This window comes from Salvelinus namaycush, chromosome 42 (genome assembly GCF_016432855.1).
Source record: "Salvelinus namaycush isolate Seneca chromosome 42, SaNama_1.0, whole genome shotgun sequence".
Classification (NCBI taxonomy): Eukaryota; Metazoa; Chordata; class Actinopteri; order Salmoniformes; family Salmonidae; genus Salvelinus; species Salvelinus namaycush.
Window position 1 is genome coordinate 15,549,353 of NC_052348.1, and position 72,089 is coordinate 15,621,441.

A 72,089-nucleotide genomic window follows, 5' to 3' on the forward strand; every position below is an offset into this window, starting at 1 on the left:
CGCAATCGTTAGGCAAGGGTAATTTCAGTGTAGGAAAGGATGAAACAGCATCTGTGCCACCAATAAGTACAGATAGTAGTATAAATCCCCTCGCACAGTCTCTGCAGCCGGACAATTTTCTCATGGCTTCTGGAAGGAAATGCTGTAGGAATGCTCAACCGGTGTCGGTCATTCAGCCGACAGAAACTTTCAACCGGTTCTGGTTCTCCCCATTAAGCAACCAAATCAAATCAAATCATCAAATCAAGTTTATTTTATATAGCCCTTCGTACATCAGCTAATATCTCGAAGTGCTGTACAGAAACCCAGCCTAAAACCCCAAACAGCAAGCAATGCAAGTGTAGAAGCACGGTGGCTAGGAAAAACTCCCTAGAAAGGCCAAAACCTAGGAAGAAACCTAGAGAGGAACCAGGCTATGAGGGGTGGCCAGTCCTCTTCTGGCTGTGCCGGGTGGAGATTATAACAGAACATGGCCAAGATGTTCAAAATGTTCATAAGTGACAAGCATGGTCAAATAATAATCAGGAATAAATGTCAGTTGGCTTTTCATAGCCGATCATTAAGAGTTGAAAGCAGCAGGTCTGGGACAGGTAGGGGTTCCATAACCGCAGGCAGAACAGTTGAAACTGGAATAGCAGCAAGGCCAGGTGGACTGGGGACAGCAAGGAGTCATCATGCCCGGTAGTCCTGACGTATGGTCCTAGGGCTCAGGTCCTCCGAGAGAGAGAAAGAAAGAGAGAAGGAGAGAATTAGAGAGAGCCAAGATTTTCAAAATGTTCATAAATGACAAGCATGGTCAAATAATAATCAGGAATAAATGTCAGTTGGCTTTTCATAGCCGATCATTAAGAGTTGAAAGCAGCAGGTCTGGGACAGGTAGGGGTTCCATAACCGCAGGCAGAACAGTTGAAACTGGAACAGCAGCAAGGCCAGGTGGACTGGGGACAGCAAGGAGTCATCATGCCCGGTAGTCCTGACGTATGGTCCTAGGGCTCAGGTTCTCCGAGAGAGAGAAAGAAAGAGAGAAGGAGAGAATTAGAGAGAGCATACTTAAATTCACACAGGACACTGGATAAGACAGGAGAAGTACTCCAGATATAACCAACTGACCCTAGCCCCCCGACACATAAACTACTGCAGCATAAATACTGGAGGCTGAGACAACGAGTCGGAATCAGAGGCCGAGCCTTCTCTGGTCTCTCCTCCACCCGTTACGGGGTCTGAGACGCCGAAGCCTCCCACCATTAACTCTGACGAATTGAAAACCCTAGTCATTGGTGACTCCATTACCCGCAGCATTAGACTTAAAAAGAATCATCCAGCGATCATACACTGTTTACCAGGGGGCAGGGCTACCGACATTAAGGCTAATCTGAAGATGGTGCTGGCTAAGGCTAAAACTGGCGAATGTAGAGAGTATAGGAATGCTGTTATCCACGTCGGCACCAACGATGTTAAGATGAAACAGTCAGAGGTCACCAAGCGCAACATAGCTTCAGTGTGTAAATCAGCTAGAAAGATGTCGGCTTCGAGTAATTGTCTCTGGCCCCCTCCCAGTTAGGGGGAGTGATGAGCTCTACAACTCAATCGCTGGTTGAAAATTGTTTTCTGCCCCTCCCAAAAGATAGAATTTGTAGATCATTTGCCCTCTTTCTGGGACTCACCCACAAACAGGACCAAGCCTGGCCTGCTGAGGAGTGACGGACTCCATCCTTGCTGGAGGGGTGCTCTCATCTTATCTATGAACATAGACAGGGCTCTAGCTCCACAATGAGATAGGGTGCAGGCCAGGCAGTAGACTGTTAGCCAGCCTGACAGTTTAGAGGAGTCTGCCACTAGCACAGTCAGTGTAGTCCGCTCAGCTATCCCCATTGAGATCGTGTCTGTGCCTCGATCTAGGTTGGGCAAAACTAAACTTGGCGGTGTTCGCCTTAGAAATCTCACTGGAATTAAGACCTCCTCCATTCCTTTCCAATTGAAAGAGATTGTGATATCTCACATCTCAAAATAGGGCTACTTAATATTAGATCCCTCACTTCCAAGGCAGTTATAGTCAATGAACCACTGATCACAATCTTGATGTGATTGGCCTGACTGGAACATGGCTTAAGCCTGATGCATTTTCTGTGATAAATGAGGCCTCTCCTCCTGGTTACACTAGTGACCATATCCCCAGTGCATCCTGCAAAGGCGGAGGTGTTGCTAACATTTACGATACCAAATTTCAATTTACAAAAAAAAAAGACTGCGTTTTCGTCTTTTGAGCTTCTAGTCATGAAATCTATGCAGCCTACTCAATCACTTTTTATAGCTACTGTTTACAGACCTCCTGGGCCATATACGGCGTTCCTCACTGAGTTCCCTGAATTCTATCGGACCTTGTAGTCATGGCAGATAATATTCACATTTTTGGTGTCTTTAACATTCACATGGAAAAGTCCACAAACCCACTCCAAAAGGCTTTCGGAGCCATCGTCGACTCAGTGGGTTTTGTCCAACATGTCTCCAGACCTACTCACTGCCACAGTCATACTCTGGACCTAGTTTTGTTCCGTGGAATAAATATTGTGGATCTTAATGTTTTTCCTCATAATCCTGGATTATCGGACCACCATTTTATTAAATTTGCAATTGCAACAAATAATCTGCTCAGACCCCAACCAATCATCAAAAGCCCTGCTATAAATTCTCAGACAACCCAAAGATTCCAAGATGCCCTTCCAGACTCCCTCCACCTACCCAAGAACGTCAGAGTACAACAATTGGTTAACCACCTAACTGAGGAAGTTAATTTAACCTTGCGTAATGCCCTAGATGCAGTCGCACCCCTAAAAACAAAAAACATTTGTCATAAGAAACTAGCTCCCTGGTATAGAGAAAATACCCGAGCTCTGAAGCAAGCTTCCAGAAAATTAGAACGGAAATGACGTTACACCAAACTGGAAGTCTTCCGATTAGCTTGGAAAAACAGTACTGTGCAGTATCGAAGAGCCATCACTGCTGCTCGATCATCCTATTTTTCCAACTTAATTGAGGAGAATAAGGACAATCCAAAATGTATTTTTGATACTGTTGCAAAGCTAACTAAAAAGCATCATTCCACCAAGAGAGGATATCTTTCACTTCAGCAGTGATAAATTCATTAACTTCTTTGACAAAAAGATAATGATCATTAGAAAGCAAATGACAGACTCCTCTTTAAATCTGTGTATTTCTCCACAAAGCTCAGTTGTCCTGAGTCTGCACAACACTGCCAGGACCTAGGATCAAGGGAGACACTCAAGTTTTTTAAATACTATATTTCTTGACACATTGATGAAAATAGTCATGGCCTCTAAACCTTCAAACGGCATACTGGACCCTATTCCAACTAAACTACTGAAAGAGCTGCTTCCTGTGCTTGGCCCTCCTATGTTGAACATAATAAACGGCTCCCTATCCACCGGATGTGTACCAAACTCACTAAAAGTGGCAGTAATAAAGCCTCTTGAAAAAGCCAAACCTTGCCCCAGAAAAAATAAAAAACTATTGGCCTATATCGAATCTCCCATTCCTCTCAAACATTTTAGAAAAAGCTGTTGCACAGCAACTCACTGCCTTCCTGAAGACAAACAATGTATAAGAAACACTTCAGCCTGGTTTTAGACCCCATCATAGCACTGAGACTGCACTCAGGTAAATGAAAAAGGTAAATGACCTTTTAATGGCATTAGTCCAAGGCTAATGCGTCTGTCCTCGTGCTCCTAGACCTTAGTGCTGCTTTTGATACCATCGATGACCACATTTTTGGGAGAGATTGGAACCCATATTGGTCTACACGGACAAGTTCTGCCCTGGTTTAGATCTGATCTGTTGGAAAGACATCAGTTTCTCTCTGTGGATGGTTTGTCCTCTGACAAATCAACTGTACATTTCGGTGTCCCTCAAGGTTCCGTTTTAGGACCACTATTGTTTACACTATATATTTTACCTCTTGATGATGTCATTCGGAAACATAATGTTAACTTTCACTGCTATGTGGACGATACACAGCTGTACATTTCGATGAAACATGCTGAAGCCACAAAATTTCCCTCCCTGGAAGCCTGTGTTTCAGACATAAGGAAGTGGATGGCGGCAAATGTTTTAATTTTAAACTCGAACAAAACAGAGATACTAGTTTTAGGTCCCAAGAAACAAAGATATCTTCTGTTGGATCTGACAATTAATCTTGATGGTTGTACAGTCGTCTCAAATAAAACTGTGAAGGACCTTGGCGTTACTCTGGACCCTGATATCTCTTTTGACGAACATCTCAAGACTGTTTCAAGGGCAGCTTTTTTCCATCCACGTAACGTTGCAAAAATCAGAAACTTTCTGTCCAAAAATTATGCAGAAAAATTAGACTACTGCAATGCTCTGCTTTCTGGCTAGCCGGATAAAGCACGAAATAAACTTAAAATAGTACTAAACACGGCTGCTAGAATCTTGACTAGAACCAACCAAAACATTTAATCATATTACTCCAGTGCTAGCCTCTCTACACTGGCTTCCTGTTAAGGCTAGGGCTGATTTCAAGGTTTTAACTATTAACCTATAAAGCATTACATGGGCTTGCTCCTACCTATCTTTCCGATTTGGTCCTGCCGTACATACCTACACGTATGCTACGGTCACAAGATGCAGGCCTGCTTTTTGTCCCTTGAATTTCTAAGCAAACAGCTGGAGGCACCCTGCTTTCTCCTATAGAGCTCAATTTTTATGGAATGGTCTGCCTCTCCATGTGAGAGACGCAGACTCGGTCTCGACCTTTAAGTCTTTATTGAAGACTCATCTCTTCAGTAGGTCCTATGATTGAGTGTAGTCTGGCCCAGGGGTGTGAAGGTGAACGGAAAGGCACTGGAGCGACGAACCGCCCTTGCTGTCTCTGCTTGGCCGTTTCCCCTCTCTCCACTGGGATTCTCTGCCTCTAACCCTATTACGGGGGCTGAGTCACTGGCTTACTGGTGCTCTTCCATGCCATCCCTAGGAGGGGTGCGTCACTTGAGTGGGTTGAGTCACTGACGTGATCTTCCTGTCCGGGTTCGGCCGTGGGGGAGATCTTCGTGGGCTATGCTCTGCCTTGTCTCAGGGTAGTAGGTTGGTGGTTGAAGATATCTCTCTAGTGGTGTGGGGGCTGTGCTTTGGCAAAGTAGGTGGGGTTATATCCTGCCTGTTTGACTCTGTCCGGGGGTATCGGACAGGGCCACAGTGTCTCCTGACCCCTCCGGTCTCAGCCTCCAGTATTTATGCCGCAATAGTTTATGTGTCGGGGGGCTAGGGTAGGTCTGTTATATCTGGAGTATTTCTCCTGTCTTATCCAGTGTCCTGTGTGAATTTAAGTATGCTTCCCTCTAATTCTCTCTCTTTCTTTATCTCTCTCTTTCTCTCCTTCTCTCTCTCTTTTCTCAGAGGACCTGAGCCCTCGGACCATGGCTCAGGACTACCTGTCCTGATGACTCCTTGCTGTCCCCAGTCCACCTGGTCATGCTGCTGCTCCAGTTTCAACTGTTCTGCCTGCGGCTATGTAAACCTGACCTGTTCACTGGATGTGCTACCTTGTCCCGGACCTGCTGTTTTGGACTCTCTCTCTACCGCACATGCTGTCTCTAACTCTGAATGAGAGGCTATGAAAAGCCAACTGACATTTACTACTGAGGTGCTGACCTGTTGCACCCTCTACAACCACTGTGATTATTATTATCTGATCCTGCTGGTCCTTTATGAATGTTTGAACATCTTGGCCATGTTCTGTTATAATCTCCACCCTGCACAGCCAGAAGAGGACTGGCCAGAGCCTTCACTGGCCTTTCTAGGGAGTTTTTCCTAGCCACCATGCTTCAACATCTGCAGTGCTTGCTGTTTGGAGTTTTAGGCTGGGTTTCTGTACAGCACTTTGTGACATCGGCTGATATAAAAAAGGGCTTTATAAATACATTTGATTGATTGATTGTTCAAAGTTAGAAAAAGGACGTTTTCAACCTGATTTAAGCGGTAAATGGAATGGAATTCCCTTTTTATGCAGTTTTTTCTCTATGCCTTTTTCTGACCTTGAACTATGCGGGTTTCTGCTATCGTCAGTCAACGCTTGATCTGATTGAATCTAGGCCTTAATTCCACCACCTTTAGATGTGAGGAAACCATGAATAAGGTCGGGCGATCCTGCCGGTTCCAAATGGAAAAAGCATCTACTTTATTTTTCCCTATAGAAATAACAGCATTCTCCATGCACTGTAATTTATACATTTATAAGCTAGTAAATGAGAAATCCATTTGGAAAAGGGGATTGTAAATACACATAGCAATTGTTTTAGAGAATTTTTCCTTATGATCCCTGTAGACTAATGTGAAACCAGTCATATGGAAGCAAACTGAAAATCATATCAACATGACATGTATTGCGGCACCTTTTCCACAGTGAAGTAGGCTATGAATAGCTGTGCTGTTATTCCGAATTTTCATTGCCTGCGCTCAAAATGTGCGTGTATGATATTTGGAGACCCAAGGTAAAGGTTTCTGGAGGGCTGGACCTGCTGAGTTGATGTATGTGCTTTATTAGTGCGTAAAGTCTCTCCATAACGTTACGTTTTATGATTAATAGGTCCATTCCAAAACCATAAAATGTGCCTAAATAATCTACAAGACCAGAGTATTTTTAAATCTACCAGTTGGTGCTGAAGCAACATATATATTTAGATGGCTTTCTTTCATTGATCCATATATTCAGAACCCGTTCTCTCAATGTATTCTAGTGAGTCTGTCAACAACATTCTAATTAAAGGTACACCGTATTTAAGATAAATGTACTGAAAACCCTATTGAATGAAAGCACCAATAGAAAATATGTTGGCCAGCAAGTGGGAGCGCGCAAGAGAACCACACCTCCAAAGCTCTAGGCATCTGCATTAGATAAGTCTGGACACCAACTACCGAGAAGTGCGGTAGAATGACGTGCATTTCCTAAATCGGAATTGGCCCCAAAGTTAATACATTAGAAGTAAGGTTGGAAAACAAGTTGCAATCGCGATTCAAACTGGCAAACGTGCGGGTCGCAACCCATGTGTAACTACCACCTATAAGCAGAGATGTGCACTATTTCAATTACTTCTGAGTATTTAGTTATTTGTATTATACTGGTCTGAACTCCAATATATTTTGTAACAAAATAATTTTCTATACCATTTTGTGGCCCCCTTTCACCCTGCATTGATATCAGAAGTCTGATGGCACTATGGTGTGATAAGAGCGTCTGCTAAATTAACTAAATATTAATGTCTATGGAAAAATTGACAAATCAGTATTATAATGGCTACGGCCCCAAAACAAGGTTTGTCTAGACATGATATAGCTTCTGTCAAAATTGACTAATTCGTAGCAGGTTTAGGAAACTTTATGCAACAGGTTAGGATAATTAACTAGCAGGTTGGGAGAATTAGGTTAAACTGTATCCCTTCTAGACATGACCCTGAAACAAGGCCAATAATAATACCCAGTGTGCTTTGTTGTTCATTTTCATATATACATTTGTCATTTAGCATACACTCTTATCCAGAGTGACTTACAATCAGTGCATTAAGGTAGATCAACAACATCACAGTCATAGTAAAACGTTTCTGTAACCGTTACTGAGAATGTTGATGCTGTTCGGGCCAGCTACTTGCAAATGTATTTGATTTCAAAATACAAGTAATTTGTAGTTTATGTTGATACATTGATCTTCATGGTATTTTGTAATTGTATTTTTTTGCCCATCCCTGCCTATTCTGTAACAGCTTTACTCCACCAAGTCGCCACCCACTTTTTACGCACACACACGCACAATAACACCATAAGTCAAATCTGTGCATCATTTTGATGGTTGTCTGCACCATCTAGTGGTAATCAGCTGTTAAAGTATGTGTGAGGACTTGGCCACAGCTATATTCTCTTCATGACGCTTTCCCCAGAACTGGACCATCACCGCACCACCTGGCGGCACTAGTGGAGGTTGCAATTGTTATTGATCTTTCTCAAGGTCTTTCTTACATTGATCCTCTCTCCTTGCCGCCTTCTCAAAACGCACTGGAGGGGAATATCCTTCAGATCTTCTATAGAAAGAGACGTTCCTTCCAGACCAACTTCTCCTTCTCAACAGAGAGACAACAACAACAAACAATTCTAACTTTGTTGTTTATTTGAATAAATTACATTGAGATATTTTTGTCTTTTAACATCAAGCATATTGTCTTGTAATCCGGTGCAAGGGATGAAACCAAAACAAACAAAGAATCCAAAAACGACAATTGTCTGCAGCACAAATAATCCCTCCCATCACAATAGTTCTATATAATTACTGTATATATATGCATGTACTTTATCACAGTTACAAAAATAAAATACGATACCGTAGATGCGCTACTACACACACACACACGGTGAAAACAAAATCACTGAAAAGCTGTACAGTCCTCATTGAGGGCAAAGATACACACGATAATTGTTTTACAAAAGATAGAGAAAAGAAAATGAAGGAAATATATAGCCTTTAAAAAAACTTGAACGCACAGCCAGTTCCAAGCTGAATCTGCTTATTCTGCGAACAAACGAGACCGTTTCAAGTTGTGCTTCCCTTTAAAAAAGAAAATAACGCTATAGATGGGTTTTCGGTTGGTTCAGCTTCAACAATAGTATCATTGCGCTATACTGTATCGGTCCTTTATCAAATAGACACCCAGGAGGATTTCAATGAAGGAAAAAGAATACTGACAGAAAAAATAGAAATGTGCACTTCATAGATACAAACCACAGTAGACCAAACCACCTGTGGCGCATACAACCCCTTCTCCCTTCACAAAACACATACCAACCTCGGCCCAACCAAACCACAGTAGACCAAACCACCTGTGGTGCATACAACCCCTTCTCCCTTCACAAAACACATACCAACCTTGGCCCAACCAAACCACACCCACCCAGTCACACAACAATGATAAATAGGTGAAACACTTATTGCCCTGTCTGTTACACACATACAGTTTCACATTGGATTTGCAGAAGGGAAAACCACAGTGAATGAAGTCCTCAAAATGCTGGAGAAAACCTAGACAGATCCAGAGGCCAGAGTTGAGTGTACAGTAGTATCCAATTGCTTTAGTAGACTCTAGCCGTGACCCCACTCTCCCGGGGTGTTTCAGGGGGAGTGGGATATGCAAAAAACACATTTCCAACTCACACATGCATATTAATACACACTTGTTCCCACCAAATGATGATGATTATATGCAACAGTCTGTTGCTTTGGTACCTTATATTGTGTATTGTTACATGTTCATTCCTGGGATATGACAAGGGAAGGACAATCAACCAGGGACAGGGACTAAGGATCCCATGACCCTTCAGTAAACAGACACACAGTATGGACCAGTAAGAGGTACACATACAGTATGAATGGGTTATTTCAGACCTAGACTCCTGACAGAGAGAAGTTGCCTAGATTGCCTGACAACATTTAGACAAAGTGTAAGATACAAAGGGGGAATGTGCATCTGGTTATTGATGTTAGTATCCTTGAATTAAATATGCCACCGTTTTCACTTTTTATAAATGTTCCCTTTTCTGATTGAGACAGCATTGCTTGTGTATTCCATTGGCCTCGTAATACAGTATTTGTCTGTGAGCATTGTCAGCTAAAGCTAGTCCTATCAGATTCCATGACTTATAGTCTTCAATATAGTGTTATTTGTCTATCTGACTTAAAGGACATTCTGATGCAGTGAAAACAACTTCGCCAACGGTTGAAGAAAATAAGGCTAAGTCCGATAAGCGGTAAACTCCTATATGAAATAGCACAATACAGCAACCATTTTCACAAATATTTCCACGTCATTGGTAAAATACACATTGAGAAGATTTTTTAAACATGATTTCATATTATGGAAACGGTTCCAGTTTTTGCTTATACGCCACTTAGAAAACAATTGAACTACACATTTTAGTCTTTTGTTTCCGTAAATATTCAACACCAATTTATAACCATTGGCTCAAATACACTAGATGTAATCATGAGACATACCTAAATCACACAGAGGACTTGTGTGATATAGAATGCCAACAAAACCATGTAGATTGCAAACAAACTACACCCTCGGATAGAAAAGCGAGTAGATCTGCCATTGACACCACTCAGCCCTGCTGTAGGCCTATCCTCCTGCATAGGTGGCCAGTTTGGTCTAACTATGGTGCCTTGATTAAATCACACTGAATCCTTACATACCTCACTCTCAGTTTAGGTCTGTATGAAAAGACACATCAAAAGATATCCCCTCCTTAGCGCAGTGATTGAGAGGGTTTCAAGTTCTTTACCAACCACCTCTTTGACCAAGCCCGCAACCATTACGAGACAAACGTGAAGGGATCCGTCATAAACATAAATCTGTTGTTTAGCATGAAATGGACACGGTCTCTCTAGGAAACAATCCATGCATGCAAACAGAAGGCTACCCTTTTCAAACGGGAATAACATATATTTAGCTTGAACGTACTCAGAAGAAGTAAATCTGATAAGATAAAACACTAAAACATGCCTGACCTACAGAGTCTAACAAAGTGTGAAACATGACCTAAACGTGATCTAACGGACCAGATAACCGCCCAGAAATAGTAGCCTACAATATGTGACGATGAGGAAATTATGCTAGTCTAGAAGTTTCCACAAAGTACAGAGAAGGATAGTAACGGCCATTTTGAAAGACACACAGCCAATGTAAACCTAGATGAAGCCAGGAAAGACAAGGATTGAGGAACTGTAGAAGCTCCTGAAGGAAAAAAAAACTTCTGAGGACAAAACCGAGAAACACTCTTTTTGGAAACAAAGAAAAAACAACCACAGCATTTTATTGGTTTGATGGTAAATGTCCACGATGGCATTCAAAACGGCATCATTGCTTATTTTTCCATATTTTTTTTTCAAGTCTGTTTCGTTAGCACTCGTTGGTGTGACACCATGCTGTTGTTGATCACGCCACAGACGATTTCGTCATCATATCTTCATTGTAGTTAGATCTCCTTTTTAGCGGAGTGAAAGGGTGGGTTTCCGGGAATGTTTGGGGGTGGCGGGAGCTGGGGATGCAAGGATTAGGATTTGTCGCCTGGGAAAACTGCTGTTGCTGATTCGCCGTTGCCGTGGCAACGACTTTAGGGCAGGGGCACCAGGATATCCACGTAGTTGACGGGGAAAAATCCAGAGCTGCCGTGGATCATACCCTCGTACCAGTTGTCGTCGATCTTGTTGGTGAGAGTGATGATGTCCCCCTCCTTGAAGCCCAGCTCGCCCTCGTTCTCAGGGTCGAAGTCATACAGCGCCCTGCAGGATGGCTGGTCTAGGGGAGCTGGAATGCGAGAGAGAGAGAGAGCGAGAGGGAGAGAGAGTGATGGATGGAGAGATGGTGAGAGAGAGAGAAAGAAAGAGGGAGGGATGGGGAGAGTGAAAGAAAGAGAGAGAGAGAGAAAGAGGGAGGGATGGGGAGTGTGAAAGAAAGAGAGAGAAAGAGAGAGATTGAGCGGTGGACCGATGGAAAGGGATAGATGGAGAGAAGAGAAAGCAGAGTTATAGTGTATGGCTGGAGAGGTCTATGGTATAGACAGAAAGATGGGGGTGAATCCTAACTTCCACAAGGTCAAATCTTCACTTCGACTCCAATTGACATCAATGGATGAGCGAAAATGAAGTTAATTCAACTAAGTGAAAATTCGACTTAAATAGAAGTTAGGGTTATTCCTATAGTAAAAGAAAGATAAGATTACCTCTGGAGTAAAGCTCTTACCTGGAGACCTTGCTGAAAGGGGGATGGAGGGCAGACGGAGGAGGAAGAAAGAGGGAGAGGGAGACAAGGCAAAGAAGAGAGAAATGCATAAAAATGAATGTGTATTTAGGTGATCGATTGATAGACATATTGAACAGACAGTAGTGTTGTCACGATACCAGAATTTTGACATCGATACCAGGTTTAGTACTGTATCACGAAAACTCAATACCATCACAATACTCGATATCAAAATGATACCATGGCAAAAAAAGAAGGCATATTAGCCAAAGCCACAGAATGCACTTGATCCAGACAGATAAACTTAGCTACTGCTCTGTTCAATCGTTGGGCAACTTTTGAGTTCAATATCATTACAATCTAACTTTTTTAAGTCAACATTTTTCAGAGACAGCCATGTATCCATTAATGAATCAATTATACAATCAATTTGACTTCGTTTTTTTTTGCCTCGTGAATGACATCATTACTGGTTAAAGAGAGAGAGCACATTTTATTAAAGAAGCCACTTCTTTGCAAATGTTGTTGATCAGTACAATAAAACAAGTCCCAAATGGAAGGGGAACAGATTTGACTCGTTCAGTCAAAAATGTTGAATCTTTCGACTCATTTAGTTCATTTGAGCACGCAAGACCCCCTACTGGCGAACAGTGAACTGAAAACTCGTAAGAGTCATGATTCTACAAGCCTCTCGTTCACATCTCATTCACCATAGGGAGCAGGCAGGACGCCCTACCGGCGAACAATGAACTGAAAACTCCCAGTGCAGGTTAGCAGTGAGTAGGTGGAGAAGGCACGGTGCGCGCTAGAATAAGGGGGTCGGCTGCGCTGATAGATGTGCTTGATCCTTGAGAGACATTTGACAAAAGTACCGAAAGTAACAGAAATGCTTGTATCGAACCGTTTTTCATGTTCTAGTATGGATAAAGTATTGAAGTTTCGGTATATCGTGCAACACTAACAGACAAAAAGACAGAGACAAAGGGAGACAAGGCCAGTCAGAGAAGAGAAAGACGTAAAAATGTTGGTTTGTGTTGCCGATTGATTGATAAACATATCGAAAAGACAAACGCGCAGACAAAAAGGCAGACAGAGAGAAACAAAGAGCGGAATACTGACAACAAAAACTTGGAATACAAACAGAGAGAGAGACAGGAGAGAAATCAGGAAACAGACTGGAGCCAGAAAGACAGTCCAGGAAAGAGCGAGAGACACCGTTCATATGGACACACAGACAGAGTGATAAAGTAGAGATATTCTGTCGTATCTCTCCAGAATTCACTCTAGGCTCACCTGGAGACCTTGCTGCAAAGAGGAAGAAAAAGAGAGAGAGCAAATGTGGGAGAAAGAGAAGAGGTATTTATGTTTAACTGCAATTGACATAGTTGGATAAATGGATGGATGGGTGCATTATGGCAATGAAGAGATGGCTTGGACAATCACCAAACAGATGGACGGAGACGGACGTACGGACAGACAGAAAGACAGACATACAGTGATAGAAATAGACAGAGTGATATTATGGTATCTCTCCAGGGTTCACTCTTGGTTTACCTGGAGACCTTGCTGCAAAAAGGAGAGAAATTCAAACGCAAAGGAGGAAAAAGCAAGCCACACAGGTAGAACAAATACATTTGTGATTTATAGCATTTGGGAAGTGGATGGATGGAGAGATGGAGTGTTGGAGAAATGAAACTATGGAGAGATGACGAGATTGAGAAATGAAGAGATGTGAAGATAAGATGATTAGCCAGCCAGCCAGATAGATAGACAAACAGACAGATGACTTATCTCACCTGGAGACCTTGTTGCTGGATGGAATAACAGAAAGGAAAAGAGAAGAAAGAGTAGACAGGTATATATTTTCATTTGCCTGATAAGTGGATGAATGTAGAGATGTGGAGATAGATAGACGATGGGAAGACACAGACAGAGAGACAGAAATAGACATAAGGAAAAGAGAGAGAAGAGAGAGACATTGATAGTGATGGAGAGAGAGAGGGATGGATTGTATTTATTATGGATCCCCATTAGTTCCTGCCAAGGCAGCAGCTACTCTTCCTGGGGTGCAGCAGCTACTCATCCTGGGGTCCAGCAATATAAGACAGTTACATACAGTTTAAAATACTACATAACATTACATTTCATAACACCTAGTGATGTAGAGAGAGAGAGAGATGTCTGGCTTCATGGTAGGAGGGGAGAGTCTCACCTGGGGACCTGGATCCTTGGATGGCTCCATTGTGGTTTTCACTAGAGAGGTCCAAGGACTGACGCGGCTTAGGTATGAACTCTTTCTTGGGCTTGTTGGAGGAATCCCTTATCCTATGGATAATACATTGCAGAAACAAGCCCAAATAGTGAAGAGGGTGTTGATCCCAATCCCCCACCCCCCCCACCCCCTGCCGCATCGCTCGTTGAAAGAATTAATAGAATCTATTCATTCTATTTCTGCGGCATACTTAAGGGTTGGGGTCAAGGGTTATTGGGATCAATTCCATCTCACTTCTGGCGAACTCAGAGAATTCAGGAAAGGAATAATCAGGCGGTTTCAATTCTTGATCCGAAGACGATTAGCATGGTATGGCCCCCGTACTCTCTACTAGGGTTGCGAGAATTCCGGAAACTTTCCCAACATTCCCAGGTTTTTCTCCAACCAGGTTTTCAAAATAAAAAACCTGTGAACTTTGGGTAAATTTCAGTAATTTCGCAAAAATCCTCCGTACCTCCAGCCGGTACTGACCGGTCATGGAGACAGACACACAGATTATAATGATATATAATGATATATATATATTATTATAAATACTGACCGGTCCTCCATCTTGGACTGCAGCTGGGTGAGGATCTCAGCACACTGACGATGGTACTCCACCTGGGCTTGGACCAGTGCGGCTAGCTGGCTCACCTGTTCAATCTGCTGACGCAAACACAAAAGGCCCAACGGGACGACTGTTACATATGGGCGGCGTGGCCCAAGTCCTACAGTATACATCCGGACTCACTGGTCTGGCTAACATACAGAAACTACAGTATGGTACTGCAAGGTCAACACAGAACACATCCGCCTTACTGTGTGACGACCCTCCCACTCGATCTGCCGAATTCTTTCTCTTTGCTCTTGTTTTCCTTATTAGGATGTCGGTGGGCTCCGGTGTGTCCTGGGGATAAATACACCTTTCCCCCATTCATTGGGGAGACTCTCTCCATGCAGACACACTGTTGGTTGTGGCATTTTTGTGGCTGTCTTGTTTGTTTGCTTTGGCACCTTTCAACAACCCTCATTATCACATTTATGCACGCAACCACTCACTTACACTACTGACTACACACACCATTGTTACTTGTTTAGTTTACTTTAGTTAATCAACATATTTTTGCTATTCCTTGAGCTCCATGTTGTCTCCCTTCTTGTTACGGGCTACGAGCCGGTTCGTGACAACTGGCTAACGTACAGATACTTTGATATGACAACACGTGGTCAAGAAAGACTGGATGGATCGATAGATGGGTGGAGGAGCCATTATAGAACGTAGAGCTCAACTGTTATTACAATTATCTCTATAGAAGTCCTGTTCATCTGATATCTGAGGCTCTAGGTTCCCTGATACTGCCTTGATGAGAACCTCCAGTCCACACAACACAACGTTACATGCAGACAATACACAGTGAGTCAAAATCAGCCTGTGATGCTCTTCCACTGACAGAAGTAGAACAAGAGCTTTGAATCGTGACCCCCTCCGTTGCCGTGGTTGCAGCTGGCCAGAGGGGGAAGTGACTTGGACTAGAGACAGGGAGGGAGAGAAGAGGACAGAGACTAGAGAATAGACAGACACAGTTTGCTGAGAAAAAATACAACTATTGAACATCAAACGTGTACATGTGCTCAGTGATGGACAGAAAACGCAGTGTAAAGACATGACGACTACTACTACCACTGCTGCTACTACCACTGCTGCTACTATTACCGCTTACTACTCCTGCCTACTACTACTACCTGCTGCTTACTACTACTACTGCTTACTACTACTACTTAGTACTGCTACTTACTACTACTAGGAATATAGATATTTAGTGCTTAGACCCACAGGTAAACAGTATACTTGCATTTACTAACTAGTTCACCACTTCACACTGAACCTACAGTACAGGAGGAAAAACATGGTGCTCATGTGTCAATGCTGGGTAATCACACACACACACACACACACACACACACACACACACACACACACACACACACACACACACACACACACACACACACACACACACACACACACACACACACACACACACACACCCTGTGTGGGAAGTAGGAGTAACGGTAGAAACATATTCCTTACATCACTCTCCAACAGGTTGAACATGCTGAGCTCAGCGATCTCCTTGGTATCGTCAAACTTCTCCAGAGCCTGTTTGATCTCGTCGTCCGTCACCTTGCCCTGACGCTTCTTCTTGTAGTCGAAGTCCAGACGGCGGCCTTCCAGTTTCTTCAGGTGATGCTGCGAGGAGAGGAAGGAAAAGGAAGGAAGAAAGGGTGACAAGAGTGACAGGTTAGACAGGGATCACTCCAAATGGTTAGACAACTTCATCCTTTTCACACTATCGTACCAACCCAAACCGTACTGGTCCAGCTCAGCTTGGCCCAGTTTTGCTCAGGGCTGTGAGTCAACTCATGGCCCAGTCCTGAAACAACCCCTGACCTCAGATTGGACAGGCATATGCCAGCAACATGACTAGAGATCCCAGCCACATAATCTGAAGGTGGTGCCTTCACTAATGCTTACCCGTATCAGACACCTTCAGGCATATGATTATTCAGAGTTAATTATAAACTTTTAGTATGCTAGAGTTGATTTTCCCTCTGCCCTTAGGACAAAAAAGTCTAAATGAAGCTCTCCGAGAATCTAAACTTTATCAGCTGAGTATTGATTCTGTGGTCTGGCAGGGAGACGGATGTAATTGCATTGGGCAACTCCAACGAGAGAGTAAACATGCTGCCTCTCCCTCCAGGGCAGTAAACATTGACTGAGCATTAGGAGTCATCCCACTGATGTCAATGTCTAGATGAAGTGATTGTTACTCCACTTATTTATGTGCATATAAAGATGCAACGTTGGCATTACCGTTCAATTTTTTTAAATTAAAATTTTCCTGGTCTGCTTTCGACGTGACTAGGATTTGAGTTGTATGTTGTAATGTATGCAATGACTTCCAATGTGTCTCATTAATGACATAGAAAATTGACGGTACATCAGTCTAGCTTACCATGTTATGTCTAGCTTGCCGTGTTGTTATTATGGTGGTGTGTCTAGCTTGCCGTGTTGTTATTAGGGTGTTGTGTCTAGCTTGCCGTGTTGTTATTACGGTGGTGTGTCTAGCTTGCCGTGTTGTTATTACGGTGGTGTGTCTAGCTTGCCGTGTTGTTATTACGGTGGTGTGTCTAGCTTGCCGTGTTGTTATTACGGTGGTGTGTCTAGCTTGCCGTGTTGTTATTACGGTGGTGTGTCTAGCTTGCCGTGTTGTTATTACGGTGGTGTGTCTAGCTTGCCGTGTTGTTATTACGGTGGTGTGTCTAGCTTGCCGTGTTGTTATTACGGTGGTGTGTCTAGCTTGCCGTGTTGTTATTACGGTGGTGTGTCTAGCTTGCCGTGTTGTTATTACGGTGGTGTGTCTAGCTTGCCGTGTTGTTATTACGGTGGTGTGTCTAGCTTGCCGTGTTGTTATTACGGTGGTGTGTCTAGCTTGCCGTGTTGTTATTACGGTGGTGTGTCTAGCTTGCCGTGTTGTTATTACGGTGGTGTGTCTAGCTTGCCGTGTTGTTATTACGGTGGTGTGTCTAGCTTGCCGTGTTGTTATTACGGTGGTGTGTCTAGCTTGCCGTGTTGTTATTACGGTGGTGTGTCTAGCTTGCCGTGTTGTTATTACGGTGGTGTGTCTAGCTTGCCGTGTTGTTATTACGGTGGTGTGTCTAGCTTGCCGTGTTGTTATTAGGGTGTTGTGTCTAGCTTGCCGTGTTGTTATTAGGGTGTTGTGTCTAGCTTGCCGTGTTGTTATTACGGTGGTGTGTCTAGCTTGCCGTGTTGTTATTAGGGTGTTGTGTCTAGCTTGCCGTGTTGTTATTACGGTGGTGTGTCTAGCTTGCCGTGTTGTTATTAGGGTGTTGTGTCTAGCTTGCCGTGTTGTTATTACGGTGGTGTGTCTAGCTTGCCGTGTTGTTATTAGGGTGGTGTGTCTAGCTTGCCGTGTTGTTATTAGGGTGTTGTGTCTAGCTTGCCGTGCTGTTATTAGGGTGGTGTGTCTAGCTTGCCTTGTTGTTATTACGGTGTTGTGTCTAGCTTGCCGTGTTGTTATTACGGTGGTGTGTCTAGCTTGCCGTGTTGTTATTACGGTGGTGTGTCTAGCTTGCCGTGTTGTTATTAGGGTGTTGTGTCTAGCTTGCCGTGTTGTTATTAGGGTGTTGTGTCTAGCTTGCCGTGTTGTTATTACGGTGGTGTGTCTAGCTTGCCGTGTTGTTATTACGGTGTTGTGTCTAGCTTGCCATGTTGTTATTACGGTGTTGTGTCTAGCTTGCCGTGTTGTTATTACGGTGTTGTGTCTAGCTTGCCGTGTTGTTATTAGGGTGTTGTGTCTAGCTTGCCGTGTTGTTATTACGGTGGTGTGTCTAGCTTGCCGTGTTGTTATTACGGTGTTGTGTCTAGCTTGCCGTGTTGTTATTACGGTGGTGTGTCTAGCTTGCCGTGTTGTTATTACGGTGGTGTGTCTAGCTTGCCGTGTTGTTATTAGGGTGTTGTGTCTAGCTTGCCGTGTTGTTATTAGGGTGTTGTGTCTAGCTTGCCTTGTTGTTATTACGGTGGTGTGTCTAGCTTGCCGTGTTGTTATTACGGTGTTGTGTCTAGCTTGCCATGTTGTTATTACGGTGTTGTGTCTAGCTTGCCATGTTGTTATTGTGTTATGTCTGTTTTGCAGTTTTGTTATTATGTCTGTCTTGTGATGTCATGCGAGTGCACTGTTCTTGTTATCCTTGTATTTTGTACGTAGGGCTTTTTTTTATGCAGTACTCACTCAACAAAGAGGCCTGGCTCCAGGGGTGAAAGTAGATTTAATTTCTTACCGGGTACGAGACACTTATACTACAAAAATGACAGAGTAGCCTACTCTGCTGACACTGACAAACAGATCAATAAAAACCATGTTGACTGATCCATCTAATCGTCCTATGGGAAGGAGACACACAAATACAACCTGAAGGAAGAAATGTTTGTCCAAAAACAAACAAAAGTGGTACTGACCCAATGACAAAGACAGTGAATATACAGACTCACCGGGGATATGGCTGATGTTCTCCGCTACTGTTATCAAAATCCATAACTTAATTGAGCGAACTAAAAGACAGCTGAGTATTTTCATTGTCATCTCTTTACAGCAATAGCCATTTGCTTTCCAAACAGTTTTTCTGCAATTGCATTTTTAAATATTGCAATATGCCTGGCTGGGTCTCTCTTCTTCTCACTGATAGTCGCAACTCAACAATCCTCTATTTGGTATTTGCCCAAATTGCGGGCCCTTCGACTGTGGGCTATGCGATTTCAAACAATCTTGTAACGATTGTTCTCCTCCTCGTCTGAGGAGGAGCAGGGATCGGACCAAAACGCAGCTTTTGTGGAGTACATAATGAGATTTTATTTAAATAAGACGAACACGAAACACACTTGAAAAAACTATGTAAAACAACAAACGACGTCAACAGACCTGAACATGTGAACTTACATATAACGAAGAACGCACGAACAGGATCAGACTAAACAAACGAAACAGTCCCGTGTGGTACAAACACTGACACAGAAAACAACCACCCACAAAATCCCAACACAAAACAAGCCACCTATATATGATTCTCAATCAGGGACAACGATTGACAGCTGCCTCTGATTGAGAACCATATTAGGCTGAACACAGAAACAGACAAACTAGACACACAACATAGAATGCCCACCCAGCTCACGTCCTGACCAACACTAAAACAAGCACAACACATAAGAACTCTGGTCAGGACGTTACAAATCTACAGCTTTTTTTAAAAAGAAGCTACTTCAAATGTACTTTAGGGAGAGCTTGCCCTAGCCTTATGGACACGCCGCATATGCCTTCTAATTGTGGCATAAACACAACCAGTCATGATGTTTTCATCTGATTGTCAAACAATCACTTAACCAAGGCGCTCCTGTAGCCTACCGGCGCACATTCGTTCACTCAGAAAATTATTTCAGCATCCAAACCCCAACAGTGCTCTGTGCACCCGCAATTTGATTAATTGAAAGAAACATCTGTTACAAAAACACTTATGTGTATTGTAATGACATTCTGCCATTGTCATTTGGCCTACACTTGATTAATCCACTGTTGTCCATGCACACCTCGGTCTCGGCCACTCATCTCCGCCTTGACAAAATGTAAGTGTTCTCCTCAAACCACAAAGCAATATGGAGCTTAAACCACCCAGTTTCCAGTCAATTCACGGCTGACTTGCAGCAATGTTAAATAGTGGTGTAGTAGCCTATAGTTTTGGGGCATGTTGTATTACCGGACGGCCTTACTTTCACCCCTGTCTGGGTCTCAATGTTGCATAAAATGTAAAATAAAATGAATAAATCCAGTCTCACCGCAATCTCCTTGAGGTCTTTGTCGTGGAGGGTCTGCAGCGGGTCCAGGAAGTTCTGCTTGACCTCCATGTCTAGAGCATCCTTCACCTCCCCCAGCTCACGCATGGACTCCCCAGCATCGATCAGAGCCAGGCCTGGAACACACAGGGGCAGAATATAACATGTACTCCTCCATCTCCTCCAGAAAAGTTGAGGAGTTTGCACACCGATGTTGTTTATGAGCGCTAAGCTAGCCCGCTCCATTGTTTGTTTGGTCTTATGAGTCGGCAAGACCGCACAAACAAATGTGGGGGCAGGCTAGCAATCAGCACCATTATAAATAGACAATGGCGGTGATCGAAATATGTCTTGCCTACTACTAACTAAAACTACATACTGGGTACTAATAGTACTACATTCTGTTTAGTAGAAAGGTATGCAGTAAGCAACAAGTATCATTTCAACATACTACTCATCCATACTGAGAAGGCATCATGAAATGCGCAATCGCGTTTGTTCCCCGTCAATAGTAAATTTTTGTAGAGCGAGTCCCCTATTCTGATAATGAGCTGTTGTCAAACATGTTCAAACAGGTGCAACAAGATGATTCTCTTCAATAGTGTGCAGTGAATTCTACTTGATGAAAAGACTAAATGAGTATAACATCCTGGCATTTAAACCATACAACATTTTAGAAATGTCACATCCTATAAAACGATATATTTTCGTATACCCAAAAGCCTACTATTTAGAAGGCAAGTACGGGTATTCTGACACGGCCATAGTGACTTACCAAAGTTGGACTCTTCCCCGAGCTCCCTGCCAAACTTCTGCATGGACTCTCCCAGGACGGTCTCGGTCTGGATGTAGCCCAGACCCTTCTCCTGGCCACGCATCTTAGACATGGAGTTGATCATGGTCATCTTGGCTCTGGAGGCTGTACACGCAAACAATTCATTCATTCATGAATCACTCAATCAATTAAACTTGTTATACAAGTTAACTTTTTAAACATGCACTTGATTATGGTGTATTGTCATGTGTATAATTGATTAAATTAAAATCTATAAAAAGGGTTGACCAAAACAAATGTAGTGCACTATATAGGGGATAGGGTGCCATCGGAGACCAGGTATGTGTCTCTCACCTGGGTTGGGCTGCAGATACTCTGTGGTCTTGGTCATAATGTCCATCACCGCCCTACTGGTGGTGTCCACCTTCTACAACCCACACAGAGAGATATATATATATATTTTTTTTTAATTTAAAAAAGGAGAGAGAGATGATGACAAAGACAGAAAAGAGAGGGGGGGCAAGAGGGAAGAAAGAGATTAAGACAGAAAAGAAAGAGAGGAGAGGGAGCGAGAGATTAAGGCAGAAAGACAGAAGAGAGAGAAGTGGGAGATTAAGACAGAAAGACAGGAAAGAGAGAGCTGGGGTGTAGGGGAGGAAGAGAGAAGAAGGAGAAAAGATGGAGAGAATGAGAGAAAACACCGAAGGAGGAGGAAGGCTTTGGTTCCTTTGAGGCTGTCATGTTGTACAGCATAACTGGACAGAACATGAAGGGGCTTTACTCTGTAGTGTGAAGGGAGAGACAGCATGCCTGGACAGAACATGAAGGGGCTTTACTCTGTAGTGTGAAGGGAGAGACAACATGCCTGGACAGAACATGAAGGGGCTTTACTCTGTAGTGTGGTGGTGGAGGGAGAGACAACATGCCTGGACAGAACATGAAGGGGCTTTACTCTGTAGTGTGGTGGTGGAGGGAGAGACAACATGCCTGGACAGAACATGAAGGGGCTTTACTCTGGAGTGTGGTGGTGGAGGGAGAGACAACATGCCTGGACAGAACATGAAGGGGCTTTACTCTGTAGTGTGGTGGTGGAGGGAGAGACAACATGCCTGGACAGAACATGAAGGGGCGTTACTCTGTAGTGTGGTGGTGGAGGGAGAGACAACATGCCTGGACAGAACATGAAGGGGCTTTACTCTGTAGTGTGGTGGTGGAGGGAGAGACAACATGCCTGGACAGAACATGAAGGGGCTTTACTCTGTAGTGTGGTGGTGGAGGGAGAGACAACATGCCTTGACAGAACATGAAGGGGCTTTACTCTGTAGTGTGGTGGTGGAGGGAGAGACAACATGCCTTGACAGAACATGAAGGGGCTTTACTCTGCAGTGTGGTGGTGGAGGGAGAGACAACATGCCTGGACAGAACATGAAGGGGCTTTACTCTGTAGTGTGGTGGTGGAGGGAGAGACAACATGCCTTGACAGAACATGAAGGGGCTTTACTCTGTAGTGTGGTGGTGGAGGGAGAGACAACATGCCTGGACAGAACATGAAGGGGCTTTACTCTGTAGTGTGGTGGTGGAGGGAGAGACAACATGCCTTGACAGAACATGAAGGGGCTTTACTCTGGAGTGTGGAGGTGGAGGGAGAGACAACGTGCCTGGACAGAACATGAAGGGGCTTTACTCTGTAGTGTGGAGGTGGAGACAACATGCCTGGACAGAACATGAAGGGGCTTTACTATGTAGTGTGGTGGTGGAGGGAGAGACAACATGCCTGGACAGAACATGAAGGGGCTTTACTCTGTAGTGTGGTGGTGGAGGGAGAGACAACATGCCTGGACAGAACATGAAGGGGCTTTACTCTGTAGTGTGGTGGTGGAGGGAGAGACAACATGCCTGGACAGAACATGAAGGGGCTTTACTCTGTAGTGTGGTGGTGGAGGGAGAGACAACATGCCTGGACAGAACATGAAGGGGCTTTACTCTGTAGTGTGGTGGTGGAGGGAGAGACAACATGCCTGGACAGAACATGAAGGGGCTTTACTCTGGAGTGTGGTGGTGGAGGGAGAGACAACATGCCTGGACAGAACATGAAGGGGCTTTACTCTGGAGTGTGGTGGTGGAGGGAGAGACAACATGTCTGGACAGAACATGAAGGGGCTTTACTCTGTAGTGTGGTGGTGGAGGGAGAGACAACATGTCTGGACAGAACATGAAGGGGCTTTACTCTGTAGTGTGGTGGTGGAGGGAGAGACAACATGTCTGGACAGAACATGAAGGGGCTTTACTCTGGAGTGTGGTGGTGGAGGGAAACACAACATGTCTGGACAGAACATGAAGGAGCTTTACTCTGTAGTGTGGTGGTGGAGGGAGAGACAACATGCCTGGACAGAACATGAAGGGGCTTTACTCTGTAGTGTGGTGGTGGAGGGAGAGACAACATGTCTGGACAGAACATGAAGGGGCTTTACTCTGTAGTGTGGTGGTGGAGGGAGAGACAACATGCCTGGACAGAACATGAAGGGGCTTTACTCTGGAGTGTGGTGGTGGAGGGAGAGACAACATGCCTGGACAGAACATGAAGGGGCTTTACTCTGGAGTGTGGTGGTGGAGGGAGAGACAACATGCCTGGACAGAACATGAAGGGGCTTTACTCTGTAGTGTGGTGGTGGAGGGAGAGACAACATGTCTGGACAGAACATGAAGGGGCTTTACTCTGTAGTGTGGTGGTAGAGGGAGAGACAACATGCCTGGACAGAACATGAAGGGGCTTTACTCTGTAGTGTGGTGGTGGAGGGAGAGACAACATGTCTGGACAGAACATGAAGGAGCTTTACTCTGTAGTGTGGAGGTGGAGGGAGAGACAACATGCCTGGACAGAACATGAAGGAGCTTTACTCTGGAGTGTGGAGGGAGAGACAACATGCCTGGACAGAACATGAAGGGGCTTTACTCTGTAGTGTGGTGGTGGAGGGAGAGACAACATGCCTGGACAGAACATGAAGGGGCTTTACTCTGTAGTGTGGAGGGAGACACAACATGCCTGGACAGAACATGAAGGGGCTTTACTCTGTAGTGTGGAGGTGGAGGGAGAGACAACATGCCTGGACAGAACATGAAGGGGCTTTACTCTGTAGTGTGGTGGTGGAGGGAGAGACAACATGCCTGGACAGAACATGAAGGGGCTTTACTCTGGAGTGTGGTGGTGGAGGGAGAGACAACATGTCTGGACAGAACATGAAGGGGCTTTACTCTGTAGTGTGGTGGTGGAGGGAGAGACAACATGTCTGGACAGAACATGAAGGGGCTTTACTCTGGAGTGTGGTGGTGGAGGGAAACACAACATGTCTGGACAGAACATGAAGGAGCTTTACTCTGGAGTGTGGTGGTGGAGGGAGAGACAACATGCCTGGACAGAACATGAAGGAGCTTTACTCTGTAGTGTGGTGGTGGAGGGAGAGACAACATGCCTGGACAGAACATGAAGGGGCTTTACTCTGTAGTGTGGTGGTGGAGGGAGAGACAACATGCCTGGACAGAACATGAAGGGGCTTTACTCTGTAGTGTGGTGGTGGAGGGAGAGACAACATGCCTGGACAGAACATGAAGGGGCTTTACTCTGGAGTGTGGTGGTGGAGGGAGAGACAACATGCCTGGACAGAACATGAAGGGGCTTTACTCTGTAGTGTGGTGGTGGAGGGAGAGACAACATGCCTGGACAGAACATGAAGGGGCTTTACTCTGTAGTGTGGTGGTGGAGGGAGAGACAACATGTCTGGACAGAACATGAAGGGGCTTTACTCTGTAGTGTGGTGGTGGAGGGAGAGACAACATGCCTGGACAGAACATGAAGGGGCTTTACTCTGGAGTGTGGTGGTGGAGGGAGAGACAACATGCCTGGACAGAACATGAAGGGGCTTTACTCTGGAGTGTGGTGGTGGAGGGAGAGACAACATGCCTGGACAGAACATGAAGGGGCTTTACTCTGTAGTGTGGTGGTGGAGGGAGAGACAACATGTCTGGACAGAACATGAAGGGGCTTTACTCTGTAGTGTGGTGGTGGAGGGAGAGACAACATGCCTGGACAGAACATGAAGGGGCTTTACTCTGTAGTGTGGTGGTGGAGGGAGAGACAACATGTCTGGACAGAACATGAAGGAGCTTTACTCTGTAGTGTGGTGGTGGAGGGAGAGACAACATGCCTGGACAGAACATGAAGGGGCTTTACTCTGTAGTGTGGAGGTGGAGGGAGAGACAACATGCCTGGACAGAACATGAAGGAGCTTTACTCTGGAGTGTGGAGGGAGAGACAACATGCCTGGACAGAACATGAAGGGGCTTTACTCTGTAGTGTGGTGGTGGAGGGAGAGACAACATGCCTGGACAGAACATGAAGGGGCTTTACTCTGTAGTGTGGAGGGAGACACAACATGCCTGGACAGAACATGAAGGGGCTTTACTCTGTAGTGTGGAGGTGGAGGGAGAGACAACATGCCTGGACAGAACATGAAGGGGCTTTACTCTGGAGTGTGGAGGGAGAGACAACATGCCTGGACAGAACATGAAGGGGCTTTACTCTGTAGTGTGGAGGTGGAGGGAGAGACAACATGCCTGGACAGAACATGAAGGTGCTTTACTCTGGAGTGTGGAGGGAGACACAACATGCCTGGACAGAACATGAAGGGGCTTTACTCTGGAGTGTGGAGGTGGAGGGAGAGACAACATGCCTGGACAGAACATGAAGGGGCTTTACTCTGTAGTGTGGTGGTGGAGGGAGAGACAACATGCCTGGACAGAACATGAAGGGGCTTTACTCTGGAGTGTGGTGGTGGAGGGAGAGACAACATGCCTGGACAGAACATGAAGGGGCTTTACTCTGGAGTGTGGTGGTGGAGGGAGAGACAACATGCCTGGACAGAACATGAAGGGGCTTTACTCTGGAGTGTGGAGGGAGAGACAACATGCCTGGACAGAACATGAAGGGGCTTTACTCTGGAGTGTGGAGGGAGAGACAACATGCCTGGACAGAACATGAAGGGGCTTTACTCTGTAGTGTGGAGGGAGACACAACATGCCTGGACAGAACATGAAGGGGCTTTACTCTGTAGTGTGGTGGTGGAGGGAGAGACAACATGTCTGGACAGAACATGAAGGGGCTTTACTCTGGAGTGTGGAGGGAGAGACAACATGCCTGGACAGAACATGAAGGGGCTTTACTCTGGAGTGTGGAGGGAGAGACAACATGCCTGGACAGAACATGAAGGGGCTTTACTCTGTAGTGTGGTGGAGGGAGAGACAACATGTCTGGACAGAACATGAAGGGGCTTTACTCTGGAGTGTGGAGGGAGAGACAACATGCCTGGACAGAACATGAAGGGGCTTTACTCTGTAGTGTGGTGGAGGGAGAGACAACATGTCTGGACAGAACATGAAGGGGCTTTACTCTGTAGTGTGGAGGTGGAGGGAGAGACAACATGTCTGGACAGAACATGAAGGGGCTTTACTCTGTAGTGTGGAGGTGGAGGGAGAGACAACATGCCTGGACAGAACATGAAGGGGCTTTACTCTGTAGTGTGGAGGTGGAGGGAGAGACAACATGTCTGGACAGAACATGAAGGGGCTTTACTCTGGAGTGTGGAGGGAGAGACAACATGCCTGGACAGAACATGAAGGGGCTTTACTCTGTAGTGTGGTGGAGGGAGAGACAACATGTCTGGACAGAACATGAAGGGGCTTTACTCTGTAGTGTGGAGGTGGAGGGAGAGACAACATGTCTGGACAGAACATGAAGGGGCTTTACTCTGTAGTGTGGAGGTGGAGGGAGAGACAACATGCCTGGACAGAACATGAAGGGGCTTTACTCTGTAGTGTGGAGGTGGAGGGAGAGACAACATGTCTGGACAGAACATGAAGGGGCTTTACTCTGTAGTGTGGAGGTGGAGGGAGAGACAACATGCCTGGACAGAACATGAAGGGGCTTTACTCTGTAGTGTGGAGGTGGAGGGAGAGACAACATGCCTGGACAGAACATGAAGGGGCTTTACTCTGGAGTGTGGTGGTGGAGGGAGAGACAACATGCCTGGACAGAACATGAAGGGGCTTTACTCTGGAGTGTGGTGGTGGAGGGAGAGACAACATGCCTGGACAGAACATGAAGGGGCTTTACTCTGGAGTGTGGAGGTGGAGGGAGAGACAACATGCCTGGACAGAACATGAAGGGGCTTTACTCTGGAGTGTGGTGGTGGAGGGAGAGACAACATGCCTGGACAGAACATGAAGGGGCTTTACTCTGGAGTGTGGTGGTGGAGGGAGAGACAACATGCCTGGACAGATCATGAAGGGGCTTTACTCTGTAGTGTGGTGGTGGAGGGAGAGACAACATGCCTTGACAGAACATGAAGGGGCTTTACTCTGTAGTGTGGTGGTGGAGGGAGAGACAACATGCCTGGACAGAACATGAAGGGGCTTTACTCTGGAGTGTGGTGGTGGAGACAACATGCCTGGACAGAACATGAAGGGGCTTTACTCTGTAGTGTGGTGGTGGAGGGAGAGACAACATGCCTGGACAGAACATGAAGGGGCTTTACTCTGGAGTGTGGAGGTGGAGGGAGAGACAACATGCAAAGCTGACAGCTGGTGAAGACTGCTTTTGTGTTCCCACTTGATGCTGGTCAGATATGCCAGTTCTCTGCCTTCTTCAACACAGACCTCACACTACTATAGACCAGAGCCCTATATTTAAATACATGGCTGTGCTATACACCACTCAGCCTCCCCAGCTGTCTAGAATAAGAGACTACACTACAGAATGATGGCTTGGTCTCTCCCCAATCACAATGCACGCACACTATTTTCCCACTTTCTAGAAGCAATTTCATAAGAATTTTTCCAAGGCATTTAAATTGAGAAAAACTTCTCTCTTTTATGGAAAAAAAAGTCCATGTGCAGTGCACAGCACAATGTAATACAATAGGACTATGGGATAACCCCTTGGAGTGAATAGAAAATGGAGTGGTGAGGATATCGTTTCTAACACAAATGAACAAGGCTTGGGAGAATGGGCTCATTCATCACAACATTGTAATATTGAAGAAGAAGAACGAGAGGATTCTTAGAGAAATAGAAAGAGAGGATTCTTAGATAAATAGAAAGAGAGGATTCTTAGAGAAATAGAAAGAGAGGATTCTTAGAGAAATAGAAAGAGAGGATTCTTAGAGAAATAGAAAGAGAGGATTCTTAGAGAAATAGAACGAGGGGATTCTTAGAGAAATAGAAAGAGGATTCTTAGAGAAGTAGAAAGAGAGGATTCTTAGAGAAGTAGAAAGAGAGGATTCTTAGAGAAGTAGAAAGAGAGGATTCTTAGAGAAATAGAAAGAGAGGATTCTTAGAGAAATAGAAAGAGAGGATTCTTAGAGAAGTAGAAAGAGAGGATTCTTAGAGAAGTAGAAAGAGAGGATTCTTAGAGAAATAGAAAGAGGATTCTTAGAGAAATAGAACGAGGGGATTCTTAGAGAAATAGAAAGAGGATTCTTAGAGAAATAGAAAGAGAGGATTCTTAGAGAAATAGAAAGAGAGGATTCTTAGAGAAGTGGAAAGAGAGGATTCTTAGAGAAGTGGAAAGAGAGGATTCTTAGAGAAGTGGAAAGAGAGGATTCTTAGAGAAATAGAAAGAGAGGATTCTTAGAGAAATAGAAAGAGAGGATTCTTAGAGAAGTGGAAAGAGAGGATTCTTAGAGAAATAGAAAGAGAGGATTCTTAGAGGTGGAAAGAGAGGATTCTTAGAGAAGTGGAAAGAGAGGATTCTTAGAGAAATAGAAAGAGAGGATTCTTAGAGAAGTGGAAAGAGAGGATTCTTAGAGAAATAGAAAGAGAGGATTCTTAGAGAAATAGAAAGACAGGATTCTTAGAGAAATAAAGACAGGATTCTTAGAGAGAAAGAGAGAATTCTTGCCTTTTCCATTTCAGTGAAGTCATCATCATGTTTAGTCCCCTCTGCTCCCCCAACCTTCTCGCTCACTCTCTGCAAGAAGACACAAAGACATGTCAAGGTTAATAACATTTAAAAGCTTTTTGCACCTCAAATAAAACGATAGGTGAATGTAAAAGGTAGAATCAAATGTCAAAGATACCAAAACCAGAATATACGGCAAATTCATTTTTATTTCAGTCAATATAGCTTCCACGTTGGACACTGAAATGGAAAAATCCCCAGGGTGTACAATTCAATTCACAACTAATTTAATTATTAATCAAGTCTTTTTATTCAAGTGCTGGAAAAAAGCTTATTAATTTCAATTTCAGCTATATTTGTAATCAGCCAGACTCTCAAAACATGCAGTGAATAAACTCCAGACATTGAACTATTTGAACAGAAATCGTTCTCCTAGCTACAGTTATTACCCTCCTGGTTATTCCCCTCCTGTTGTTTTGTGTTGCGTCTATATGAGCCAGTGTCTTGCATGTTGTTACTGTCTCATGTCTGCTCTGTCATCAGTGTACACCAACACTAAGGTTGTGACCCCTGTTCATATTATAATTAAGATGATGACATCACAAAGAGAGACATATCAGATTAACCTTGTCAGTTTACAATCTCACACACACACACACACACACACACACACACACACACACACACACACACACACACACACACACACACACACACACACACACACACACACACACACACACACACACACACACACACACACACACACACACACACAAAAAGGCCATCTGGTTAGAGGAGCTGTCTTATTCAAGGCTTTGTGATATAAACTCAGTCACCACAACCACAGCCTGTGACGTAACCTGGTGCCCAGGAGGCCTACAATCTGACACATCCAGGCCAGACGAGCAGCTCACAGAGGGCAGGATGAGAGATGAGAGGGAATTAAGGAGAAGTCAATTTTGTGACTGAAGGATCAATTGCTGTGAGCAAGCTTGTTTAGGGAGAGTGGGAATTTGCAGTGCTCCTTTGAGATTGTATCATACAAGATGGAAAATGACTAACAAGATAGAAAGATTACTAGAGAGAGACGGTGATATGACTTGTATTACGTAAGGAACTAATTCATTGTAGGCACAAGGGCTCTAAAAATCAGCCTTTATCCTACTCATGATGAGATGGTGAAAACAACACTAAATTCCTCCTGCTATGCAGAGAACACACACGAAGAGAGCAAAGACCTTCTCCTGTCATCAGTTTCTGCTTAACGTCACTCAGAAATCTTTAAATCTTCCGTGAAACAGTTGCCGGTTGTTGCCATGGAGACATGGAGCCTGGTTCGGCTCGTTGGCTATGTGTCTCCTGCTCCCAAATCTCTCCCCCATCTCCCTCCCTTCCTCACTCCTTCCCCCACTCCCTTTTCCTCTCCCGCTGCTACTCCCTGGAATACCAGACACATCCACAACGATCAAAGGCCAAACCCAGGAGAGACAGGGAGGGAGGAAGAGAGAAAGAAAGAGAGAGAGCCTCTGACTCTTTCGCAGTGCGGTTGTGTCATCATCATCTCTGGATAGAGGACAGTAATGCTGACAGTGATGCCAGCCCAGTGACGCTGTGAGTCCTAAGATGGAGGTCAATGATATGTGATAATATGCGGCAGTGTGTCACATCACGGAGGCTGAGAGCAAGGTACAGACAGGGCGGGCATCAGAACATTAAGCCCTCCATAACAGGGCATTTGTGTGTGTGTGTGTGTGTGTGTGTGTGTGTGTGTGTGTGCCTGCGTGTGTGCCTGCGTGTGTGCGTCAAGCCAGACAGACATCATGTACCAATCTCATATTTCATTACTACAAGGACAATCCTACAACACGATTCCCAGAACATCACCAATTCAATCATGGTCAGAACAACATTGGCCGACCCTTGTCATAGATTTTGCAAATCTATTGGAGGTTAGGGCTTTTAAGATAGAAAAGTTGTTTTCGGCAGAGAGTGAAAAAAAGAAAGAGAAAGTGAGAGACAGAAAGAGAGCGAGAGAGATGCCACTTGCATTTCTCCACAGGACTATAAATAGGTGAAGTAACTCTGTATCTTAATGCATTCCTCCTTAACTACATCATGTACCGTATTGAGAGGTATCACAAGATGGGATACAGCTATGGTGTGTGTATGGATTGTCTGCCACCCCAGTGCTGTGACTACCCATGACTGCACATTGCAGCCTTCATCGCTTCCCCTGCTGCACACACACACACACACACACACACACACACACACACACACACACACACACACACACACACACACACACACACACACACACACACACACACACACACACACACACAAAAAGCAGATCATCAAATGTTCCCCTGGATAGAAACATCCCGTTGATTGAAATATCAGTGAAGCGCACATTGGGAGCGCACATTGGGAGCGCACATTGGGAGCGCACATTGGGAGCACACATTGACAGATGTTTAATAGAGATAGGCATACGGCGATGGTGATGGTGTCCAAACCCAACTCATGAAGTGTTTCTGAATAAGATGCAGGGGAGAGGAGACACGTGACATGGAGCATAGCTTTAGCTAACAGTGACTGGCACAATAGCGGCTCTGCCCGGCAAAGCAGGAAGTCTGGCCGCCAGAACCTAATTAGATGAAACGCGACTAAATCACGCAGAACCAATGGGAACCCATTGCTTCTCTAAGGAGACACAGGATGAGTTGCTTTGAGTGTAATGTTTCTATGTCAGTGGGCTGGAGAAGCTGTGTATACTGTCTGCTTGTGTCCCCTTCACTGCAGCACTTTCCTGATCTACACTGTAGAATTGAGTGTCTGCTGCAGAACAGAGACAAAATGGAGGATGGTGTGCAAGTGGCCCTGACCCAAGATAGCACTTGGCAAGGAGAGGGGACGGCTGGAGTGCCCCTGAGAGCAGAGGTGAATGAGAGGAAGAGAAAGACAGGGGATAATTAGAGAGAAAGGAGAAAGAGGGAGACAAAACAAAAATAGGTAGTGTTAGCAGTACAAAAAGAGATCCAGAGATGGAGAACAGAGAAAATAGAGGAACAGAGAATTAGAGGAAACGAGAGGGCATGTTGGGGTGGGCGACATACAGTAAGAACACCAGGAAATGAAAAAACAAGAAATGCTTTTTAGTCTTAATTTAGGGTTAGCAATGTGTTAAGGTTAGAGGTAGACTTAAAATCTGATTTTTAAAATCTGCGTCGACGAGCTCCACTTCATTCCATGAATTTTTACAATAGAGCCAATTTTGACATTGATTTCCCCTTAGATAGGCCAGCTGCATTCAGTTCTACCCCCTGGACAAAATCATGACAGTAAATGTGAAAAAAAGCCTGAAATGAACACGAGAGCCAATGACTTAATGCTGTCAGTTATGCGAATAGTGGCCTTGAAGCAGTTACGTGGAGGTGCAAGCAGTGACGTCACTAGTGACTGCAGTGTTGTGGATAGGACTTCACACAGTGAGCACACAGAATAGGTAAAAGTACACACAATTGACGCACAGGACCCCAGGGCATAGCAGCATGACATACTGTAGGATAGCTTTCACAGGAATCTCTGGCACTCCGTTGAGAACAACAATGCCAAGACGCACAATATTCATAATATTCACCTGGGGGGTGAATCCTAACATCCTCTTCAGTACATTTAAAAAAAAACTTAGTCGCCCATTGATCTCAATGCTTGACTAAGTGAAAGAACAAGTTAGGATTTACCCCGATATTTATAGAAACTCTGCCAAGTCAAGTATGTTTGGTTCAATGGAGGACACCTCGGCTCATATGTCACCTGATAAATCCTCCTCATTCGTGTTACATCATCACTGTGGGTCAAACAGACTGGCATGACCTTGTTAACCTTCTGACCAGGGCAGTGACATCTGATGCTTAATTAGATTAGTGTCCAGATTCTCAGACACCGATTAAGCCTAGTCCTAGACTAAAAAGCTACAATATTTCAATTGAGAGTTTCCATTGAATATGCTTTTTAGTCAAGGTTTAATGTGTGTCCGGGAAACCAGCCCTTAGGGGTGCATCTCAATAGTCTAAAGTGGCTTCCTCTCCCTCACCTGTATTGATCTGACAACACAGGCACGGTAGACGCCACTTAGGAATGGGTGCTGCTGGGAAATTATTTACACCGGTCCAATTCTTTAACATCAGCTGCAGATGGAGAAAGGAGAATTTTTCATTCACTTGATTCACCTACATGAATGAAATGGATTTGATTCCAGATTGCAGTTGATGAATATGGTACTGGGTAGTGTAGGCCCTACTATGCTGTTGGGGATATATTGTATTGTTCTCAAAGTCACTCACTGCTGTAGATCCTGGACAGCTGCACTGTAACACATGAGTGAGCACCCACAGTAATGTAATCACTGAAAGCTCAGGGACAAACCCATATCAATACATCACCCGTCACTAACAAGTAAAACCACTTTCTCCTCAACACTCCATTTCATCTGATTGTGCGCTCAGGTGGTGAAAGGCAGGGAGGTTGTTTTTCTAGCAGGGATTTTTAGTTGAAGCTCCATTCTGGGCTTTGGGTTCTTCGTAGTTAATAAATGATGGTTGAAGGAATGGTTATGAATGAAGTATAATTATTATTATGATTCGTTCATATGAATTGCTGCTTTTCTTAACTTGAAAAAGAGAAGTCAATCTCACTGACTTACCTGGTTTAAAAAAAGGTTGAAAAAAACAATATGAATGATGGTTATATACAACAAGCGCTTATAACCTAAACAATTAAAGAGTTTTTACCTGAATGTCAGCATCAGAAAGCACCATTAGTCTACCAGAGGTTAGAGGGACTCATTTCCCCCCCAAAAAACGAAACGCCTCGGAGGCTCAAAACAGTCGATAGTAATTAGCCCACAGAGTGGTGACATCGCATGCCCCCTCCTGTGACCTTTATAACTGTCACCCGCTCCAATGGGTGACAGAGTGAGGGAGGGAGGGACCTAACCTTTCCTTCAGGCATCAACACCCTCTGTCTTTTTTCCCTACATCACCCTCGCTTTCTTCTCAAGGTGAAACAACATTCCAACAACAAAATCCCATTTAGTCGTTTCCACAAGAGTGTTTTGTTCAACAAAGCTCAGGGCCAGATGTTAATCTAACACGGTTGTGTCTTTCTCCCAGAAATGATGCGCTCTCATTTAAAACTATACTGATAGATACAATAGGCCCGGAAGATCCTTTGTTCTGTTTTAAAAGCGTCTTTGAGACCTTTCATGTAATGAAAAGCGCTATATAAATTAAACATATGATTATGATTATTGTTAACACCCAAAGAAACCAAAACAACTGTTAACCTCTCCAGAGTGGATCAAGCTCAATTGTTCCACTGTGTGAATTAAATAACAGACGAGAGAGAGAGGCAGAGAGACAGAGAGATAGAGAGGCAGAGAGACAGGGAGACAGGGAGACAGGGAGACAGGGAGACAGGGAGACAGAGAGACAGAGAGACAGAGAGACAGGGAGACAGGGAGACAGAGAGACAGAGAGACAGAGAGACAGAGAGACAGAGAGACAGAGAGACAGAGAGACAGAGAGAGCACTCAGCCAATTCATTCTACTGTGTGTCCACTGAGACTCCCTTCCGCAGCGCTCCAGCACGTCCTCCTCTATAAATACCCATCCAGCCAGTCAGATTACTAGAAAGGCTGCAGGCCTGGCCACCATTGACCATGATGTGAGAGTGTTAAGCTCAAGGCTTTCCTTCAGGCCCAGTGTCCTGCCTATAAGTCCTTCAATAGGTGTGAAGAGAGACAAATGTCCTTGATGAAATCCTCATACACAGTAAGATCTAAGAGAGGATGCTTGGTGTGTGCTCTCACACTACCAGTCAATCCAACAGCAGTGGTGGAAGCTACCCTTAACCACAGATCTAGGATCAGATTCCCTACTCCCAATTCTAACTTTAACCATTAGACACAAACCTACCCATGTACATTCCACATGTATGGACAGTATGAAGATGTGTAGTTATATCACTGAATGTAGGATATGGTGTGTGTGTTCTATTATCTAATTGGAATATGTGGTGTAATTACTTTGGCTCGTGGTCTGGGAAGCAGTTCGGCCTGAAATAACCTCCTATCCTCTCTTTCCGCTCTCTCTCTCTCCCCATTGGTGTAAATCTCTGGGCAGGGTGACATGGATCAATGACAATCCTCAAAGATAGCCCCACTGTACCCAATCTCCCTCTAGCCATCCATCCATCCCCTCTGTCCTCTCAGCAGTGTTCCAAAATAACACGCTACGCATCATTAGTGGGTGTTACTGTGCTATACAACGTTAGCTTTAGCGCTAGGTAGCATCGGGGCCGGCAGCGTCACATGGAGCCCCCTTGTGAGCCACACGTGGAGAGGCCCCTGCTGCTGCTCCACCCTCCCTCCCCCTCTCCTCTTCTTCCTCCCTCCCTCCATCCCAATAGATCCTCTCCTCCCTGGTTCTAATCCGGCCTGGGCACATTGAGGCCCCTGCTTTAAATACGTCTGTCAGTGGGCAGGGATTAAAAACTACAGTAGGCCAGATTAGGAGGTTATAAAGAGACTGGAGCGTCCCGGCCAGCAGCTGGGCTGGACACAGACCTAACTGACACTTCCTCTCAGATTTACCGCTCCTTTTCATCCCTCCTTCCTCTGTGGGGGAGAATAGAGGGGGCAGGGGATCTCCCGATGTGCAATCATGGAGTAGGAGGTTATTCCTTCCGTCCTCTGACTACTCTTTCATTCCACTGTCGAGCAGCATAAGCTTCAAAATATTTCCATCTTTCTTCCTCCCTCTCTCCCTCAGTCTCTCCCAGTCCCTCTCTACCCCACTCTCGCTCTCTCCCTCAGTCTCTCGCTCTCTGTCCAGACGGTTGAGAGGGAGGGTGGATGGGGAGATGGTGTGCGAGAGGGGTATGTGACTTTGCCAAATGTTGTGGTTAGGAAAATACTTGCGTAACAATGCCCAGAAGAGTTCTTTCCCTCCCTCCCTCCCTCCCTCCCTCCCTCCCTCCCTCCCTCCCTCCCTCCCTCCCTCCCTCCCTCCCTCCCTCCCTCCCTCCCTCCCTCTTCCTTCACCTCTCCCAGTCCCTCTCCCCCCCACTGTCTCTGTCCCTCTCCCTCTTTCTCCGACTCCACTCTCACTTACTCCCTTCTCTCCCTCCCTCTCGCTATCTCCTTCTCCCTCACAAAGTCCTTGGGCGTCTGTGTGTCCTCATCAACACTTTGGTGGGGAGAGCAGGCAGCTCTCTTCTCATGCTACGATGCAGCTCTCCTCTCTGCTGGACCGGACTGCACTGTGACTCAGCAGAAACCAAAGTACATTAATTTAGTTTGCGTCCCAAATGGCACCCTATTCCCTATGGGCTCTGGTCAAAAGTAGTGCACTATAGAAGGGAATAGGGTGTCAGTTTGGATGCACACTTAGACACGTGTCAAGAATCTACTAACACAGATATATGCTGAATCGAGAGAACGAGACAAGCATTTACAATTTAAACAAGAACTGATTTTAATGCAATTTCAATGCAGCGGAAAAACAAATCTATACCCTCATTGTCTTTCCTTCGTTTCGACCACAGACGCTCTCACTCCAGGAAAATCATGATTGTGGTGATCCTCAAATCCTGAAGTGCTACATTTAGGACTGCACATGGGTGGTGGTCGGCCCACTCTTCCGCTTTACAGTAGTAATGATTTCAATAGCAGCAGAGACAACACAGCGGCATTGAAAGCCTGTGACGTGGACAAGACCACAGAGACAACACAGCGGCATTGAAAGCCTGTGACGTGGACAAGACCACAGAGACAACACAGCGACATTGAAAGCCTGTGACGTGGACAAGACCACAGAGACAACACAGCGACATTGAAAGCCTGTGACGTGGACAAGACCACAGAGACAACACAGCGGCATTGAAAGCCTGTGACGTGGACAAGACCACAGAGACAACACAGCGGCATTGAAAGCCTGTGACGTGGACAAGACCACAGAGACAACACAGCGACATTGAAAGCCTGTGACGTGGACAAGACCACAGAGACAACACAGCGGCATTGAAAGCCTGTGACGTGGACAAGACCACAGAGACAACACAGCGACATTGAAAGCCTGTGACGTGGACAAGACCACAGAGACAACACAGCGGCATTGAAAGCCTGTGACGTGGACAAGACCACAGAGACAACACAGCGGCATTGAAAGCCTGTGACGTGGACAAGACCACAGAGACAACACAGCGGCATTGAAAGCCTGTGACGTGGACAAGACCACAGAGACAACACAGCGGCATGTAAAGCCTGTGACGTGGACAAGACCACAGAGACAACACAGCGGCATGTAAAGCCTGTGACGTGGACAAGACCACAGAGACAACACAGCGGCATTGAAAGCCTGTGACGTGGACAAGACCACAGAGACAACACAGCGGCATTGAAAGCCTGTGACGTGGACAAGACCACAGAGACAACCCAGCGGCATTGAAAGCCTGTGACGTGGACAAGACCACAGAGACAACACAGCGACATTGAAAGCCTGTGACGTGGACAAGACCACAGAGACAACACAGCGGCATTGAAAGCCTGTGACGTGTACAAGACCACAGAGACAACACAGCGGCATTGAAAGCCTGTGACGTGGACAAGACCACAGAGACAACACAGCGGCATTGAAAGCCTGTGACGTGGACAAGACCACAGAGACAACACAGCGGCATTGAAAGCCTGTGACGTGGACAAGACCACAGAGACAACCCAGCGGCATTGAAAGCCTGTGACGTGGACAAGACCACAGAGACAACCCAGCGGCATTGAAAGCCTGTGACGTGGACAAGACCACAGAGACAACACAGCGACATTGAAAGCCTGTGACGTGGACAAGACCACAGAGACAACACAGCGGCATTGAAAGCCTGTGACGTGGACAAGACCACAGAGACAACACAGCGGCATTGAAAGCCTGTGACGTGGACAAGACCACAGAGACAACACAGCGGCATTGAAAGCCTGTGACGTGGACAAGACCACAGAGACAACACAGCGGCATTGAAAGCCTGTGACGTGGACAAGACCACAGAGACAACACAGCGGCATTGAAAGCCTGTGACGTGGACAAGACCACAGAGACAACACAGCGGCATTGAAAGCCTCCCACCCAATGGATGACATCATCTAAGGCTGCATCCTAAATGGCACCATATATGGTGTAGTACTGTTGACCAGGGAACATAGGGTCCAGGTCAAAAGTAGTACACTATATAGGGAACAGGGTGTCATTTAAGTCAGCCTACAAAAACAAGTCTTCAGTCACTAGAGTCTAAATCCCTAATCAAGACAAACCTTGATTTACCTCTCGGTAAAGCAATGCCTTCCAGCACAGGAGTGTAGCATCAGTCTTTCTATAGATCTGAGTGAGAGAGACTCCATACATAATGTTGAATGGAGCATCCACAGAGGTCAACCCTCATGTCCAAACCCATGTCTGGGCCCCAGGCCTTGGCAGGCTGTGCTGCGTCACCAACCCATGTGTGTGTGTGTTGTGTTGTGTATAGGGCCCCTGGCTGCTCTAATCTGATCTGTAAGCCTTTGCATGGCTCTTATGTAACAGTGGGAGGATGAGTCGGCGCGCTAGGCGAGATGTGTCCATTCCTCCCCATCCATGTGCCGCTGGAGAGACAGGGGAGGGGAAGAGCACCAGCTGGCGCTGTGTGTGTGTGTGTTTTTGAGTACAAAAGAGATTGTGCTTTTGTACTCATAAGTGTGCAAATGTGCGTGAGTGATGACAGTACACAGACTGAGAATGTCTATGTTGTGTGCATGTTAAGGTGAGTTATGCGAGTGAGATGGATTCCTTCTAACTACATTTGTGATTTCATGCTTTGGACTAGTATTTGTGTACTTGTTTGACATTTCTGCTGCACTGTTAAGAGCTGGTAACAGAAGCACATCGCTGCACCCGCTATGACATCTGCGAAAACTGTTTGATTTGATTGTGTGTGTGTGTGTGTGTGTGTGTGTGTGTGTGTGTGTGTGTGTGTGTGTGTGTGTGTGTGTGTGCGTGTGCGTGTGTGTGTGTAATCTAGAGGGGGAATCCAGCTGTAAAAAGAACAACTACCTTCATTCTCATCCCCCCATCAGAGAGAGAAAGAGAGAGAATTCTAATCCTGCATACATATCACTCGTGGCGCAGCACATAACCCATGATGCTTTGAGAGAAATCACACGATAACTTCGACCTCATTCCTCTGGGGTCATTGCCTGACCTTCCTGCACAATAAACACGGTATCTACTATGAGTGTACACTGACTACTGTGGTATTACTTACCTTACTAACAGTGGACTAACCATAAACTTGATCACGTGATTAACAGTGGAGGACACTACCCTGGCATGCAACAACACATTAACACTGTCTATCATTGCTGTACTCGTGTCATTCAATCAGCTAGCAACATATTCATAATAAAATGAATTGATCAAATTGACATAAAAACTAATTACACCCATCTGATAAACAGATGACGATAAATTATCACGACACCTTTCCTCAATGTCATTTTGCTCATAACCAGGTCTTACTAACTGAACTGTCTAAATAAAGGACATTGTCTGTAACAACAGGCTGTATATAGATATCTACAGTGGCAAGAAAAAGTATGTGAACCCTTTGGGATTACCTGGATTTCTGCATAAATTGGTCATACAATTTTACAAAAGTCACAACAATAGACAAACACAGTGTGCTTAAACTAATAACACACAAATTATTGTATTTGTGTTGTCTATATTGAATACATCCTTTAAACATTCACAGTGTAGGTTGGAAAAAGTATGTGAACCCCTAGGCTAATGACTTCTCCAAAAGCTAATTGGAGTCAGGAGTCAGCTAACCTGGAGTCCAATCAATGAGACGAGATTGGAGATGATGTTTAGAGATGCCCTGCCCCATAAAAAAACTCACAAAATGTGAGTTTACTATTCACAAGAAGCATTGCCTTACCATGCCTCAAACAAAAGAGATCTCAGAAGACCTAAGATTAAGAATGGTTAACTTGCATAAAGCTGGAAAGGGTTACAAAAGTATCTATAAAATCCTTGATGTTCATTAGTCCATGGGTAGACAAATTGTCTATAAATGGAGAAAGTTCAGCACTGTTGCTACTCTCCCTAGGAGTGGTCGTCCTGCAAAGATGACTGCAAGAGCACAGCGCAGAATGCTCAATGAGGTTAAGAAGAATCATAGAGTGTCAGCTAAAGACTTACAGAAATCTCTAGAACATGCTAACATCTCTGTTGACGAGTCACAATAGGTAAAACACTAAACAAGAATGGTGTTCATGGGAGGACATCAGGAAAAAGCCACTGCTGAAGTTCGCAAAAGAGCTCCTGGATGTTCCACAGCGGTACTGACAAAATATTCTGTGGACAGATGAAACTAAGTTGAGTTGTTTGGAAGGAACACACAACACTTTGGGTGAAAAAAAAGGCCCAGCACACCAACATCAAAACCTCATCCCAACTGTAAAGTATGGTGGAGGGAGCATCATGGTTTGGGGCTGCTTTGCTGCCTCAGGGCCTGGACAGCTTGCTATCGTCGACAGAAAAATGAATTCCCAAGTTTATCAAGTCATTTTGCAGGAGAATGTAAGGCTATCTGTCTTTCTGGAGTGGCCCAGTCAGAGTCCTGACCTCAACCAGATTGAGATGCTGTGGCATGACCTCAAGAGAGCAGTTCACACCAAACATCTCAAGAATATTTCTGAACTGAAACAGTTTTGTAAAGACGAAATGGTCCAAAACACCTCCTGACCATTGTGCAGAAAACGACAGAAAACATTTGGTTGAGGCTATTGCTGCCAAAGGAGGGTCAACCAGTTATTAAATCCAAGGGTTCACATACTTTTCCCACCCTGCACTGTGAATGTTTACACGTTGTGTTCAATAAAGACATGAAAACGCATAAATGTTTGTGCATTATTAGTGTAAACAGACTGTGTCTATTGTTGTGACTTAGATGAAGATCAGATCAAATGTTATGACCAATTTATGCAGAAATCCAGGTAATTACAAAGGGTTCACATACTTTTTCTTGCCACTGTACATGAAGAGAATGAAAATGGAGGTATTGTCATTCCACAGCCACACATGTCATTAGAACATGTCCTCTCCCATTCAGTCACCGTTCAAGGAGAAATTTTAGCTAAATGTGTGAATAACAGAACAATCTACTCCCTGCCTTTCTCGACTTCTCTACACCCACTACCTGTCATTTTCTCTCCAACTTCCTCGCTTTTCTCCTCCTCTCTCAACAGCTACATGGCAGTAGGCATCTCTCCCTCTCTCTCTCTCTCTCTCTCTCATACGGCGTCTCAGTCCCAGAAGGGCCCTTGGGAGTTATGTAAATGAACGGCTCTGGGCGACGACTATTCTGCCAGCGCCGGATTTAGTGAGGAGGGTCCAAGGCTTTCATCCTGGTTAGAAAGCCTCTCATCACGAGGGTGGAGAGAGAGAGAGAGACACGAGGGTGGAGAAAGAGAGCGAGAAAGAGAGAGAGCGAGACAAGACAAGGAGAGAAATTTGTCACGACTCGGAGTGCAGAGGCTCCATCCTCCACACTACTGCTGCTGCCACGACGACCAGTGACTCACCCCTTCTTTTTTCCAGCATCGTCGTCATGCCAACAATGCATCACGAGCCTGAGCCCCAGCCTGCGCCGGAATCTCCATTTCAAAGGGGAAAAGGAATGAGAGGGATAATGACATGGAATAATGAGAGTGATTTGACTGTAGATGGCCTTGACTTCCTCCGACATGACACCACACAGGGAGATGGATTGTCCTTGAGGGGTTGTCTAATGTTATTATAATGTTGTGAGGATGTGATTAGGGTGTTAACACAGTGGCTAACAGCTTGTCAGTGGTGATTCGGCTTATGACTCGGGGGCTTCAGGCGTGGCATACTGGACAGAGTGTAGATAGTAGCATCCACCATCTTGTTGGTATGAATATCATAAGATCCTTGGCATTAGTACTCTGCTGGGAAAAATGCTTTTCTATAAATGTGTCTATACAATCTCACAATACGTAGCCTAATTCTGTCACCATCTGGTTGATCTCTCAATGATATGTTTGAATTAACAGTAAATGCTCTCTGTCTGTTTTGATGTAACTTGGCATTCAAAACCAATTCTTTTGACACAGACATTTCTTACAGCTTAAGATCGTCTTTAGTGACGTATGTGTGTGTCCTAATCCTTGGATCCATGAGAGGCCCATTCATCCTAAAAATATGTGAAAAGCCTCTCCTATAACTCACTAGCTCCCTGTCAGAGCGCTTCTGATTGCCCCGTCTAAATACATTCAGCCTGAGCTCCAACAAGAAGTAAAGGTACATCCTCAGCGACATGTCAAAAATAATAAACCAATCATGATTTATCTAAATGGAAGACAGCAAAACAACATATTATTTTTTATAAATGTGTTGAATTACTATACAAACAAAATCAAGGCTATAATATATTTGCCCTTGTAGCACACTTCATTCTCTCATTACAAACAGACAGACACTACAAGGCAGACTAAAACAGATTCGGTACAACTGAACTGTATTGACTGAATAGGATTGTAAAACATCAAACTGTTGCTGGACACATAAGAATAGAGGATTGTACTGTGACACTGGGGATGTAGAAAGACCATGATGTCTCCAGAGGGTTATGAAGTCCTATAACATCTGGAACCTGATCAAAGCTTACATTGTCCAGATAATACATGGTTCTGGAGCTATGTCTCTCTCAGGTGAAAGAACTCAGGTTATATGAGTCTTTGGAGAGTGTGTGTGTGTGTGTGTGTGTGTGTGTGTGTGTGTGTGTGTGTGTGTGTGTGTGTGTGTGTGTGTGTGTGTGTGTGTGTGTGTGTGTGTGTGTGTGTGTGTGTGTAGACATATACACACACCATCCAGCATCTCAGTCTCAAGTGGTTGTGGAGGCAGTAATGGCCTCTCTGGTAGGTGAATCCATCACCAGTCCTCTCTGTGTCAGTATGGTCTGGACTACTGGTGTCTATGCCAAGGGAGAAATCCCCTACCTTACCCTAACACAGTCACAAAGATCCACGACATCAATGGTGGGCCATTACAACCCCAGCCTAGAATTCTGTTTCACCTAGTAACACCTAGTAACAACAAACAGAACCTATCAGTTTGGATTCCAGGCTATTAGAAGCCCTCACCCAGACTACACGGTCATGACAAACTGACAGGATGAACTGCTTGAACACACAAAGTCAAACGAGTGCAGAGCCCCAGGTCAACGGCACCACTTTGAATCACCATTTGTACTAAGTACTTTTAATCTGCTACAGTAGAAGGTGAAACTGCTCTGTGGCGGTTTAACGGCACATGAACACTACACCACGGTTCAAATATGTAAATCTGGGAGAGAATATGTAAAGCCGAGGCAACGTAGCTAGCTGCAGTCGCTAACGTCGCTTGAGGGAAGAGTAGCGGCAGGCGAAATATAACAAGAACCTGATTGTTACTGACAGCTTCATATACGGTGGTAGTATGTGGTGGGCTGTAGTTATGGTGCTATAATGTACAGCTCCAGGAGGGAAAACAAGGAAATATAGAGAGGCTATTAATTACATTCTGAAAGCAGAGAAAAGGAACAGAGGAACTGTATCTGTAACTGTATGGCAGTTCATTCTCAGGGTCTCTCTCAGGAGTTGGTGATAAACCACCTCAGGGTCTCTCTCAGGAGTTGGTGATAAACCACCTCAGGGTCTCTCTCAGGAGTTGGTGATAAACCACCTCAGGTTTCTCTCTCAGGAGTTGGTGATAAACCACCTCAGGGTCTCTCTCAGGAGTTGGTGATAAACCACCTCAGGGTCTCTCTCAGGAGTTGGTGATAAACCACCTCAGGTTTCTCTCTCAGGAGTTGGTGATAAACCACCTCAGGTTTCTCTCTCAGGAGTTGGTGATAAACCACCTCAGTTTCTCTCTCAGGAGTTGGTGATAAACCACCTCAGTTTCTCTCTCAGGAGTTGGTGATAAACCACCTCAGGTTTCTCTCTCAGGAGTTGGTGATAAACCACCTCAGGTTTCTCTCTCAGGAGTTGGTGATAAACCACCTCAGGTTTCTCTCTCAGGAGTTGGTGATAAACCACCTCAGGGTCTCTCTCAGGAGTTGGTGATAAACCACCTCAGGGTCTCTCTCAGGAGTTGGTGATAAACCACCTCAGGGTCTCTCTCAGGAGTTGGTGATTAACCACCTCAGGGTCTCTCTCAGGAGTTGGTGATAAACCACCTCAGGGTCTCTCTCAGGAGTTGGTGATAAACCACCTCAGGGTCTCTCTCAGGAGTTGGTGATTAACCACCTCAGGGTCTCTCTCAGGAGTTGGTGATAAACCACCTCAGGGTCTCTCTCAGGAGTTGGTGATAAACCACCTCAGGGTCTCTCTCAGGAGTTGGTGATAAACCACCTCAGGGTCTGTAGGTATTGAGAGAGGGGGAGCCTAGGGGCTTCTGAATCACTACAGCCTGCAGCAGGTGTCAGGTTTCACCGAGTCATGGGGTGTATTCACTAGGAACCAAACAGAACAAAAACAGGGAGGGACCTACCTGAATGTGTCCAATAGAAACTTGTTTGCGGTAATGATTACACCCACATGGTCAACGGTCCTGTTTCTTACAACTCACTGTACATGACATACAGTCTTTATCCTTAGCTACTTTCTTACTGCACAGTATGCACACTGCACATTAACTTAGTGATCTCCTATACCACTTCTACTCTGTACATTGATACGGTCATTTCTAATATTCATGGCATAAATAAAAAGGTGTTTATAAATTTGGTCTACGTTACTAGATAAACTGTACCTTCCAGATGAATCTCATAAAACAAGATGAAAATTAATGGAGTCGAGCTCAAAGGAACATTGGCTACATGTCAGTCTGATAAAGAGAAATGTGAGTGGTTCCCTCTCCGTCTCACTACAGCGACAAACCATCAAGGGCAGTAGTGTTATTCATGGCTTGCCTGGGAGCTGGGAAAGACAAGCAGTCGGCTGTGGACGCCTAAATCAATACTGCAGCAGAAACCCATTCCTCATCCTCACAGGCCTAAGCAAACGCTCCCGCAGACCGTCAATCAGACAGCACCGGCCGAGCCCAGATATATATATATTTTTAAAAACACACAAAAAAAACAGATATGCATAATGTTGACATCGGTGACTCAACCCGCTGTGAGTAATTACAAAGCCCCCTTAAAGACTCACATGTCGGTCCATTACATTGAGCACAGGGTTTATTTGATTGAATTTCCTCTCTGTTGATAAGGTCGTGACTGGGAGGGAAAGGAGATCCAGGATTGTAATGATATACCCAGGCCTCAGGGCTCAGACTGTCATCAAGCCAAATGAATACAGAGCAGGAGAGACAAGGGCCGCATCTCAATAGTCAGAGTGGCTTCCTCCCCCCCTCTCCTTCACCTGGGCAGTTCTGAGAACACAGCACAGGTGACAACCATATGGTGACCCTCTACCACAAAAGTTCATTCACCAGTCCAGTCCCTTCAACTCAGTGCAACTGAAGGGGAGACGAAGCCACTGTAGACTATGAAGACACCACAACCCTTTCTCTATACTGTAGGGCTGAGATAGAGGCTACATTACATCAGTGGACGCTGCTGAGGGGAGGACGGCTCATAATAATGTCTGGAATGGAGTCAATGCAATGGTATCAAAGACATGGAGACTACGTGTTTGATACCATTCCATTGACTCCACTCCAGCCAATATTATGAGCCGTCCTCCCCTCAGCAGCCTCCACTGCATTGTATTATATTAGCATTCCAGTGGTCTATTCCTAGCTGAATCCCTTCAGGGCTCAACACATGAACAGTGATGATACCACACATGATATCATTATCATCAACGCACAGCAGGAGAATCAATTCCATGCTTATTTCTCCACACAAACATCCATTACACGGTGTATTCTCTTGGTATTCTGAACATCATTGGGTCATCATCGGGTCTCAATATTGTCCCACTGATAAACAAACTATAAACAAGCAAGGCTGAACAGATATCAGCCAGCTTCAGATAGCACTGAGACAGCTTCAGATGAAACGGCCTATAGGGAGGAGAGACGGCCTATAGGGAGGTGGTCAGAGACCTGGCAGTGTGGTGCCAGGACAACAACCTCTCCCTCAACGTGAGCAAGACAAAGGAGCTGATCGTGGACTACAGGAAAAGGAGGGCCGAACAGGCTCCCATTAACATCGATGGGGCTGTAGTGGAGCGGGTCAAGAGTTTCAAGATCCTTGGTGTCCACATCACCAACAAACTATCATGGTCCAAACACACCAAGACAGTCGTGAAGAGGGCACGACAACACCTTTTCCCCCTCAGGAGACTGAAAATATTTGGCATGGGTCCCCAGATCCTCAAAAAGTTCTACAGCTGCACCATCGAGAGCATCCTGACTGGTTGCATCACCGCCTGGTATGGCAACTGCTCGGCATCTGACCGTAGGCACTACAGAGGGTAGTGTGAACGGCCCAGTACATCACTGGGGCCAAACTTCCTGCCATCCAGGACCTATATAATAGGCGGTGTCAGAGGAAGGCACAAAAAATTGTCAGAGAATCCAGTCACCCAAATTATAGACTGTTTTCTCTGCTACTGCACAGCAAGCGGTACCGGAGCATCAAGTCTAGGACCAAAAAGCTCCTTAATAGCTTCTACCTCCAAGCCATAAGACCGCTGAACAATTAATAAAATGGCCACCAGACAATTTACATTGACCCCCCCCTTTTGTACACTGCTGCTACTCACTGTTTATTATCTATGCATAGTCACTTCACCCCCACCTACATGTACAGATTACCTCAACTAGCCTGTACCCCTGCACACTGACTCGGTACTGGTACCACCTGTATATAGACTCGTTATTGTGTTACTTTTTATGATTCTTTTTTACTTTAGTCTACTTGGTAAATATTTTCTGCCCTTGTCTCTCCTACTCTGTATTCAGTTGGCTTGATGACAGTCTGAGCCCTGAGGTCTGGGTATATCATTACAATCCTGGCTCTACTACACCAACTACACTGTTGGTTAAGGGCTTGTAAGTAAGTATTTCACGGTAAAGTCTACACTTGTTGTATTCGGCGCATGTGACAAATAAAGTTTGATTTGAGATAGCACTGAGACAACTTCCCCCATTGACATAATACACATCCAGGCTTTGGTTATAAAGCTAAGATAGCACAGGGGGAGGGAGGGTAGAAAAACACAAAACCGCATGTGTGTGTATATATATGTGCGTATGTACTGTGTGTGTGTAAGTGTGTGTATGTGCGTATGTACTGTGTGTATGTACGAATGAATGAAGCATACGTGGGTGGGTGTGTGTGTGATGTGTACTCATCCATATTTAATGACTACTGCATGCGATAACGGGAATAAGCAATTGCTGGTTCTCAAAGCCTTTCTAAGGCAAGCAATTCAGGGTGATGGGGCTGATGGGAATTGGAAGTGTGCCCAAGGAGTCATTCAGAAACACACAACTGGGAAATCCCTAGGAATGACTGGAGAAAGCCCCTTTGAGGATTTCATATATTAACATATCAGAAGGTGTTTCTGTACAAGTTGGGGGACTGTGGACACACACTACCAAGGCTGCCGGAACCGCACAGTCAACTTCCTCCTCTTAGCGTTGCCATACCAACCAACTCTCAAGTCTCTGACCTCTTCCCCCTTTCTCTGTCTTTGTTCTACCTCTCTCAATCATTCATTTCTTTTTCCGCAAGTGTTCTCCACAGTCCCCACACACACACACACACGATTCAGTGAGGGGGAAACACAGTCGTGACACAACGGCATTATCCACAGCACAGGTATTAACCAGGCGTCTAACATGTCCAACAGATGACGGATGTGAAATCAACACTTCCAGCTAAGTGACTCACACAGTAATTACAAATACCTAAATCCTTTCTTTATTTTCTCGTTTAATCTAAGCTGTCTAATCCCTCATTCATTGGGGTGTTTGTCACAGCCACGGGGAAGCACAACATTAGATAGTGTTTACCCATAATGCACAGATGTTTGTTTCTGCAGGTGCATTTTGGATAATAATGAGTCTTTATGTGTGTACACAATTCAAACCATGGAGCTAATTTAGGAAGATGGGATTTAAACTGCAGGATAACTAGTATGGAATAGCAAATACGCATAAAGGGAGACTAATGTGAACAGATCTCAACTGGCCATAACATAAGATAATGTGGTTCCTAGATTGAATAGATCTCAACTGGCCATAACATAAGATAATGTGGTTCCTAGATTGAATAGATCTCAACTGGCCATAACATAAGATAATGTGGTTCCTAGATTGAATAGATCTCAACTGGCCATAACATAAGATAATGTGGTTCCTAGATTGAATAGATCTCAACTGGCCATAACATAAGATAATGTGGTTCCTAGATTGAATAGATCTCAACTGGCCATAACATAAGATAATGTGGTTACTAGATTGCAGTGATGATTTCAGGAGTGGGCCAAACAGACAACAAGTTGCTTTCTTTCCTTGAGCCAGCATTTATAATTAGTGACATCAGAGATTAGCGCTAGCCACATGGCTTTCACCTATTAAGTCACGTCAGATCTGTGACGTACTTCAAGGAAGACAGGAAGGAAGGAAGGAAGGAAGGAAAAGAAGAGTGTATTTTAAAAGTATTAGGCTTAGGGGTTAGGTTTAGGGCTACAATTAGGGTTAGATTTAGGGGTTAGGTTTAGGGCTACAATTAGGGTTAGATTTAGGGGTTAGGTTAAGGGTTAGGAGTTAGGGGTTAAGAGTTAGGGAAAATAGAATTTTGAATGGGAATCAATTGTTTGGTCCCCTCAAGGATAGTAAAACAAATGTGTGTGTGAGAGAGGTGGGAGGGAATCCTATTCTGGTAATAAAGCTGTATGACCTGGATGCGCCACATGTGTAAAAACACAGTGGAATTGTGTGTATGTGTATATGTATGTATGTATGTATGTATGTATGTATGTATGTATGTATGTATGTATGTATGTATGTATGTATGTATGTATGTATGTATGTATGTATGTATGTGGAGGGTTTACACCCTGTATGTGTTACCATACAATGACCTTCTCCTCCAAGGAGAGAGAAGAGAGGACGTGAGTATACAATTGAGATCTGGCACAGCCAGATGAGGACTGGCCACGCCTCAGAGCCTGGCTCCTCTCAAGGTTTCCTCCTAGCCACTGTGCTTCTACATCTGCATTGCTTGCTGTTTGGGGTTTGAGGCTGGGTTTCTGTATAAGCACTTTGTGACAACTGCTGTGTAAAAAGAGCTTTATAAATACATTTGATTTATTGATTGATCTTCCCCAAGACCATAAAGGAATCAAGTGTAGGGACACAGAACACACACTTCAAGCACACACATGCTTAATCACAGTCCACACCCACAATCACACTCCAATACTGCATACACACATGAATACCACACACACTCCAAACACACCTCTCTGGTTTCTCAAGGGGGGTTTGTGCGGTGGAGCACTTGTTAGTGTCTATGAGTCATCGGTAGACCCGATTGGTCCATGGGAATGAACGGATGCTCACCGACACACACACACTGCATATATGAAAGCCCACACACACACACACACACACACACGAAGCCTGCACCCTCACACAGTGCCCCAGAGCTGGTCCCCTGTCTCTCTAGTCACCATTCATTATCCTGCTGCTGATCTCACCTGACAGACACATTGGTCATTCAGCTACAGAGGCCTGTACAGACCCTCTCCTCTCCTCCTCTCTTCCACTCCTCTTCTCCCCCTCTCTTCCTCCTCCTCTCCGAGGCCTGATAAGTGCCCAAGCCCATAGGCCCCTCTTCTGTTCCTCTTTCATCCTTTCCTCTCTACTCCCCCTCTCTTCCTGAGTTACAATGACTCACATGCAAGGATCCAAAAATGTTCACCACCCCAACACCCTTCACATTTACTCATTGACAATGGGTTTACACTGCAATAAAATGTGCTTGAAATGAAATCTTGTAACTACCAATACTCCATGGGTTCATGCCCTCTTGTCCAATACCTGACCCTCTGATACATCAGAGGAGAAATGAGACTATAGATCACTGATATTACCCTGACACACACCCAGTGCATTATGCTCATGTCCACAAATGACAGACAGAGACCACAGTACCCATCATAGTTACAGATATAGGATTTTAATTTGATCGCCTTGTTGCATGAGAACTTTCCAGCGATGCAGAAATGTAAAACATGTAGTGTATTTGAGGTTGAAAAAGGCTTCTGAAGTTCGTAATTTCCACTTTGAAAAACGAAAAATCTATCAACCTCTACAAAAATGTGATTAATTATAATTCACATGTCCTGCTGCTGTGGGAATATTTTCCCCCTGTCACAAACTGCCTTAAATTGTGTATAGCATATACAGAGCCCTCAGAAAGTATTCACACCCCTTTGTTATGGCCTTACTACGTTCAGGAGTAAACATGTGATTAACAAGTCACATAATAAGTTTCATGAACTCACTCTGTGTGCAATAAGTGTTAAACATGATTTTTGAATGACTACCTCATCTCTGTACCCCACACATACAATTATCTGTAAGATCCCTCAGTCGAACAGTGAATTCGAAACACAGATTCAACCACAAAAACCAGGGAGGTTTTCCAATGCCTCACAGAAATGGCACCTATTGGTAGATAGGTCAAAATAAAAAAAGCAGACATTGAACATCCCTTTGAGCATGATGAAGTCATTAATTACACTTTGGATGGTGTATCAATACGCCCAGTCGCTACAAAGATACAGGCGTCCTTCCTAACTCAGTTGCCGGAGAGGAAGGAAACCGCTCAGGGATTTCACCATGAGGCCAATGGTGACTTTAAAAAAGTTTAATGGCTGCGATAGGAGAAAACTGAGGATGGATCAACAACATTGTAGTTATTCCACAATAATAACCTAAATGACAGAGTGAAAAGAAGGAAGCCCGTACAGAATACATGCATCCTGTTTGCAACAAGGCACTAAAGTAAAACTGCAAAAAATGTGGCAAAGCAATTAACTTTTTGTCCTGAATACACAGTGTAATGTTTGAGGAAAAGTCCATTACAACACATTACTGAGTACCACTCTCCATATTTAAAGCATAGTGGTGGCTGCATCACTTACATTTTAGTCATTTAGCGGACGCTCTTATCCAGAGTGGAAACATTTTCATACTGGTCAGCCGTGGGAATCGAACCCACAACCCTGGCATTGCAAGCACCATGCTCTACCAACTGAGCCAGACGTGACCATCATGTTATGGCGATGCTTGGAATTGTTAAACACAAGCAAAATCCTAGAAGAAAACCTGGTTCAATCTGGTTTCCACCAGACACTGGGAGATGAATTCACTTTTCAGCAGGACAATAACCTAAAACACAAGGCCAAATCTACACTGGACTTGCTTACCAAGAAGACAGTGAATGTTCCTGAGTGGCCGAGTTACAGTTTGACTTAAATATGCTTGAACAATCTATGGTAAGACTTGAAAGTGGTTTTCTAGCAATGATCAACAACACATTTGACAGAGCTTGAAGAATTTAGGGAATAATAATGGGTAAAATGTTGTACAATCCAGGTGTGTAGAGCTCTTAGAGACTTACCCAGAAAGACTCACATCTCTTAGAGACTTACCCAGAAAGACTCACAGCTCTTAGAGACTTACCCAGAAAGACTCACAGCTCTTAGAGACTTACCCAGAAAGACTCACAGCTGTATCACTTCCAAAGGTGATTCTAACATTTATTGACTCAGGGCTGTGAATACATATATTTTCAACAAATGTGCTAACATTTTTAAAAACACGTTTTCACTTTGTCATTATGGGGTATTGTGTGTAGATGGGTGAGAAACAAAATCTATTTATTTCATTTTGAATTCAGGCTGGAACAAAACATGGAATAAGTCAAGATGTATGAATACTTTCTGAAGGCACTGTATGAACCTACAGCAATCTATAATCACCATCTATAACTCACGTGTGTGTGGTCTGGTCTCCAGACACTGAGAGACACTGTGTGTGTGTGTGTGTGTGAGGTGGGGGGAATCCTATCTCTAATAGGATTCTGGTAATACAGCTGTGTGACCTGGATGCTCCACATGTTTAAACACACAGCGAAAGTGTATGTGTGTTTGTAAGTATGCATGTGTGTGTTCTCCTGGGGCGTGTCACCATGTGCAGGTGTGCCTTACAAGCCACAGATGTAGCACTGATGACTCCTATTGCATCCATCCTATTTGTGACGCCCCTAATACTGCCTCCATCTTGGACCAGGCCAATGCTGAACATGAAACAGTCCATCATCAACACATAATACCAATATATAGATTTTAGAACATCATGTGTTAAGGATGCCCTCCCCTCACCTGTCTTCCTTCTGGAGGCTTCTGGAGCGTTCCCCTCCCAGTCCGTCCTCTCAGTCCCAGCCTGCCTTCCTGTGTTGCCCAGCCGCAGTAGGTGATGCCCAGAATATGTAATATCAAACTCCTGAATAAAACATCTTTCATGGCCTGAATACTGATGTTATGGGGGGGGGGGGGAGAGACAGATGAGAAAGAGTTGCTATATCTGCCTCCTATCAAACTGCCTAGTTTATTGTCCAGGCGTCATCACTCTCCAAGACAGGGACGGGGAAATACAAAAGCTGAGATAGGAATGAATGAGTGATGACTGGCTGTGACTGTGCTGTTAGCTCATAGAACTACACTCACCTGTAACACTTTCAGCCTACAATCATTATGATGAGAGGATAGTTTAAAAAAAGCTCCTGAATGCATTGCCTCTCGAGAGTCCCTTTCAATGGTCAGTCATTCACAAACACAGAGAGAACTTTAGAACGGTAGGCTAATTAGTGGAATTAGCTGTTCCCTAATCAGTGTCCATGTCACCATTCATTGTCTCTCTCTAGGCATTAGTTGCCTAGCTACGGGGCGTTCTAACCCAAGGCAAAGGGAATAGGATTACCGGGAGTGGATCTGTGGATGTCATATATTAACCTCTATAATACTGATCCAGAGTCAGCCCAGCGCTCTACCTGTTCTCTGTATTTGACAAGCTCAGTTCACTCAATACCCTAATGGACTGGGCCTGTACTCACAAAGCGTTTCTGAGTACGAGTGCTGATCCAGGATCTAAGCTGACTTTTGGGACGTCTCCTGGTCTGACAAACAGCGCTGTAGCTCTGACGCTTTCCATAGGCGGATGCAGTGGATTGAGACGCAGCCCACGCAAAAAAACATCTCTCTAGCTAAACTGACAGATTCATTTTTATTATGTTACTTAGGATGGACTCTAGTGGGTTTTAAACAGCATGATCCTTTACACAGGTGCACATTGTGTTGGGGACAATAAAAGGCTGCTTCCAACGTTGTTTTGGAGAATTTGGCAGTACGTCCAACTGGCCTCACAACCGCAGACCATGTATAATCACGCCAGTCCAGGACCTCCACATCCGGCTTCTTCACCTGTTGGATCGTCTGAAACCAGCCACCTGGACAGCTGATGAAACTGTGGGTTTGCACAACCAAAGAATTTCTGCACACAAACTGTCAGAAACGTCTCAGGGAAGCTCATCTGTGCACTCGTCAACAACCAAAGTACTTTGAGCAAATACACTCCAAGAAATGGTACTGTAAGTAAAAACACTGTACATCCTGAGGGAAGGGAATTGGCAGGCAAAACTCCAGAGTAATAGAGGTACTTTGAAGAAGAAAACAAAGCGCAGATGAAAAGGAGGGGTAAGGAATATCTTCAAGTACTGGAATGATGAGAGGGTCCAGTGTACAGCACCACTTCTGCTGCACTGCAGAACTACATTTAAACTACCCTCACACACACCCACGCACCAAGGAACGAACACACACCCACGCACCAAGGAACGAACACACACATATATCGGCTAGTCCATTCTAGGACAATTCAATTGACAAATCTACCATTCTCCACTCCTAACAGAACAATATCCATGCATCCTTGGGTCTTCGGGTGCTTTAGCCCAAGAGTTTTCACTGAAGCTCAGTACAGGAAGTACAGACAGCACTGGAGATTCATAGCTACTCACCACCATCTCTCACTATAACAGTCTTTTCCCAAATCAATACAACCGCTGTAAAGGCATTTACTCCACCCATCAATAACTGAGTAATGGACTTTCACCAGTGGTGCAAATAAACAATATCTTCCTATGAGCTCAGAAGAAAAACAAAATCAACCAGGAAATAGACCAAGATTGATGGGTGAGAAAGTGTTAGTCATTGCGTAACATCTCATTGATGAAGGTATATTGAGCTGGTTTCAGGAGCAATACATTTCTTCATGAGGCAGTTCTAGTGTAAGACTATTAGGCAGTGTGTGTGTGTGTGTGTTAGCTTATTAGGGCAGCGCTGAAGTGAGAATCCAGTCAGTGAAAGATGACTATAGAGATTGTGCTGTGTGTGTAGGTACATTGGGTGTTTGGGACTTGATCCTCTCAGCTACTGTTCTCTTCTTTGTTCCCCTGCCTACAGTATTTTGGCATGAGTCCTGCCTTTCCCACCATCTCCCTTTATTTCTCTCTCTCCATCTGTCTCCCTCCACACCTCTCGCACTATCCCTCCCTCCTCTCTTATCTCCCAGATGGATCGGTTCTCCCCTGCACTGCACTGCAGTATACAGGACTAGCAGCAGCAGAATGAGAAAGAGGAAGGAGAGGCAGACCAGATGACTCACCCTCTCCTCTCACAATCTGCGGCCCTACAGGCCCCTAGGCAGGCTGCAGCCACATCCAGGGAGTCCAACGCAGCTGCTGCTGCCCCATACACACACACACTACTAAATCCGCCATCACAATGGACGCAAACATAAACATGTATTGACCAAGCGCACAGCACACACAACACTACTAAATCCATCACAATGGAAGCACCATTCCTGAAGTAGACATATCCTAACGCCTCTCCCCACAACACCTCTCTCTCCTCAACACCGCTCTCCCCACAACACCTCTCTCTCCTCAACACAAAGACACCAACTACATCCATCCCAAAGCCACCCTGCTAAATGTTATACGTTGCTGCATTACTATGGTCAGGTGGATTATACCGTGGTCCTGAATACATACGAAATATTACACATGAAAATCGATAAAAAACATGATTTCCGTTGTTTAAAAAACATAATGTTCTGACATTATTCCATGAGAATAAAATGCCAGAAGGTATCCAACGGTAACCTGGGAATCCACAGCTACATCTTCCTGAGCTGAAGGGGATTCCCATGTACTGAGTGACTCTGGTCTGCAGTGCTAGAGGCAGCCTTTGGACTGTTCTAATGATGCGTGTCCTCCAGACACTGTTGATGTACATGGTGTTGGACCCTCTTCCAACTCGGCACAGACACAGCAAACACACGTCAGGCTGAATATGATTGTGATTGTTTGTGTGTGCTCTTGCTGCAGTGACTGCTTGCTATTACAGTGGGTGGATTCTCTCCCTCTCCAATAAGCCATGGAAAGGGGATTTTCAAGTGAACAAAAGTAAAGAGCAGTCGCGGATGTTTTGTCTCGCTGGCCTCTTGGAGACGGGCCCTTTATATTCTAATCAGACGGCACCAAATGTTCTGGAAACACCAGCCTGAGAGGCTGAGAGGAAGACGCAACAGCTGCTACAGAATCACAATGTCAGAGACTTTATCAGTGTGCCCTCGGCTCAGGGTGGCGTCTAACTGTAACCATAACATTCAACACTGGCAGACGTTTGATACTGGCAGTTAAACAGGTCAAAGGTAGAACATCAGTACTTTGTTACAGTAAATCAAATACAAAGGAAATAATCATTAAATTACATTCATCAATGCCTTTGTCATCTCTCACATCTATGGTAAACAGCTCTCAGATTAATCTTCTTCCTTTAAATAACCACTTTACACCAATCAGCAAACGATCAATGACACTACCAATCTTCTGATTGGCAGGGAAATGTGAGTGACAGGAGGCAGAGCAAATGCCTTTAAGGGACACCTGTCACAATGCCACACGTTGTAAGTGCTGCAATAGTCTATGTGCCGGGGGGCTAGGGTCAGTCTGTTATATCTGGTGGAATTCTCCTGTCTTATCTGGTGTCTGTGTGAATTTAAGTATGATCCCTCTAATTCTCTCTCTCTCCCTCCCTTCCCAGCAGGACCATGCCCCAGTCCACCTGCTGCTGCTCCAGTTTCAACTGTTCTGCCTGCGGCGATAGAACCCTGAACTGTTCACCGGACGTGCTACCTTGTCCTGCACCTGCTGTTTTCGACTCGCTCTCTACCGCACCTGCTGTCTTGACCTCTGAATGCTCGGCTATGAAAAACATACTGACATTTACTCCTGAGGTATTGACCTGTTGCACCCTGTTACAACCACTGTGATTATTATTTCACCCTGCTGGTCATCTTTGAATGTTTGAACATCTTGAAGAACAATCTGGCCTTAATGGCCATGTACTCTTATAATCTCCACCCGGCACAGCCAGAAGAGGACTGGCCACCCCTCAGAGCCTGGTTCCTCTCTAGGTTTCTTCCTAGGTTCTGGCCTTTCTAGGGAGTTTTTCCTAGCCACCCTGCTTCTACACCTGCATTGCTTGCTGTTTTGGGTATTAGGCTGGGTTTCTGTACAGCACTTTGAGATATCAGCTGATGTAAGAAGGGCTATATAAATACATTTGATTGGCTGATTGAAGTGTATGACTTCGTTATTAAATATTACCTCTGCTCTAAGGTTTTAAAAATGCTGCACACACTTCAGAAAGAGAGAGACTTCTCTTCTAATATACTACTGTCCATCTCTAATTAGAACTGCGGCTAGTTGGGACCGACTTATTATTTTCTCCCTGAAGGGGGAACTACTGTACAACACAAAAGAGACAGAGAAGAAAAAGTAGGAAAGAACCATCGCTGTAGTTTCTCAATTCCTCTTGCACTTGTGACTTGCACATAACCTTGCCTCATGTGTTCATGCTGTTGTGATACCATATCTGCATGATGATAACAGCCCTAGTCTAGAAGAGATAGTATTCAGTAACAGCTCTACCCACGCTGGACTGATAGAGATAAGAGGTTGAATGCACCTCCACGTATTATGTAGAGATGGCTCTGTCTCGGTCACACACACACACACACACACACACACACACACACACACACACACACACACACACACACACACACACACACACACACACACACACACACACACACACACACACACACACACACACACACACACACACACCTTTCCAAAACAAAAACCCCACACGTTGATTCATGCTGGTACCACAGCTGTTGCAGACAAAGCAGAGCAATGGAAACCCTGTTCTCCACCCTAGGATAAACACTGCCATGTTTTGCACCGGTCCATAGGAGATACACAAACACCACCCATCTGTCCTTTATTTGGAGATGAGTTAGTAATAAAACCATCATCAAAATGACTATCAATCTCTCTACTCATCATCATCATCATCATCTTGAAGTTGTCGTCTATGCTATTCTGATAACTACCATGTGATGGGGAGCATAGAAATAGAACTGGTCATAGAATTCATATCTGTCATTACATTTCTATGTGGAGAAACATGTCTGATGTCTTCCATTGACCTGGTTTAGTAGCTCTTATTGCCACCTGAAATCTATAGAGAAACTGCAGCATCATATCTCAGGAATACACACACACACACACACACACACACACACACACACACACACACACACACACACACACACACACACACACACACACACACACACACACACACACACACACACACACACACACACACACACACACACACACACACACACACACACACAGAGAGACCAGACAGACACATCCGCTCGCACGCTGTCTTGCTGCGGTCTATCTGTACCACAGTAGCTCTCAGACGAAGAAAGCACAAGAGGCCTGAATCATTTATCATTTATTAGACACAGCAGTGGAGTGAAAAAACACTGCTTCATTAAGAAGAGTGACTTAACACAACGTTCACAACGCTCCACTTTAACCTTCTATTGAACAGAGACCTCCATGTTATTTTACTCCTGTTCTCACCCATGTGGCTAAGCCAACCATATTAGCCAATGGAATAACCTGCCATGTAATAGTGCATAAGAAGATTACAGTAGCCATATAGCTTAGAATCACCAATGTCGACAGCATTAAAATCAACTAAATGTGTGGGAGGCATGACTTTCCCTTCTGACATTTATCTAGAACATCCATCTCTGCACAGCCAAACTCTGCACAGACAAACTCTGCACAGCCAAACTCTGCACAGCCAAACTCTGCACAGCCAAACTCTGCACAGCCAAACTCTGCACAGCCAAACTCTGCACAGCCAAACTCTGCACAGCCAAACTCTGTACAGCCAAAGATCCTGCAGACACTTTCTTAAGCTCCCCATCTCCTTCCCCCTCTCTTTCTCCCTCCCCCAGCAGTAGATGTTTTTGAATGTATTTTTAGTTACCTGTTGGCAGACTATTAGTCTGGCTAAGACCTAACTCTCGAAGTCCTCCTTCAGACGTTAGAGCTCGGAGTGGCTCTTTGATGTTGTCAGCACGATGTGTTTATAATGAAGGGGGTCTGTGATTTTACTGGTTGGTTCTCCTCCATGTCTTTCTCACTTATGGACGACCACACAGGCCCCGAGCTCCGCCCCCTTCCATTACTACTGTTGGATTTTCATATGCATACATTTGAGAGAACCAATCAAACCCATCACTCAAATTCTGAGCCAAAATTGCATTAACAAACGGCCTCTAAACCAGTGTGTCACAGCTCTCCCCGAGCTACCCTGGGCTAAAAACAGAACATGTCACAAGCAATGTTCTGAGGAGGGCATGTTCTGGTGAAGAAGAGGGTTTCCCCTTGGCTAGCATAACAGAACATGGGGTAGATCAGGGGTTCCCAAACTTTTTCACTCGGGGCTCCCCTTACAGCATTGGGGAACATCCAGCACGCGCCACATCTATTTCTATGGGTACAAGCACTGTTCATGACACAAACTGTTCACACTCCTCTTGGTGGTGGAGAGAATTTTGCAAGTTTAAAGCAAATTTTCTTGCAGTTCTATAGATTTGCCATGTCTAATGTGTATTCATGTGATATTTGAGTGACAAAAAAATTACAACAATATGTATGAGCTAAAAACCTAAATAAAAAAAACATTAGCTGACATGGCCTACTTGATCTGGACATTTCTGACAAGTTATAAATAGCTCTCTAAGTAATGAAATGACTGACATGACAAGAGAAACTGATGATGCACTACCCAATTTAGAAATTGCACTTTGTGCATTCTACTATTCTACTAGCCTAGTTCATGTGTTTGCCCCATAACAAACGTTAGCCTAGTTCATGTGTTTGCCCCATAACAAACGTTAGCCTAGTTCATGTGTTTGCCCCATAACAAACGTTAGCCTAGTTCATGTGTTTGCCCCATAACAAACGTTAGCCTAGTTCATGTGTTTGCCCCATAACAAACGTTAGCCTAGTTCATGTGTTTGCCCCATAACAAACGTTAGCCTAGATCATGTGTTTGCTCCATAACAAACGTTAGCCTAGTTCATGTGTTTGCTCCATAACAAACGTTAGCCTAGTTCATGTGTTTGCCCCATAACAAACGTTAGCCTAGTTCATGTGTTTGCCCCATAACAAACGTTAGCCTAGTTCATGTGTTTGCTCCATAACAAACGTTAGCCTAGTTCATGTGTTTGCCCCATAACAAACGTTAGCCTAGTTCATGTGTTTGCCCCATAACAAACGTTAGCCTAGTTCATGTGTTTGCCCCATAACAAACGTTAGCCTAGTTCATGTGTTTGCCCCACAACAAACGTTAGCCTAGTTCATGTGTTTGCCCCATAACAAACGTTAGCCTAGTTCATGTGTTTGCCCCATAACAAACGTTAGCCTAGTTCATGTGTTTGCCCCATAACAAACGTTAGCCTAGTTCATGTGTTTGCCCCATAACAAACGTTAGCCTAGTTCATGTGTTTGCCCCATAACAAACGTTAGCCTAGTTCATGTGTTTGCTCCATAACAAACGTTAGCCTAGTTCATGTGTTTGCCCCATAACAAACGTTAGCCTAGTTCATGTGTTTGCCCCATAACAAACGTTAGCCTAGTTCATGTGTTTGCTCCATAACAAACGTTAGCCTAGTTCATGTGTTTGCCCCATAACAAACGTTAGCCTAGTTCATGTGTTTGCCCCACAACAAACGTTAGCCTAGTTCATGTGTTTGCCCCACAACAAACGTTAGCCTAGTTCATGTGTTTGCCCCATAACAAACGTTAGCCTAGTTCATGTGTTTGCCCCATAACAAACGTTAGCCTAGATCATGTGTTTGCCCCATAACAAACGTTAGCCTAGTTCATGTGTTTGCTCCATAACAAACGTTAGCCTAGTTCATGTGTTTGCCCCATAACAAACGTTAGCCTAGATCATGTGTTTGCCCCATAACAAACGTTAGCCTAGTTCATGTGTTTGCCCCATAACAAACGTTAGCCTAGTTCATGTGTTTGCCCCACAACAAACGTTAGCCTAGTTCATGTGTTTGCCCCATAACAAACGTTAGCCTAGTTCATGTGTTTGCCCCATAACAAACGTTAGCCTAGATCATGTGTTTGCCCCATAACAAACGTTAGCCTAGTTCATGTGTTTGCCCCATAACAAACGTTAGCCTAGTTCATGTGTTTGCCCCATAACAAACGTTAGCCTAGATCATGTGTTTGCCCCATAACAAACGTTAGCCTAGTTCATGTGTTTGCCCCATAACAAACGTTATCCTAGTTCATGTGTTTGCCCCATAACAAACGTTAGCCTAGTTCATGTGTTTGCCCCATAACAAACGTTAGCCTAGTTCATGTGTTTGCCCCATAACAAACGTTAGCCTAGTTCATGTGTTTGCCCCATAACAAACGTTATCCTAGTTCATGTGTTTGCCCCATAACAAACGTTAGCCTAGTTCATGTGTTTGCCCCATAACAAACGTTAGCCTAGTTCATGTGTTTGCCCCATAACAAACGTTAGCCTAGTTCATGTGTTTGCCCCATAACAAACGTTAGCCTAGTTCATGTGTTTGCCCCATAACAAACGTTAGCCTAGTTCATGTGTTTGCCCCATAACAAACGTTAGCCTAGTTCATGTGTTTGCCCCATAACAAACGTTAGCCTAGTTCATGTGTTTGCCCCATAACAAACGTTAGCCTAGTTCATGTGTTTGCCCCATAACAAACGTTAGCCTAGTTCATGTGTTTGCCCCATAACAAACGTTAGCCTAGTTCATGTGTTTGCCCCATAACAAACGTTAGCCTAGTTCATGTGTTTGCCCCATAACAAACGTTAGCCTAGTTCATGTGTTTGCCCCATAACAAACGTTAGCCTAGTTCATGTGTTTGCCCCATAACAAACGTTAGCCTAGTTCATGTGTTTGCCCCATAACAAACGTTAGCCTAGTTCATGTGTTTGCCCCATAACAAACGTTAGCCTAGTTCATGTGTTTGCCCCATAACAAACGTTAGCCTAGTTCATGTGTTTGCCCCATAACAAACGTTAGCCTAGTTCATGTGTTTGCCCATAACAAACGTTAGCCTAGTTCATGTGTTTGCCCCATAACAAACGTTAGCCTAGTTCATGTGTTTGCCCCATAACAAACGTTAGCCTAGTTCATGTGTTTGCCCCATAACAAACGTTAGCCTAGTTCATGCGTTTGCCCCATAACAAACGTTAGCCTAGTTCATGTGTTTGCCCCATAACAAACGTTAGCCTAGTTCATGCGTTTGCCCCATAACAAACGTTAGCCTAGTTCATGTGTTTGCCCCATAACAAACGTTAGCCTAGTTCATGTGTTTGCCCCATAACAAACGTTAGCCTAGATCATGTGTTTGCTCCATAACAAACGTTAGCCTAGTTCATGTGTTTGCCCCATAACAAACGTTAGCCTAGTTCATGTGTTTGCTCCATAACAAACGTTAGCCTAGATCATGTGGGTAGCTGTGGATCAGCAGTAGTCTATGACGTGTGAGTCAATCATGCCATGGCTAACATTCAGTATGGGGCCTCTCATCCTACCATGGGAATATAAGCCTGGAATTTGGAGAGCATCTGTTCTCCTCCACACTAACTGATGCTTCTGACTCACAGCGCTCTTTCTCTGTCCCTCTATCCCTCTCTCCTGTTCTTTCTCTCCATTTCCTTCTTTCTCTTTCACCAAGGGCAAAGTTGACGGATGGCGTAACACACACACACACACACACACACTTTCCTGTATAAATACTCTAAATAACGCAACCAATTTGGAGAAAAACCATCCTAGGCGTGAGTCATCCTAATTGCTTCCCAAATCAAAGACGTAATACAGCCATGTTTCCCAGTGAGCCGGAGAGACTATTTCTCATTGCACCTTATTAAACGTCTCTAGAAAAATATCTCATTGCAACTTATAAAGCTTCTCTAGGAAGAGACCATGGATGGATTCATGTCCAGTGAAGGGATGGAGGGAGACTTGGTTGCTTTAACCTTCATGCCCCGTGCTCCCATCTCCTCTCTCACCAATATTAAATGGACTGCATTGCAGTTGCCCTTGTACAGTGCGTGCGAGAGAGATTGTGTAAGAGAGTGAACAGTGTGTGTGTGTGTGTGTGTGTGTGTACACAACTGTTTAAGTGTGTGTACTAAATCCCTCAGTGAAACCAGCAGCTTTTTATGGCCCGTTGTTCCCCACAGAGCCCTGGCCCATAAAGCCTGAGTGAAGAAGGGGTAATGCACAGCGTGCAGGAGGGAAATGGAACATAAAATATACACCGCAAAGCATCTGCTACATAATCACACAGGCAAGGCAGGGTCTGATGGGTAATTAGCCATTAGCATTAGCTCTGGTCAATGTCGGGTCAGTTGAGATTCCCGGGACATCCAATACAATAATGTTCTGGATCATTGCAGCTGTTAGAACTGATTTCAGATCAGGTCACTGGACCAAAGCCACAAAAGGTGACCCTGGATCAGATGTAAACCTTCAAAGGAACAATATACACTTTTGACCTTTTAGAGATTGATGCTTTGTATTAAAAACATCTACCAAATCAAATGACATCTTATTGGTCACATACACATGGTTAGCAGATGTTAATGCAAGTGTAGCGAAATGCTTCTAGTTCTGACAGTGCAGTAATAACTAACAAGTAATCTAACAATTCCACAACAACTACCTAATACACACAAATCTAAAGGGGTGAATGACAATATTTACATATAAATATATGGATGAGCGATGGACGAGCAGCATAGGCAAGGTGCAATAGACGGTATAAAATACAGTATATACATATGATATGAGTAATGTAAGATATGTAAACATTATAAAAATGGCATTATTTAAAGTGACTAGTGATTAATTTATTAAAGTGGCCAGTGATTGGGTCTCAATGTAGGCAGCAGCTTCTGAGTTAGTGATTGCTGTTTAGCAGTCTGATGGCCTTGAGATAGAAGCTGTTTTTTCAGTCTCTCGGTCCCAGCTTTGATGCACCTGGACTGACCTCGCCTTCTGGATGGTAGCGGCATGAACAGGCAGTGGCTCGGGTGGCGGTTGTCCTTGATGATCTGTTTGGCCTTCCTGTGACATTGGGTGCTGTAGCTGTCCTGGAGGGCAGGTAGTTTGCCCCTGGTGATGCGTTGTCCAGACCGCACCACCCTCTGGAGAGCCTTACGGTTGAGGGAGTAGCAGATGCCGTAACAGGCTGTTATGCAGCCTGACAGGATGTTCTCGATTGTGCATCTGTAAAAGTTTGTCAGGGTTTTGGGTGACAAGCCAAATTTCTTCAGCCTCCTGAGGTTGAAGAGGCGCTGTTGCTCCTTCTTCACCACCCTGTCTGTGTGGGTGGACCATTTCAGTTTTTCTGTGATGTGTACGCCCAGGAACTTAAAACTTTCCACCTTCTCCACTGCTGTCCCTTCGATGTGGATAGGGGGGTGCTGCCTCTGCTCTTTCCTGAAGTCCACAATCATCTCCTTTGTTTTGTTGACGTTGAGTGAGAGGTTGTTTTCCTGACACCACACACCGATTGCCCTCACCTCCTCCCTGTAGCCGTCTCGTCGTTGTTGGTGATCAAGCCCACTGCTGTTGTGTCGTCTGCAAAGTTGATGATTGAGTTGGAGGCGTGCATGGCCACGCAGTCGTGGGTGAACAGGGAGTACAGGAGGGGGGCTGAGCACGCACCCTTGAGGGGTCCCAGTGTTGAGGGTCAGCCAAGTGGAAACTCCACCCATAAGCCCCTCCCCCTCCTTAGGCCTGTTCATCCACCCATCTTCCCCACTGATCTCCTCTGTCAGGGGACAGGCATAACATTTGCTCTCAGATTAATAGAGGGAGCCCTGCTGTCACTGCATGGGAGACTGAGTGCAGCGTGTGTGTGTGTGTGTGTGTGTGTGTGTGTGTGTGTGTGTGTGTGTGTGTGTGTGTGTGTGTGTGTGTGTGTGTGTGTATAAAGGCAGATAGCAGGAGAGAGCTCCTACTATACCTCCTGGGGTTTATACACTCATATAGGCCCTCTGCTGTAGGGACCAATGATGTATGACTACTGTACATCTGTATGTCTATGGTGACACACACACACACACACACACTTTGGGTGGTCCGAGGTCAAATCTAAAGGGAGAGATGAGGTTTCCCACTGTGACAGTGACAGACAGTTCCCTCCTTCAGGTGACTGACCACAACTACATCACTATTCTACCCAGACATGGCTTGGCTACTTCTACCACAAAACCATGACGAGGGTCTTTGTACATCTCACTGTTTCTCAAAGTAGTAGTACATATACTCTGACAGGTAGAAACTGCCTTGTAATACATTAGCAACCATTAACCTGCATCATTCACAGGTAAGACATTGCATGTGGCGTAACAGTTATGGGACACAATGTTCAAAGTGTATTGAACATGAACTGAATGTTGAGATCGAAGCAGCTGACATTCAATGACCTGTTACTGTGCATTTGGCAGTATTAATTGACTGTATGATTCAGTCATTGTCTTTGCTTGTCTCTTAACAAGTGACTACACGTACAAATATAGCTGAATGACTGTCAGCTGATGACTAATGTCATGGGGTGTGTGTGTAGTGTACTAAACCAGTGTGAGAGAGGACAGAGGCCTTGTTTAGACTTGACCGTTCATGCCGTTTTAGTGTTCTGATCATAGAGTTCCGAACGTGTCAGGCATCTACATGAAACATGTCCACAGTGTGTCTGGATTCCCTTTTCCAGCGCTATATTCAAATGTCAGTATTCACTCTACAAAACGGTGGAATAGGCTAAATATGATAGTAACACAACTGATGGCAGTAGCTAACAACCGTAGCTAACTAGCCAGCTAACCTCTGTAGCTAGCCCGCAAGTTAGCAAACAACGCTACAGGGATTGCAAACAGGTTAGCATAAGTACCAAACAAAAAATAGTTTTTCTAAATATTAGCTAGCTGGCTAGCATTTATAAGGCCAGCAAACATGTTCCTCACACGCTAGGAACGCATTTCCTCCAACGTTATAATGAAAAGGTGCCTCTCGGTCCCAAAACACAGGTTTTCTGGAGACTTGCGGTAGGAGTGCTGATGACGTCGCCCGCTGTATGCGCTTTCAGTAGCCTGATTGCATCCAGACTGAGGAGAAATCCACACACACAATGCAGCCCTGACCACCTCCTGAAGTGGTCAGACAGATCTGAACACAATTGCACCACAAAGCCACTTTTGTGTGTCTAGGCATGTCTTTTTGGGACACAATATTTTACGCATTCTGATAGCAGAAGTCACATGTAAGTGTCAAGGGTAGACATGGCCAGAGTGACTCAGCCCTGTTCTAGGCCCTCCTGCTGCATGTGGCCCAGAGCTGGTTGATGCTGAGAGCGCATGTCACCCTGCACTCCAACGCACACCCCGCAAACTCTCCAGGGAGGTTAAACCCAGCTTGAATATAAACTGTAAGCCCTTCAGTTAGAGACACTCAGGGCTAGTGCGGAACACGTCTTTGGACATCAACTAGGCTGGACTGAACCATGGTGAGCCGGGCGTTTTAATAAGGGGACTGGCCAATGGGGCGCACAGACAATTCCTAATGGTGTCTTAGATCCGTCCAAAGTGATTAAAACAGCATTAGCTATAGTCTATTTTTAAACCTGTAAAAACACTAAACAGAGATTGGGATGGCCCTATTGCAGTGTGTAGATTCAACCACCGGGATGCATTACAATTATACAGAAAATACGGATCATTTCACACATTGTACAGATTTAAGATATCGGTTTTCTGCATCGGCAGGAAGTTGGAGAAAGCTCCCCGGGAGGAATTAGATTCGGTGGGCCTAACTCTAGTTTGTCAGGACAGTTAGAGGCCGGTCGTGAGATGCCCGGTTTTAGAGGGCGGCAAGGTCAACCTGCGCAACCGTTATGGGAGGATTTCAACCAGGACGCACTTAACGGTTACATAAAGGCGATTTAATAATGCACTGGTCCAGCCCTTAAGGTAAAAAAAAGATAATAACATCATTCGTTGTTCCAAGCTGGAGTCTTTCTCCGGTACAGGCGGAACGTCATGTGAAGTAGAGAAGGTGTACCCATCACATTTTCAGACCATCTGTCCTGTACCGACGGTCTGCGATGTAGACCAACGGTCAGTGCTATCCGGTATCCTTGGGACGTCCCTACACTAAACCCTAATCTTAACCTAAACCATTTAAAACATGTCATTTTCCAATCCGCTAGGGACATCCCAAGGATCCCGGATAGCACGGACCGTAGAGCAAAGTGATTATCGTGAAAACAATTCCCATTTTGTTCTTTTGACCTGAAATCACTCTGCATAGGATGTCAAAGGTTAATTTATCACTCTCTCTGCACGTTTCAGAGGGATAAGAAAGAAGCGGCCCGTGGCGCATTGCTGCGTCGCGCCAGTCCTTTTAATGTCATTCATTAGGGGATTCGAGCGCCATTGAAGGGATACATGCAGTGCAGTTGGGGTAGGAAGATCAAATTCCTCACAATAATCCGTGTTAGCCATGACGCAACCACGAATATACTACAAACGGTCTACCGTGGAAAAACGCTGCGCATAACTGAGGCAGATACCGTTATGTTATCCTTTCAACACAGCATTAACCAGCAATCACGAAAGCCCTTGACATTCTCAATGCATCTACACGATTAGGCTACTACATCCTACATCCTACATCTTTATTATTTGAATTAACAATGCGGCTTACCTGAGTAGCTTTGTGGAACTGTTTCTTAAACCCTGCTACAGACATGGCTCCTGCTGCTGCTATACACGACGATTCTAGATTGATTACGAGTTGATGTGGGATTGTTTTGCAGGAATCTCGGCTCCTAATTGCGTGGGATGATATTGCTTCCGAGGAAAACCCCTCTGTATTGCTCTTAACTATTGGGAATCTCCTTTGAGCGGGGGCCGTGATCAGTGATCAGCATATTCTACCGAATGTCAAACCCACATGTACGACACGCCAGTGACGTCAGCGCTCCGCAACCAGGCTCTTTTTTAAAGCAGCAGCGTAGGCTACAGAGTTGGCCAGTCTATCTACCACTGCACGACAAGGCATGTTAAAACGGGCATACGCTGTAATCACGCCATTTTAAATGAGGAGAGTGTGGCGAATAAGGGGATATACGCGCTAAATCGGGACGTGACATGGCAGACAAGTATGAAAAACCAAATTGACACGAAGGGAATTACATCACTTGAAGCTAGAATCAAGAATCGGCCTTTCATTCCTATTTTAATAGCCTACGAAATCCAAAAAGAACAATGTGCATTACAACCTTGTCAAGACATTGACATACACCACAGATTAAGAAGGCATGTAGCCTATCAGACATTGTATCCGCGGTAGCTATGAGTTGGGAGTTTCAGCACCACGTACGTAGTCGGTTCTAGCACCATGGACAGCAACCAACATGGGCGCTCTAGCAGGAACGATTGGGGACACAGAGCTAAAGGTCCTTTCCTAGTTAACACATTAAATAGATTCGACACTTATGACCACAATCCAACTGAAGTCTTAAAGGTCAAGCTAAATAACGACAATGAATACACATAAAACATACATCAGTTCAAAAGTTGAGCCTATTCAATCTAAACTTAATTCCAATAATTATACGACTAAAACATCAAATGTGTTTACACATATTGAATAGCCTAATACACCTAGCCTACACACCATCCTAATACACCTAGCCTACACACCATCCGGCCATCACAATATTCTTGGCTGCAAACTATCAAAAAGTAGCCTAGCTATGGTCCTTAAATTAACACTGAGCTGAAGAAGCTTCACATTTTTGCAGCTCAGCCCTTCGGCGCCAGATGGCAGGCCGATAGTTGCATTTTGGCAAACAGTTTGAGATGCATCCAATATGGACAATATTACAGCCCTGGAAGAGGGCCCAAGCTAAATGTCGATATCTAGCTATAAAATCACACGCTGTGTGGCTGGAGGCCCTGTGATAGGTAACTTATGAAATAGATATTGGTGGAAATTAAAGACTTGGCTTATATGCCTGCCCTGGAAATGAGTAGCCTTCATTCTTGTGTAACTATATAACGTCAGTTCAATTTACTCATTGCTTTCTTCCCACTGTTCATTGACTATCTCTAATACAGAACTCAAGTAGATCTATGGTTGTTGGTGAACAGCCTCAATGTGCAACAATAACATTGTATTACTGATTAATTGCTCATTTTTGCAAGCTGAAGCCATATTATGCATTTTCTGTGTCGGTGGTGGGAGGTCTAGGCCTAGGATATGATCGTAGTGTGTGTGTGTGTGTGTGTGTGTGTGAGAGAGAGAGTCATATTGAGTGTGATAAACACTATTACTCACACATATGGTTAACACTAATAAACAACATGGGGTATGATTCATGGTGATACGTGTGAATAATGCAGAAGCAGGTAATTAGTGCATTATGGTGATATAGCATGGAGGCGGCGGTGTGACTCAAATCAATTTAAATCGTCCAGCAAATGTGAACACAACATTCGACTCGCCTGTAGGCTTAGGCCCAAACCGGCATACAAAGTAGTTTGTCAATGCCAGTACAGGCAGGCCAGTCTTTCCTATGGGAAATAGGGCCATCATGTGGACAACAACCCAAAGTGCATCTATTAAAAAACATGACTGTCTGGCACTATGTATTTATTCCAGAACGACTGTATAACACTGTATTGCTGCCACCTTGTGGTCAAATGGTATACACAGCACCTAAGGCCCAAACGCTAAAATACATGTCTGCCTGAATGATAAAGTGCATTGTCTTGGTGACACCTTGTGGTCAAATGGTAGACCTAGGCGCACAGCGAATGAACAATGGACAGAACAAGCATCTACGCTCTAATTAACATGCCACTGGGGCAGTGTCGATTTTAGCATGTAAATCTTGGTAGGGCAAACTCAACATATATTTTTTAGACGTATGCTAGCAAAGCCACTATACAATATACAATACAACTATACAATACATTAATGGTGACAAAAGGTGCCCACAAACTGTTAAGGCCAACATAAATCTGTCCCAACAGCAGAGCTTTCTTTTCAGCACCATGAAGTGAATCCTTACCATGCTACACCTGGCTATCAGCGGAGCCTTGTCTGGCAGCGAAACAGTTCATTCAGCCTCATTTACTGGCTTCAAAATAAATAAATACATAACTAATATGGCTGACTTGCTTAAACAAATGTGGTTTCTACTGACAATTGAGATGTACAAACTATGGCATAAGGGAACAATGAGCGGATAAGAGGCAATCCGTAACTTCGATTAAGACATTAAGGAGCGAGCTAAGACGGACGTAGTCGATATAACTGTTTGTTCAGCACTTTTGAAGTGTACAGTGCCAGAATTCAGAACATGGGCCGTTCTTACAGTATTATCGCTGTACACCAAGTCAGAACCGTATGATAAATAAAGGGGGCATATAAGGAGACAATGAAAGCTCCTACAATATTCGATGATAACATTTCTCTAAAACAGGCTATAGGCTACATGTGCACCACCAAGTCAGAACAGTAGGCTAAGTTATGAGGGGGAAAGTGACCAAATTATTAGGTTGAGGCACATGGGCTACTAACAGCTTACTACACAACATACACTAAGTATTACTTTCTTAGCCTCAGTATACATATTTCCAAGGCATATTACATAATTTATGCAACAGCATACAATACATATTTGGACTCGTTGTGTTGTGCTAACTTGAACAGGAAGGTGGCGCGGCGGTCCTTCTTGTGGGAAAATTTGGCAGTCTGGCATTCTATGGATTTATGGTGCTTTCAAGACTATTGGGAACTCAGAAAAAAACTAGGTCGAATCATGACGTCAATGATCTTCAGGTCGGAACTCTAGAAAGAGGCTGAGTTCCCAACTTGAAATTCCGAGTTGGATGACTGTTCAAAACTTATTTTCCCAGTCGGAGCTAATTTTTTTCCGAATTCCCAGTTGTCTTGAACTCATTGAAGTCTGAGATTTCCCAGTTCCGAGTTTCCAGTTGTTTTGAACAGGGCAGAAGTCATGATGGATTGACAGCATGGCCAATGTATTCAACCTTTTCTGGCCCAGGGTGTTGCGTGTGAATGTTTATCCTTTTAAGCTTGGAAAAGAGACCCTGAAACACAGACTTGGACCACACACCCTCTCCACTCAATAGCAAGGAGGGGAAGCAAAAGAGTGATTGCTTTGCAATGCTTGCAGTTAGCCACTGATTCCTTCCAAACCACTCATTGTTGAATTAGCGATTTCCAACTGTGTAGTGTTTATGTCCAATGGCCGATGAGCACCGATACGTTTTATCTACAATTTCTCTTCATATGACAAGGATTGAAAATAATTTGCCAGTTGACTGTTGACATGAATCATGATGATGTTAGCTAAGACTTTGAAAGTAAGATGTTGACATGATCAGTCCAAAGAAAGCTACTGTAGATATAACGAGATTTGACGTCATTTTATCTGTGGCCAATGACCTTGAGCCTTCTTAAGATGGGCGCTTTTAATGTAAATCTATGGCAGCACCCAAGGGGGCTTTAACTTTCTAGCTCTCCCTGTAGACTGAGGTTTGCAGTGACGTAGTGTTCCCATGAGTGACAGAACACTGAGCCAATTACGGCGCAATCAGAGAAGATTACCAACCCCTACACTCTGTATTTTTTGCTGGCTGCCCCACCGACACAGAAAGCACTGAGCTAGACTGAAACAACTGCATTTTGGAGCTGCCTTACTCAAGAAAGCAAAAAGGAGACCATGTTTGTATGCGGCTTTATTAACTCAAAATTATATATTTTAAATTGATTGCAAACTGATATGTGACACGTATTAATGCCAAAATAACATTCAAAACAGGCAACAAAAAAAAATATAATAATAATAAATATATTTATATTTTTTTTAGCTAAACGTGTGTGGCTCAAAACAGGTGGGGCTCTGCCCTGAACGACGGGTCACCACTGCCCTGAACGACGGGTCACCACTACCCTGAACGACGGCTCACCACTACCCTGAACGACGGGTCACCACTGCCCTGAACGACGGCTCACCACTACCCTGAACGACGGGTCACCACTGCCCTGAACGACGGGTCACCACTCCCCTGAACGACGGGTCACCACTCCCCTGAACGACGGGTCACAACTGCCCTGAACAACCGGTCACCACTGCACTGGAGTA

General features: G+C 44.6%; 1 protein-coding gene across 5 annotated transcripts; it reads right to left on the reverse strand.

The window, feature by feature from the left end:
- Window positions 1–10,885: 10,885 nt before the first annotated feature.
- LOC120035103 (endophilin-A1-like) lies at window positions 10,886–29,232 on the reverse strand. 5 transcript variants are annotated; one of them, XM_038981883.1, is made up of 9 exons: window positions 29,209–29,232; window positions 21,612–21,684; window positions 21,258–21,401; window positions 20,486–20,619; window positions 16,166–16,324; window positions 14,633–14,736; window positions 14,040–14,144; window positions 13,863–13,894; window positions 10,886–11,465 (listed from the first exon to the last, which is right to left on the reverse strand). In XM_038981883.1, the coding sequence occupies exons 1-9, from the start codon at window positions 29,215–29,217 to the stop codon at window positions 11,191–11,193; spliced, it is 1,035 nt and encodes a 344-aa protein (XP_038837811.1). In that variant the 5' UTR covers window positions 29,218–29,232; the 3' UTR covers window positions 10,886–11,190. The 5 variants fall into 5 exon arrangements, with proteins under 5 accessions (XP_038837811.1, XP_038837814.1, XP_038837815.1 ...); XM_038981886.1 differs by lacking the exon at window positions 13,863–13,894 and adding an exon at window positions 11,814–11,831 and having other exon boundaries at window positions 10,886–11,384; window positions 14,032–14,144; XM_038981887.1 differs by lacking the exon at window positions 13,863–13,894 and adding an exon at window positions 12,454–12,459 and having other exon boundaries at window positions 10,886–11,384; window positions 14,032–14,144.
- Window positions 29,233–72,089: the final 42,857 nt, after the last annotated feature.

Excerpts from the sequence above, each read along its gene's own strand:
- LOC120035103 (XM_038981883.1), bottom strand. Across the intron at positions 20,620-21,257 it reads CGGGGAAGAGTCCAACTTTG|GCCTGGCTCTGATCGATGCT; the intron begins GTAAGTCACTAT and ends TGTGTGTTCCAG. Across the intron at positions 13,895-14,039 it reads GGAGCCATCCAAGGATCCAG|CTGCTGCACCCCAGGAAGAG; the intron begins GTCCCCAGGTGA and ends CAGGATGAGTAG.